Genomic DNA, 65,464 nt, shown 5'->3' with positions numbered 1-65,464 from the left:
AAGGTTATTGTAGAAAGGGGTATAAATATATTGACGGGCCTAAAATATTCTAAAAGGGATGCTTAATAGGTGTATTTGAGGGGATTTTAAATGATCTTTTTGGATGTTAAAGATATTCATATTTACTTAAATTAGATTTTAAGAAATTTAGAAAATCTTATCGTATTCAATTAGATGAGAAAAGTTCTATGGAGACCATTTTTTAATCGGAGACCTTGGAGACCACATATGTTCTGCAATCAAAACACTATAAAATTTATTATTTTATGAAGTATGTTCTACGAATATCACTAATTCATTAAAAATATTGAAGATCATTTAAGTTTAATAAGTAAAATGTGTATATTCTGCAAGCTGAACAAATGTTCTCCAAACTTAACATGTTTTGCAGAATAAAGTATTTTTGTAATATTTTATATTTTACATGCAGTACATATATGATATTCAAGATTTTGAATAAAATAAAGATCTTTGTAGAGCATGATTTACAAAATAATATGTTTTGCAATGTTTTTATGCAATATTTAACTTGCAGAACACAAGTGATCTCCAAGGTCTCCAAAAAAAGTGGTCTACATAGAACTTAACCCTAGATTAGATTTGTTAATTGTTTTTGAAAATATTGGGTATTCCACTAGGATTCCAAAATATTAAAAATTCCAGTATATTAGATTTGAATTGTAAATTTAAATGTAATATCAATGTATTGGAGGATTTTTAAACTAAAAAATATGGATTTTAATATATTTGTTAGAAATTTTTATAATTTATGTAATTTCTAAATCTCTCAATTTCAAAGTATTTGTAAAAGTATACACATACATGACACGTTTTATAAAAGTAACAATCTTTTGAAGTTGGTATTATTAGCTCAATAACTCTAGCAACATAATCTCTATTTTTCTAGTTTTGGACCCTTTTTAACAAGTAAATGTTATTAATCTATTTTTCTAAAAACTAATATCTTTTTTTGCTAATTTTTTCAAAAAAATCAAATGATATAACAGAGAATTGTAAATTAATTTTATAAAAACTTTAGACTACTTTGTATGGGGTTGTAGATATGCAAATGCCTGATTCTATGTTTACCATATGTACCATTCTTGACTATTTTTTATGACAAGGCCATTCTAGACAATATAAATTTTGTAGAATGATTGACTTTAACATAAGTCTAGGGGCTGCCTTCATCACTTCTTCTCTTCTTTGTGCAAAGTTAGTAGTTTTATCTCTAAACCCCGATGTGCTTATATAGCTTATCTGGGCTTATGATCTAAACTCTGGAAACAGGATGCTAAAGCCCATCCCTGCAATTATTTACTTTCTGTTACAACCAAGAAAGGCCCTTATCAAAAGCAAACCCCCTTTATTAGGAAAGGAATTCATCATTTCAATCCTTCTTGCTCTTTGGCTTCTTATCGGAGGGTACTATTGCTCTTCCCGGCTTGTTGACCATGACCTGCCTTACAAATTAAGATGCAATTTGTGTTAGATCATTAGTAACCTACAATTTTTCCACTCTTCCACCATACACACCATCTTTCTTTACATCTTAATTATCTTCCTAGCAGTACACAATAACTTAAAATGAACATATCCACTTAACACATTATGTGGGACCTAAATGTGTGACGAATTTTTATAAGCCTATACCATAGAATCTTTGTTTAAACTTGCTTTCCTTAATTCTGGAAGTTCTGTGTGCCATAAGTGGTGTAGTACTTCTTCTTTTGCAATATATCGCACACTGTGAAGACCACCATAACCCTAAAAGTCTTAATTCTTATTAGGCTGCGAATTCTACATTTTCCCCTTTATTATTAACTGTACTGCGAATAGGCCTTCCTACGTATTGTGTTCTGATCAAATTACCCTAAATATGCATCAAAATCCATTTAATTTTTAAGAATGATTCAACTGTCATAATTTTAGAAGAGCCATCCTATCCACTTCATTCAAATCAGATATCAAATTCGTATAGATTTTTAGTATGTGGAAAAATTAAGAAGGCACCAACGATTAAAGATCACTTAGATAAACCCAACTTATTAAAATGCTTCAACATTCGAGACTAACACCCACTATCAAAATCATATACATTAATTATTTAAACTAAATTTAAGGGTGTGTGATTGTTGACGATGTTAATACTTTTTTGAATACTTTATGAGTGTATTTCTAATTAGTGTAAAAATTTGTGAAAACTGAAAGTTTTGAAAGTTTTGGTTAGTCGTGCAAATTATGTGTTGTCTGTTGTACTTCTGAAGTCTTATCACCAAACTCTATAGATAAGATTTGAATGCAAATTTCGTTAGCTTCTAGTGGATGGATGCAGCGGATTCTTCAACACATGCTTCATTACATATTGAGCTCAATATATTAATGATTTAGCTCGCCATTGTACAATACCAAAACTTTCACTTGGGTTACGAGCCCAAAAAAGTTTTCAGTCAAACACCTTAACAATAAAAATATTTTAAATATGTTACTCCCGTTAGCCCCCTTAAAATGGATAACAAAAAAGTGACGTACAACTGATCAGACATCAAGTTTAATAACGAATTTATCACTGATCAACTCTGTATCATTTCCGGTAAGGTTACAGACTAATTTCTTAAAAAAAAAAATTCTTTTTCTTTTGAAAAAAAGAAACTCAAATAACTTTTTCGAAAATTTAAATTGATTGAATAACATATATTTAATAATAGGTTTTTTCAACATCGATAATTGTATCTGACAAATAAATTTTTTAAATGTTTATTTTTTATGAATAATTACACTTTTACTTAAAAAATAGATATTTTTTATTTTTACTAATAATTTTTTTAATTTTTTTGAAAAGTGTGTACGCCAATTCAAGAAATATACAAAAATCCAAAGGATAGTTCACGATACTATAGGTTGTTGAAGGCCCCACACACCAACTTAGGGGCTCGAGGGTTAACAAAGACATATCATTACGAGAATCAATGACACTTGAAATGTGTGTACACCAATTCACGAAATATACAAAAAGCCAAGGTCCCAACTTGACAATAAAGAGGGCAATGGATTTCAAAATGATATTACTATACTCATACTTTTAAAATCTTAGAAAAATATATACTCTATATCGGTTCTCCCATACTATCATACTTGCACTCGTATATGGATTGTGAGTATTATAGTGCTCAATATTATTTACTTTTCAAACATTAATCGGTTTTCAACGATCGAGGAAATTTGAAAGCTCGAAGAATTATTAGTTCTCCACTCCAGCAAGTTACACCAAAGAACCGGGTCTAGTTGTCATACAACATTTTGGAATGGCTTAATATCTCCAAATTTTTAACATTAAGTAATTATTAACTCTGATTAAAAATTTTGTGAATACTTGTGAATACAATATCAGTGTATTTGAAGAAATAATGTCTTTATCTAGCATTATGATGAAGGTAAAAAATAGTTTTAGCTTATATAGTATGATATTTATAAGATGATTTATTATAATATTTTGATCAAATCACCTTAAATCCGCATCAAAATCCATTTAATTCTTCAAAAGGGATCAAGTGTCAGATTTTTTGAAAATCATTCATATCCACTTCAATCGAATCATAATATTTATTTTTAGTATGAGAAAAAAATTAAAAAGGCACCAACCATTGAAGATCACTTAGACAAAACTTACAAAACGCTTCAATATTCGAAACTAACACCTAGTGCTAAAGTCATATACATTAACTATTAAAACTATTAAAACTCTTAAGAGTATATGATTATTGACCAATGTTAATAAATTTGTGAATCATATACAATATCAGTATATTTGTAGAATTAATGTCTTTATCTCGCAGAATGACAAATATGAAAAAAGGTTTCGAATATATAATACGAGTGCACTCATATTTAATTTCTTTTCTATATTAGACTTTTATGTGCACAAGAAACTACTCCCCATAAATTATGAATTTATGATGTACCTGAAGAAGGCGGCTTTCCAGACAAGAAATGTACTTAGTTTAGTCATTTTATTGTTAAGAATGATTTTAATTTATTAAAGTAATGTAGATAATCTCCCTTTGTTCACTTAACAGTGTATAGATTAACTCTTGCCGTTGTAACTATTAGCTTTATCTCACATTAATTTAGTTTCGAATGAATGTGTGCAAGATCATCTGCAGTGTGTATTCAACTAAGGTTTCTTTATTTTAAGCTATAAAATGAAATTTATTATAACTTACTTTTTACATGATTTTTTTAATATAGTGTTGTGTTCAAGTATTATTGAAGTATCAGTTTTGACTAGCAGGTCCTTTTTTAATCGTGTTTAGAAGGCTTTTTCTTATGTACCAAAACTTCATGAATTTTGCATAAGTCAGTTTTGGGGAAATTAACATATGGAAGATATAATTAGGAAGACATGATTTTACTTGCGGAGGTTGGATGCAAGTTGAAATTCGAGTGAGATATTCTTAAATCTTCCAAATTTTTAAGGTATGTAAAATTTAATCTGATCGATGCTCTGATCTTTTACCTTTCTCACACTTTAGTTGACAACAACAATTGACCAATCTGAAAATTTAAACATGGCTTTCTAAGAAAAAAATATGATAGATGAAACAATTTATGAAGAATATTTTTATGTTCTTTCACTTGAGTGGTTAGTCCAAAAATTTGTGAAAAAAGTCGAGAGTGTAGACCCTGCCATATTTTTTTTCCGTAATTTATTTGCAATATATTAGGTAAAAAGTGAATATCTATGGTATACTTCATAAAAGCACTATAAGAAAAATTAAAACCAATACAGATATTCTTCGAAAATTTCGTAACATATCATCTGCAGACAACAGAGAGGGAAAGTAGAGTTGATAATTTCTTCAAAAGTAGGAGGCCAGCCATGGAAATAGAAATGTGTACTTATCCTTTCCTTACCCAATGGACACCATAAAGGGAGTGGGGTGAATGGTCGAACTGCATTCCAGCTTCCTCGGTTGTGCTGCCTGGTGTACTTCTGAAGCGTTATCACCATACTTTGTAAATTAGATTTGAACTGGAAATTCTTTAGTCTATGGTAGATGGATTTAGCAGATTCTTCAACACAAGCTCCATTACATATTGAGCTGAATACATGAAATGCTAGAAATGAAAGGAAATGGTTGTGTGAAAGTTGTCGAAGGGTGTATAGGTTATTTTCAGGATCTTTCCTTTGTAGAAGATGCTTACAGGCATCATAACACAGTGCATGATTTATACCTCTGGTTTTGCAGTCTTCAAGGAAGGCCGAGAATTTGTGTTGGGCAATTGGGTTTAAACTACTTTCATGAATATGGATATTTGACCAATCTATATGTTGTAGGATTATAGATATATGTTTTGGAGTTTGATAGAATACCCATATCTGAAAGAAGTTTGCAAAATCTATGAAGTTATCATTCAAGAGTAAGGAGAAGATGATGATGACCAAATCTATGTCTAAGTTCAAGATCTGGTACTCAGGTGGTGCCATTTTTCTCATCTTGTACTGATTGTGCATAAAACTGTGTATATGTTATTTGTTTTGAGAAGTGTAAATGGTTATTGTAGAAAGGGGTATAAATATATTGACCGGCCTAAAATATTCTAAAAGGGATGCTTAGTAGGTGTATTTGAGGGGATTTTAAATGATCTTATTGGATGTTAAAGATATTCATATTTACTTAAATTAGATTTTAAGAAATTTAGAAAATCTTATCGTATTCAATTAGATGAGAAAAGTTCTATGGAGACCATTTTTTAATCGGAGACCTTGGAGACCACATATGTTCTGCAATCAAAACACTATAAAATTTATTATTTTGTGAAGTATGTTCTACGAATATCACTAATTCATTAAAAATATTGAAGATCATTTAAGTTTAATAAGTAAAATGTGTATGTTCTGCAAGCTGAACAAATGTTCTCCAAACTTAACATGTTTTGCAGAATAAAGTATTTTTGTAATATTTTATATTTTACATGCAGTACATATATGATATTCAAGATTTTGAATAAAATAAAGATCTTTGTAGAGCATGATTTACAAAATAATATGTTTTGTAATGTTTTTATGCAACATTTAACTTGCTGAACACAAGTGGTCTCCAAGGCCTCCAAAAAAAGTGGTCTACATAGAACTTAACCCTAGATTAGATTTGTTAATTGTTTTTGAAAATATTGGGTATTCAACTAGGATTCCAAAATATTAAAAATTCCAGTATATTAGATTTGAATTGTAAATTTAAATGTAATATCAATGTATTAGAGGATTTTTAAACTAAAAAATATGGATTTTAATATATTTGCTAGAAATTTTTATAATTTATGTAATTTCTAAATTTCTCAATTTCAAAGTATTTGTAAAAGTATACACATACATGACACGTTTTATAAAAGTAACAATCTTTTGAAGTTGGTATTATTAGTTCAATAACTCTAGCAACATAATCTCTTTAGTTTAAATAATTAATGTATATGATTTTGATAATGGGTGTTAGTCTCGAATGTTGAAGCATTTTAATAAGTTGGGTTTATCTAAGTGATCTTTAATCGTTGGTGCCTTCTTAATTTTTCCACATACTAAAAATTCATACGAATTTGATATTTGATTTGAATGAAGTGCATAGGATGGCTCTTCTAAAATTATGACAGTTGAATCATTCTTAAAAATTAAATGGATTTTGATGCATATTTAGGGTGATTTGATCAGAACACAATACGCAGGAAGGCTTATTCGCAGTACAGTTAATAATAAAGGGGAAAATGTGGAATTCGCAGCCTAATAAGAATTAAGACTTTTAGGGTTATGGTGGACTTCACAGTGTGCGATATATTGCAAAAGAAGAAGTACTACACCACTTATGGCACACAGAACTTCCAGAATTAAGGAAAGCAAGTTTAAACAAAGATTCTATGGTATAGGCTTATAAAAATTCGTCACACATTTAGGTCCCACATAATGTGTTAAGTGGATATGTTCATGTTAAGTTATTGTGTACTTCTAGGAAGATAATTAAGATGTAAAGAAAGATGGTGTGTATGGTGGAAGAGTGGAAAACTTGTAGGTTACTAATGATCTAACACAAATTGCATCTTAATTTGTAACGCAGGTCATGGTCAACAAGCCGGGAAGAGCAATAGTACCGTCCGATAAGAAGCGAAAGAGCAAGAAGGATTGAAATGATGAATTCCTTTCCTAATAAAGGGGGTTTGCTTTTGACAAGGGCCTTTTTTGGTTGTAAAAGAAAGTAAATAATTGCAGGGAAGGGCATTAGCATCCTGTTTCCAGAGTTTAGATCATAAGCCCAGATAAGCTATATAAGCACATCAGGGTTTAGAGATAAAACTACTAACTTTGCACAAAGAAGAGAAGAAGTGATGAAGGCAACCCCTAGACATATGGTTAAAGTCAATCATTCTACAAAATTTAAATTGTCTAGAATTTCCTTGTCAAAAAAAAATAGTCAAGAATGGTACATATGGTAAACATAGAATCACGCATTTGCATATCTACAACCCCATACAAAGTAGTCTAAAGTTTTTATAAAATTAATTTACAATTCTCTGTTATATCATTTGATTTTTTTGAAAAAATTAGCAAAAAAAGATATTATTTTTTAGAAAAATAGATTAATAACATTTACTTGTTGAAAAGGGTCCAAAACTAGAAAAATAGAGATTATGTTGCTAGAGTTATTGAGCTAATAATACCAACTTCAAAAGATTGTTACTTTTATAAAACATGTCATGTATGTGTATACTTTTACAAATACTTTGAAATTGAGAGATTTAGAAATTACATAAATTATAAAAATTTCTAGCAAATATATTAAAATCCATATTTTTTAGTTCAAAAATCCTCGAATACATTGATATTACATTTAAATTTACAATTCAAATCTAATATACTGGAATTTTTAATAATATGGAATCCTAGTGGAATACCCAATATTTTCAAAAACAACTAACAAATCTAATCTAGGGTTAAGTTCTATGTAGACCACTTTTTTTGTAGACCTTGGAGACCACTTGTGTTCTTCAAGTTAAATGTTGCATAAAAACATTGCAAAACATAATATTTTGTTAATCATGCTCTACAAAGATCTTTATTTTATTCAAAATCTTGAATATCATATATGTACTGCATGTAAAATATTAAGTATTACAAAAATACTTTATTCTGTAAAACATGTTAAGTTTGGAGAACATTTGTTCAGCTTGCAGAACATACACATTTACTTATTAAACTTAAATGATCTTCAATATTTTTAATGAATTAGTGATATTCGTAGAACATACTTCACAAAATAATAAATTTTATAGTGTTTTGATTGCAGAACATATGTGGTCTCAAAGGTCTCCGATTAAAAAATGGTCTCCATAGAACTTTTCTCATCTAATTGAATACGATAAGATTTTCTAAATTTCTTAAAATCTAATTTAAGTAAATATGAATATCTTTAACATCCAAAAAGATCATTTAAAATCCCCTCAAATACACCTACTAAGCATCCCTTTTAGAATATTTTAGGCCCGACAATATATTTATACCCCTTTCTACAATAACCATTTACACTTCTCAAAACAAATAACATATACACAGTTTTATACACAATCAGTACAAGATGAGAAAAATGGCACCACCTGGGTACCAGATCTTGAACTTAGACATAGATTTGGTCATCATCATCTTCTCCTTACTCTTGAATGATAACTTCATAGATTTTGCAAACTTCTTTCAGATATGGGTATTCTATCAAACTCCAAAACATATATCTATAATCCTACAACATATAGATTGGTCAAATATCCATATTCATGAAAGTAGTTTAAACCCAATTGCCCAACACAAATTCTCCGCCTTCCTTGAAGACTGCAAAACCAAAGGTATAAATCATGCACTGTGTTATGATGCCTGTAAGCATCTTCTACAAAGGAAAGATCCTGAAAATAACTTATACATCCTTCGACAACTTTCACACAACCATTTCCTTTCATTTCTAGCATTTCATGTATTCAGCTCAATATATAATGGAGCTTGTGTTGAAGAATCTGCTACATCCATCTACCATAGACTAAAGAATTTCCAGTTCAAATCTAATTTACAAAGTATGGTGATAACGCTTCAGAAGTACACCAGGCAGCACAATCGAGGAAGCTGGAATGCAGTTCGACCATTCACCCCACTCCCTTTATGGTGTCCATTGGGTAAGGAAAGGATAAGTACACATTTCTATTTCCATGGCTGGCCTCCTACTTTTGAAGAAATTATCAACTCTACTTGTCCTCTCTGTTGTCTGCAGATGATATGTTATGAAATTTTCGAAGAATATCTGTATTGGTTTTAATTTTTCTTATAGTGCTTTTATGAAGTATACCATAGATATTCACTTTTTACCTAATATATTGCAAATAAATTACGGAAAAAAAATATGGCAGGGTCTACACTCTCGACTTTTTTCACAAATTTTTGAACTAACCACTCAAGTGAAAGAACATAAAAATATTCTTCATAAATTGTTTCATCTATCATATTTTTTTCTTAGAAAGCCATGTTTAAAATTTCAGATTGGTCAATTGTTGTTGTCAACTAAAGCATGAGAAAGGTAAAAGATCAGAGCATCGATCAGATTAAATTTTACGTACCTTAAAAATTTGGAAGATTTAAGAATATCTCACTCGAATTTCAACTTGCATCCTACCTCCACAAGTAAAACCATGTCTTCCTAATTATGTCTTCCATATGTTAATTTCCCCAAAACTGACTTATGCAAAATTCATGAAGTTTTGGTACATAAGAAAAAGCCTTCTAAACACGATTAAAAAAGGACCTGCTAGTCAAAACTGATACGTCAATAATACTTGAACACAACACTATATTAAAAAAAACATGTAAAAAGTAAGTTATAATAAATTTCATTTTATAGCTTAAAATAAAGAAACCTTAGTTGAATACACACTCGAGATGATCTTGCACACATTCATTTGAAACTAAATTAATGTGAGATAAAGCTAATAGTTACAATGGCAAGAGTTAATCTATACATTGTTAAGTGAACAAAGGGAGATTATCTATATTACTTTAATAAATTAAAATCATTCTCAACAATAAAATGACTAAACTAAGTACATTTCTTGTCTGGAAAGCCGCCTTCTTCACGTACATCATAAATTCATAATTTATGGGGAGCAGTTTCTTGTGCACATAAAAGTCTAATATAGAAAAGAAATTAAATATGAGTGCACTGGTATTATATATTCGAAACCTTTTTTCATATTTGTCATCCTGCGAGATAAAGACATTAATTCTACAAATATACTGATAATGTGTATGATTCACAAATTTATTAACATTGGTCAATAATCATATACTCTTAAGAGTTTAAATAGTTTTAATAGTTAATGTATATGACTTTAGCACTAGGTGTTAGTTTCGAATATTGAAGCGTTTTGTAAGTTTTGTCTAAGTGACCTTCAATGGTTGGTGCCTTTTTAATTTTTTCTCATACTAAAAATAAATATTTTGATTCGATTGAAGTGGATATGATCGATTTTCAAAAAATCTGACACTTGATCCCTTTTGAAGAATTAAAAGGATTTTGATGCGGATTTAAGGTGATTTGATCAAAATATTATAATAAATCATCTTATAAATATCATACTATATAAGCTAAAACTATTTTTTACCTTCATCATAATGCTAGATAAAGACATTATTTCTTCAAATACACTGATATTGTATTCACAAGTATTCACAAAATTTTTAATCAGAGTTAATAATTACTTAATGTTAAAAATTTGGAGATATTAAGCCATTCCAAAATGTGGTATGACAACTAGACCCGGTTCTTTGGTGTAGCTTGCTGGAGTGGAGAACTAATAATTCTTCGAGCTTTCAAATTTCCTCGATCGTTGAAAACCGATTAATATTTGAAAAGTAAATAATATTGAGCAATATAATACTCACAATCCATATACGAGTGCAAGTATGATAGTATGGGAGAACCGATATAGCGTATATATTTTTCTAAGATTTTAAAAGTATGAGTATAGTAATATCATTTTGAAATCCATTGCCCTCTTTATTGTCAAGTTGGGACCTTGGCTTTTTGTATATTTCGTGAATTGGTGCACACACATTTCAAGTGTCATTGATTCTCGTAATGATATGTCTTTGTTAACCCTCGAGCCCCTAAGTTGGTGTGCGGGACCTTCAACAACCTATAGTATCGTGAACTATCCTTTGGATTTTTGTATATTTCTTGAATTGGCGTACACACTTTTCAAAAAAATTAAAAAAATTATTAGTAAAAATAAAAAATAGTGTAATTATTCATAAAAAATAAATATTTAAAAAATTTATTTGTCAGATACAATTATCGATGTTGAAAAAACCTATTATTAAATATATGTTATTCAATCAATTTAAATTTCCGAAAAAGTTATTTGAGTTTCTTTTTTTCAAAAGAAAAAGAATTTTTTTTTTAAGAAATTAGTCGGTAACCTTACCGGAAATGATAAAGAGTTGATCAGTGATAAATTCGATATTAAACTTGATGCCTGATCAGTTGCACGTCACTTTTTTGTTATCCATTTTAAGGGGACTAACGGGAGTAACATATTTAAAATATTTTTATTGTTAAGGTGTTTGACTGAAAACTTTTTTGGGCTCGTAACCCAAGTGAAAGTTTTGGTATTGTACAGTGGCGAGCTAAATCATTAATATATTGAGCTCAATATATAATGAAGCATGTGTTGAAGAATCTGCTACATCCATCCACTAGAAGCTAAATAAATTTGTATTCAAATCTTTTCTATAGAGTTTAGTGATAAGACTTCAGAAGTACAACAGACAACACATAATTTGCACGACTAACCAAAACTTTCAAAACTTTCAGTTTTCACAAATTTTTACACTAATTAGAAATACACTCATATAGTATTCAAAAAAGTATTAATATCATCAACAATCACACACCCTTAAATTTAGTTTAAATAATTAATGTATATGATTTTGATAGTGGGTGTTCGTCTCGAATGTTGAAGCATTTTAATAAGTTGGGTTTATCTAAGTGATCTTTAATCGTTGGTGCCTTCTTAATTTTTCCACATACTAAAAATCTATACAAATTTGATATTTGATTTGAATGAAGTGGATAGGATGGCTCTTCTAAAATTATGACAGTTGAATCATTCTTAAAAATTAAATGGATTTTGATGCATATTTAGGGTGATTTGATCAGAACACAATACGTAGGAAGGCCTATTCGCAGTACAGTTAATAAAAAAGGGGAAAATGTGGAATTCGCAGCCTAATAAGAATTAAGACTTTTAGGGTTATGGTGGACTTCACAGTGTGTGATATATTGCAAAAGAAGAAGTACTACACCACTTATGGCACACAGAACTTCGAGAATTAAGGAAAACAAGTTTAAACAAAGATTCTATGGTATAGGCTTATAAAAATTCGTCACACATTTAGGTCCCACATAATGTTTTAAGTGGATATGTTCATGTTAAGTTATTGTGTACTTCTAGGAAGATAATTAAGATGTAAGGAAAGATGGTGTGTATGGTGGAAGAGTGGAAAAATTGTAGGTTACTAATGATCTAACACAAATTGCATCTTAATTTGTAACGCAAGTCATGGTCAACAAGCCGGGAAGAGCAATAGTACGGTCCGATAAGAAGCGAAAGAGCAAGAAGGATTGAAATGATGAATTCCTTTCCTAATAAAGAGGGTTTGCTTTTGATAAGGGCCTTTCTTGGTTGTAAAAGAAAGTAAATAATTGCACGGAAGGGCTTTAGCATCCTGTTTCCAGAGTTTAGATCATAAGCCCAGATAAGCTATATAAGCACATCGGGGTTTAGAGATAAAACTGCTAACTTTGCACAAAGAAGAGAAGAAGTGATGAAGGCAGCCCCTAGACTTATTGTTAAAGTCAATCATTCTACAAAATTTAAATTGTCTAGAATGGCCTTATCAAAAAAATTAGTCAAGAATGGTACATATGGTAAACATAGAATCACTCATTTGCATATCTACAACCCCATACAAAGTAGTCTAAAGTTTTTATAAAATTAATTTACAATTCTCTCTTATATCAATTGATTTTTTTGAAAAAATTAGCAAAAAAAGATATTATTTTTTAGAAAATTAGATTAATAACATTTACTTGTTGAAAAGGGTCCAAAACTAGAAAAATAGAGATTATGTTGCTAGAGTTATTGAGCTAATAATACCAACTTCAAAAGATTGTTACTTTTATAAAACGTGTCCTATATGTATATACTTTTACAAATACTTTGAAATTGAGAGATTTAAAAATTACATAAATTATAAAAAGTTGTAGCAAATATATTAAAATCCATATTTTTTAGTTTAAAAATCCTCCAATACATTGATATTACATTTAAATTTACAATTCAAATCTAATGTACTGGAATTTTTAATATTTTTGGAATCCTAGTGGAATACCCAATATTTTCAAAAACAATTAACAAATCTAATCTAAGGTTAAGTTATATGTAGACCACTTTTTTTGGAGACCTTGGAGACCACTTGTGTTCTGCAAGTTAAATGTTGCATAAAAAATTGCAAAACATATTATTTTGTAAATCATGCTCTACAAAGATCTTTATTTTATTCAAAATCTTGAATATCATATATGTACTGCATGTAAAATATAAAATATTACAAAAATACTTTATTCTGCAAAACATGTTAAGTTTGCAGAACATTTGTTCAGCTTGCAGAACATACACATTTTACTTAGGGTGAGTTCTATGGAGTCCACCTTTTTATCGGAGTCCTCGGAGTCCATCTACGTTCTGCAAATAAAATATATTGTAAAACGTGTTATTTTGCAAAACATGTTACACAAATAGCATAACTTCAACAAAATCATGCAAATCTCATATATTTACCGTACAATATGTATGTTCTGCAATATGTTCTGCAACATGAACATTTATGTTCTGCAAACTAAACATGTTTTGTAGAATATATATTTTTGCAATGTTCTGCTTGTAAAATGTATGCAATCTACAAGATTTTTGATAGAATAGTGATGTTTGTCGAAAAATAATATGTTTTGCAATATTTTAAGCTATATTTTACTTGCAGAACATATAAGGACTCCGAGGACTCCAATTAAAGGTGGACTCCATAGAACTTTACTCTTAAACTTAAATGATCTTCAATAATTTTAATGAATTAGTGATATTCGTAGAACATACTTTACAAAATAATAAATTTTATAGTGTTTTGATTGCAGAACATATGTGGTCTCCAAGGTCTCCGATTAAAAAATGGTCTCCATAGAACTTTTCCATCTAATTGAATACGACAAGATTTTCTAAATTTCTTAAAATATAATTTAAGTAAATATGAATATCTTTAACATCCAAAAAGATCATTTAAAATCCCCTCAAATACACCTACTAAGCATCCCTTTTAGAATATTTTAGGCCCGTCAATATATTTATACCCCTATCTACAATAACCATTTACACTTCTCAAAACAAATAACATATACACAGTTTTATGCACAATCAGTACAAGATGAGAAAAATGGCACCACCTGAGTACCAGATCATGAACTTAGACATAGATTTGGTCATCATCATCTTCTCCTTACTCTTGAATGATAACTTCATAGATTTTGCAAACTTCTTTCACATATGGGTATTCTATCAAACTCCAAAACATATATCTATAATCCTACAACATATAGATTGGTCAATTATCCATATTCATGAAAGTAGTTTAAACCCAATTTCCCAACACAAATTCTCCGCCTTCGTTAAAGACTGCAAAACCAGAGGTATAAATCATGCACTGTGTTATGATGCCTGTAAGCATCTTCTACAAAGGAAAGATCCTGAAAATAACCTATACATCCTTCGACAACTTTCACACAACCATTTCCTTTCATTTCTAGCATTTCATGTATTCAGCTCAATATCTAATGGAGCTTGTGTTGAAGAATCTGCTACATCCATCTACCATAGACTAAAGAATTTCCAGTTCAAATCTAATTTACAAAGTATGGTGATAACGCTTCAGAAGTACACCAGGCAGCACAATCGAGGAAGCTGGAATGCAGTTCAACCATTCACCCCACTCCCTTTATGGTGTCGATTGGGTAAGGAAAGGATAAGAACACATTTCTATTTCCATGGCTGGCCTCCTACTTTTGAAGAAATTATCAACTCTACTTGCCCTCTCTGTTGTCTGCAGATGATATGTTACGAAATTTTCGAGGAATATCTGTATTGGTTTTAATTTTTCTTATAGTGCTTTTATGAAGTATACCATAGATATTCACTTTTTACCTAATATATTGCAAATAAATTACGGAAAAAAAATATGGCGGTGTCTACACTCTCGACTTTTTTCACAAATTTTTGGACTAACCACTCAAGTGAAAGAACATAAAAATATTCTTCATAAATTGTTTCATCTATCATATTTTTTTCTTAGAAAGCCATGTTTAAAATTTCAGATTGGTCAATTGTTGTTGACATCTAAAGCCTGAGAAAGGTAAAAGATCAGAGCATCGATCAGATTGAATTTTACGTACCTTAAAAATTTGGAAGAATTAAGAATATATCACTCGAATTTCAACTTACATCCAACCTCCGCAAGTAAAATCATGTCTTCCTAATTATGTCTACCATACGTTAATTTCCCCAAATCTAACTTATGCAAAATTCATGAAGTTTTGGTACATAAGAAAAAGCCTTCTAAACACGATTAAAAAAGGACCTGCTAGTCAAAACTGATACGTCAATAATACTTGAACACAACACTATATTAAAAAAAACATGTAAAAAGTAAGTTATAATAAATTTCATTTTATAGATTAAAATAAAGAAACCTTAGTTGAATACACACTCCACATGATTTTGCACACATTCATTCGAAACTAAATTAATGTGAGATAAAGCTAATAGTTACAACGGCAAGAGTTAATCTATACATTTCTTGTGTGGAAAGCCGCCATCTTCAGGTACATCATAAATTCATAATTTATGGGGGAGTAGTTTCTTGTGCACATAAAAGTCTAATATAGAAAAGAATTTAATTATGAGTGCACTGGTATTATATATTCGAAACCTTTTTTCATATTTGTCATCATGCGAGATAAAGACATTAATTCTACAAATATACTGATATTGTATACGATTCACAAATTTATTAACATTCGTCAATAATCATATACTCTTAAGAGTTTTAATAGTTTTAATAGTTAATGTATATGACTGTAGCACTAGGTGTTAGTTTCGAATATTGAAGCATTTTGTAAGTTTTGTCTAAGTGATCTTCAATGGTTGGTGCCTTTTTAATTTTTTTCTCATACTAAAAATAAATATTTTGATTAGATTGAAGTTGATATGATCGATTTTCAAAAAATCTGACACTTGATCCCTTTTGAAGAATTAAATGGATTTTGATGCGGATTTAAGGTGTTTTAATCAAAATATTATAATAAATCATCTTATAATTATCATACTATATAAGCTAAACCTATTTTTTACCTTCATCATAATGCTAGATAAAGACATTATTTCTTCAAATACACTCATATTGTATTCACAAGTATTCACAAAATTTTTAATCAGAGGTAATAATTACTTAATGTTAAAAATTTGGAGATATTAAGCCATTCCAAAATGTGGTATGACAACTAGACCCGGTTCTTTGGTGTAGCTTGCTGGAGTGGAGAACTAATAATTCTTCGACCTTTCAAATTTCCACGATCGTTGAAAACCGATTAATGTTTGAAAAGTAAATAATATTGAGCACTATAATACTCACAATCCATATACGAGTGCAAGTATGATAGTATGGGAGAACCGATATAGGGTATATATTTTTCTATGATTTTAAACGTGTGAGTATAGTAATATCATTTTGAAATCCATTGCCCTCTTTATTGTCAAGTTGGGACCTTGGCTTTTTGTATATTTCATGAATTGGTGTACACACATTTCAAGTGTCATTGATTCTCGTAATGATATGTCTTTGTTAACCCTCGAGCCCCTAAGTTGGTGTGCGGGGCCTTCAACAGCCTATAGTATCATGAACTATCGTTTGGATTTTTGTATATTTCTTGAATTGGCGTACACACTTTTCAAAAAATTTAAAAAAATTATTAGTAAAAATAATAAAATATCTATTTTTTAAGTAAAAGTGTAATTATTCATAAAAAATAAACATTTAAAAAATTTGTATCAGATACAATTATCGATGTTAAAAAAACCTATTATTAAATATATGTTATTCAATCAATTTAAATTTTCGAAAAAGTTATTTGAGTTTCTTTTTTTCAAAAGAAAAAGAAAATAATTTTTTAAAGAAATTAGTCGGTAACCTTACCGGAAATGATACTGAGTTGATCAGTGATAAATTCGTTATTAAACTGGATGCCTGATCAGTTGCACGTCACTTTTTTGTTATCCATTTTAAGGCGAGCTAAATCATTAATATATTGAGCTCAATATGTAATGAAGCATGTGTCGAAGAATCTGCTACATCCATCCACTAGAAGCTAAAGAAATTTGCGTTCAAATCTTATCTATAGAGTTTGGTGATAAGACTTCAGAAGTACAACAGACAACACATAATTTGCACGACTAACCAAAACTTTCAGTTTTCACAAATTTTTACACTAATTAGAAATACACTCATATAGTATTCAAAAAATTATTAATATCGTCAAAAATCACACACCCTTAAATTTAGTTTAAATAATTAATGTATATGATTTTGATAGTGGGTGTTAGTCTCGAATGTTGAAGCATTTTAATAAGTTGGGTTTATCTAAGTGATCTTTAATCGTTGGTGCCTTCTTAATTTTTCCACATACTAAAAATATATACAAATTTGATATTTGATTTGAATGAAGTGGATATGATGGCTCTTCTAAAATTATGAGAGTTGAATCATTCTTAAAAATTTAATTGGATTTTAATGCATATTTAGGGTGATTCGATCAGAACACAATCCGTAGGAAGGCCTATTCGCAGTACAGTTAATAATAAAGGGGAAAATGTGGAACTCGCAGCCTAATAAGAATTAAGACTTTTAAGTTTATAGTGGACTTCACAGTGTGTGATATATTGCAAACGAAGAAGTACTGCACCACTTATGGCACACCAAATATTATTTCAATGCAGTATAGGTTTTAAAATATGATTTTACGGGGTGGTTTTGGTCAATTAAATTTTATCATATTAAATAATCAAACTTAACGATCCAACCGTACAGATCTATATGTTATGAAATATAAGAGCCTTGCTAAAAGTTTAATATTTTTTTAATTTATTTATCTTAGTTATTATAGGAAAAAAAATCAAACTTCCGTGGGATTCAATCCGTGGAAATAAAGACCCAAATGCCACAGATTTCTATATCCGTAGAATTCAAACTTCCGTGGAATTAAATATCTGTCACATTTATAGCCTATTCCGTGGTATTTATATCGGCTGAATATGTAAATTCGACTCACGTAACGGTAATTACTTTCCTTATTTTTTTAATATTGTTTTGCATTATAGGATCAGTGGTATTTATAAATTCCACCGAATTCAGTCAAATTAAAATCTTCCAAAATAGAAACCCTACTGCCACTTTGTTTCACTTTTTTCTTGTGGCCTCCTTTCTTCTCTATTCTCTTATCTCCTTCCACCATTTCTATTCTAGTGGAGTTTCATATAACATCAAGTAAGTATAATTTCTTACTTCTAATTAAGCTTAATGTGATTATTGTTGTTTTATTATTATAATCGTCTTTAAATACTTGATTGCGATACAATTGTATTTGGGGATCTTGATGTTATTCATGGAATTTACATAATTTTGAGTTTTCACTAGTTACATTGTTTAAGTTATTGAACTTATTATTAATAGTTACATAATGTTTAATCACAATATTCATGAATTACACATCTACATATTTTCTTGTTAAAATTAATTTCATCCTTTATTTTTATGTATATATAGAATAGTTAATTTCACTTGTTCTTAATTATGTTTGGGACACTAGTATGATTACTAATAAATTTTGTAAAAAATATCTTACAATTTTAAATTTGAAAAATTTACTTTTGACATTTATAACCTACTAAATTATGTGTAAATTTTGTAGATGACATCCGATCGTAGTTGGATTGGTCGTAGTCGATTTGATACATGGAAAAATATATTCGAAGATTATAAAAAAGGTGTAGCAAGTTTTATTAAATTTGCAAGTGAACATGTTGAAGATGATTCCAATATCATAAGATGACCATATCAAGAGTGTGAAAATAAACTTTGGAAAGGTTATGATGATGTGACATATGACTTATATCGACATGGCATTATGGAGTGGTATACTAAGTGGGATTTGCATGGTGAGAAGAATGTGAGACATGTTGAGGCCGGAACAAGTTCGTGTAGTATTGGTCAAAGAGATGTTGATATGTACGACGTAATGGATATGTTAAGAGACATTGGAGAAGCAAATAGACATTTGGAGGATTTGGAGGAGGAACCAAATGCATCAGCAAAAGATTTTTACAAGATGTTGGATAGTGCTTCCGAACCAATTTATCCAAATAATACCGATTTTACAGCATTGTCATTTGTAAACAAGCTGCTTCATTTCAAGAACAAACATAATTGCAGTAATAATGGGTTTGATGAGTTGCTTAAAATCATTACATCAGTTCTTCCTCCTGGCCATAAATTGCCACTTACTTACTATGAAGTAAGGAAGATGATAAAAGGATTACACATGAGATATGAGAAGATTAATGCTTATGAGAATGATTGCATTTTGTTTTACAAGGAAAATAGTGAGAAAACGCATTGTGACATATGCACTGTAAGGCAATATAAGGCACAAAAGGATCAAAAAAAAAGATCCCAAAAAAGATCTTGCGTTATTTTCCTCTTACAGAGAGACTGCAACGTCTATACATGAATAAAAACACCGCAGAATGTATGAAGTGGCACCACAATAGAGTTGTAGTTGATGGTCAGTTATCTCACCCGGCGGATGGAGATAATGAATGGAAACAATTTGACCGTAGATTAACAAATTTTACAGAGGAAATACGGAATGTGAGACTTGGCCTTTCTGCTGATGGATTCGATCCTTTTCGTGATTCACATGCAAGGGAATATACAGTTTGGCCCGTTGTGGTTGTAGTTTACAATCTTCTCCCATCCATGTGTACAAAAGCTCCATACATGTTTATGCCTCTTCTCATTCTCGGGCCAAATGATCCTACAAAAGATTTTCATGTTTATCTTCGACCACTAATTGATGAATTGAAGCTATTGTGGCGGAGAGGGGTGCAAACATATAGGTTGACTTTCCTGATGTTTATAATAGGTCATCAGGAATAAATTTTATGATGAAGGCAGCATTGATGTGGACAATTAGTGACTTTCCTACACTTGGCATGCTTAGTGGATGGTCGACTAAGGGTAAGTTGTCATGTCCAGTATGTATTGGAGGTGTCAAAGCCAAACATCTTAAGCATGGTGGTAAACCTAGTTTTTATGGCACTGCTCGATATTTCTTAGAAGCAGATGACCCATTGAGAAGGAACATAAAATTTGGAAGTAGAGAGACACGATCAGTCACTTCTCGATATTCAGGATTAATTGGAAAGACCCTTTGTGAGGAGATTCGGTTTCCTCCCCCTGGAAAGACAATCAGAAGAAAACCAAGGGATTATGATGTAACACATAATTGGACATACTTCTCTCCATTTTTTAAGCTACCGTATTGGGAGACACTCAGTCTTCGTCATAATATCGACGTCATGCATACGGAAAAAAATATCTTTGAAAACATCTTCTTCACTTTGTTGAATGTTAGGAAGAAGACCAAAGATAACTCGAAGGCAAGGAAAGATTGTAAAGAATTAGGTGTACATCGTGAGTTGTGGATTCAAGATGGTGACACAATGCCGAGTGCTCCTTATGTACTTGAGAAAGAACAAATCCTCAAATCGTTCAAGTGGACTGAAGAATTGGAACTTCCAGATGGGTATGTATCAAATATATCCAGGTGTGTTAATTATGAAAAATGCACCATGCATGGGATGAAATCATATGATTGCCACGTTTTCATGCAAAAATTGTTGCCTATTGTTTGTCATGACTTATTGCCGAGGAATGTAGCTGATGTTCTTATATTGAGATGTCTAACTGTTTCCAAGATTTATGCTCATCCAACTTGAAATACACGGATCTTGAGAAGATGGAAATTGATATAGTGAGGATATTTTCCAAACTTGAAATCACTTATATTTCAGGTTTTTTTTATTCGATGGAGCATTTGCCGGTTCATTTGGCTACAGAGTGTAAGTTAGGTGGTCTAACTAATTTTCGATGGATGTACTTTGTTGAAAGATTTTTGCACGACTTGAAATTGAATGTAAAAAATAAAGCTCGGGCAGAAGGTTCAATGGCAGAACGATATATTGAGGAAGAATGTGTTCACTTTTGCTCATTATATTTCGAATCCAAAGCCAAGACAGTGCATAATCAGTTACGTCAAAATGAGGCATCAAAAAGCTTATTTGATCCTAACTTGTTAGAAGTTTACACATACCCAACATACCCCATGCTTCGGACCGGATTTAGAATTTTGAGCGATGATGAGCATAAACTTGTGACCTACTATATTCTAATTAATTCTCCAGAAGTCGGAAAATTTTTGCGGTATTATTTCTCAACCTTACTTAAGTAAATCTAAATTTACTATATATCTAGTCAACTAATTTTAGTTTTTTTAATATTTTTTAATTTTTATAATAGGGGATTCCAAAGGTTAGTGGATAAAGAACCTCCTGATTTCAATGATGCAAAAAAAGAAGAGTTTCAAAAAATATACTTCATTGATTGGTTTCGTAGAAGCGTATGTGAATAAATTTATACGTTGCACGCTTATGTATTTGTTCATATAATATAACCGCACCCTTATGTGTTTATCTTCTTTACTATTAGGTGGAAGGTGATCAAGAGCTCAAAGCTAAATTTAAAGATTTAATAAGAGGACCTATGTATGATGTTGAATCCTTTAAAGGATGCAAATGTAATGGATATAAATTCGGTTGTGCAAAGGAAAAGGAGCTCACCTCATCAAATTCCGGTGTGGTTGTTATTGGTAAAAAGTATAATAGATCATTCTTAAACTTGTAAATTGCATTAGTCTTATGTTATTTGTTACTAAATTTCATACATTTAAAATTATAGGAAGTTCATACCAAGGAAGCTTTGACAATTATTATGGACGACTACAAGAAGTACTTAAGCTCTACTATCACAATGGCAATCAAGTTGTCTTATTCAAATGTCATTGGTTTGATCATACAACACATGTAAAAGTCGATAGAAATAGGATGACCACGGTGGATGTAAAATCAAAGTTAAGAGCCGAAGATGTATTTGTGTTGGCTAGCCATGCCCATCAAGTATATTACGCACCGAGCATTACAAATCCAAAGTCTTCATGGTACACGGTCTTAACAACTAAGAGTCGACAAGTTAACGAGAATGTGGCGTCTAAGGTAAGAGTAACATCTTTCGATGATACTTTACAAAATGATGCATCAAGCGCTTCATCATCACATATCGAAAGTAATTATTCGAGAGCCCTCAAATTTTTTTATTGACTTGAGTATGTTCGAAAATGATTTCTCTTATCATGAGTACAATGAGGACAAAAACAAAGAGAAAGACGACGATGAAGAGAGGAGTATTCATGAGGAGAGTGATAGTGATCATGATGATTTGGCGTAGATTATTCTTTTGTAATTTTAAATCACTAGTTCACATTATTGATATTTTTTTTGAAATTAATATATAAGTCATATAAAAATATTTGTGTAATTGTGATTAAGAATTTCTTATTTTCCCAGTATTGAGAATGTTGAATTTCTGTAATTGAGAATGTTGAATTTAATTTTATGCTGAACAAAGAGGTTAGTCAGTAGCTTCTGTTAGTTTTTGTAAATTTGTAAATATCTTCGACCGAATTCAGTGGAATTAGAACAGAGGACATGCCGGTTATTTCCACCAACTTCAGTGATATATTATAATGGGCTGGGTAATTTAGATTATGGGCCGGGTTATCAACTGATATCAGTCGAACAAAAGCAGTAACATATATACATAGGTTAATCAGCTCTCTTTTTCTTACTTTTCACCTCTTTCGCCGTTGAATACAATCTCAAAGTTGTTCTATATAAAATGGAAGTTGTTCTAATACTCACTTTCTTAGCACTATTTCGGGTATCTGAGGTATTCATTGTTGGATTTTGTTTAATCTAAACATATTCAAATAATATGTCAGTTGGTGTGGAATTAGTCACCCGCACTAGCATGATTTTAGGAGCTAAATAATAGCAGTGGAGTTGTGGAGAATCTGTTTAGAATTAGTTCCTATTTTATAGCTTTCATTTACTAGTTTTATATAAGTCTGTACACTACATTATTTGAATAACAGAACTTCTATTTTTTCCCAGTTTACATACATACAAGAGTGTGTGCGTGTGTTGTGTTGTTACTAATACTTGGTATCACAGCACAGGAGATTACTAGGTCCAGAACAGCGTCAAGATGGAAACAAACAAAGCCAAAGAGAACTCGATCGGCCTGAGCTACCCGATGCTAACAAAGACGAACTATACAATATGGGCTCTCAAAATGAGAGTATTTATGCAAGCCCATGGCGTGTGGGAGGCCATTGAACCTAAAGACCCCAAGGCAGCAGTCGAATATAAGATGGACAAGCGTGCTCTAGCCGTTATTTACCAAGGAGTCCCTGAAGACATTCTATTGTCCATCGCAGAAAAGAAAACATCCAAAGAGGCCTGGAACGCAGTCAGAACAATGTCGTTGGGAGCTGATAAGGTGAAAATGGCGAAGGCACAGACCCTTAGGTGCGAGTTCGAAACTATGTGTATGAAAGAAGGTAAACAGCTGGATGAATTTTTCCTGAAACTGAACAGTCTGGTGACCAACATTAGAGCCCTGGGAGAAACGGTGGAAGAAGTTTATGTTGTTAAGAAGTTACTCAGAGCAATGCCTTCTAAATTCCTCCCAATTGCTTCTGCGATCGAACAGTTCGGTAAGGTGGAAGAAATGTCAGTCGAGGAGGTCATTGGGTCACTGAAGGCTCACGAGGAGAGATTAAAAGGAACGATAGAAACAAATCAAGGACAACTTCTATTGACTGAGGAAGAATGGAGGAAACGAGAGAGCAACGAGGGACAATTACTTCTGACTCGTGAGGAATGGTTAAAGAGGACCAATAGAAATGGGACTCGAAGTGGTGAAGAGTACCGTGCGAAAGATGGAGTTCGCGGAGTAAGGGACAAAAGCAGAGTGAGATGTTTTAAGTGTCAGGCATATGGGCATTATGCCGTAGAGTGTCGTAAGCCAAGAAGAGAAAGAGAGGTGCAAAAGGAGGCAAACCTCTCACAAATTCTTGAGGATGAGCCGGCCTTGTTGATTGCCGAGGTAGGAATAATAAAAGCAAAATCAATGTTGTTGAAGGAGGACTCGGTCATTCCAAAACTCTGTACAAACGTCGAGGGACAAAGAGACTCGCAAGTGTGGTACCTCGACAAAGGGGCAAGTAATCATATGACTGGACAACGTGGAAAATTCAAAGAGCTTGATGAAAGTGTGACCGGAAGAGTGAAGTTCGGGGACGGATCTACTGTCAATATTTAAGGAAAGGGGTCGGTTGCATTCCAGTGTAAAAATGGCGAGGAAAGAATTTTACAGGAGGTATATTCTATTCCTAATCTGTGTAATAACATTATAAGTCTGGGCCAATTATCGGAGGCAGGAAATAGAGTAATACTTGAGGGAGATTACTTGTGGGTCTACGAAGGCAATGGAAAGCTTCTGATGAAAGTGAAAAAAACCGAAAATCGGTTGTATAAAATTAGCCTTGAGGAGAGCAAACTCTCATGTTTACTCACGAAGTTGGAAGAGAATACATGGTTGTGGCATGCTCGGCTTGGGCATGTCAATTTTCGAGCATTAGAGCTTATATCAAAAGAAGAAATGGCACTGGGAATTCCAGAAATGATACAACCATTGAAGAAGTGTGAAGGGTGCTTGATGTCGAAACAGTCCAGGAGGCCATTCCCGTCCCAAGCAATTTTCAACTCGAGAAAGACACTGGAGATAGTACATGCTGATATTTGTGGACCCATCATGCCAATAACACCCGGAGGTAATCGTTATTTTTTGTTATTTGTCGACGATTATAGCAGGAAGATGTGGGTGTACTTACTGAAGGAGAAGAGCAGTGCATTCGAAATGTTCAAGAAATTCAAGGCCTTGGTCGAAAATGGAGCTGAAAGAAGTATTAAAATACTGAGGACGGATCGAGGCGGGGAATTTTGTTCGAAGGAGTTCACGGAATTTTGCGAAAAGGCTGGTATCCAGAGGCACTACACAGCCCCCTACACCCCTCAACAAAATGGGGTGGTTGAGCGTAGAAACCGAACTGTCGTGGCTATGACTAGAAGCATTTTGAAGGAATCAGGACTGCCAGCGTTTATGTGGGGAGAGGCAGTGCGACATTCGATTTATGTACTAAATCATCTACCAACTCGTATATTGAAAGGCAGAACTCCGTATGAAGCATGGTATGGTGAAAAACCAGATTTGTCACATGTAAGAATTTTTGGGTGTACAGCAGTCATGAAGGTCCCCTCGATACACACAAAGAAACTGGACGATCGTGGTAAGTTGGTTGTGTATCTCGGTAAGGAACCAGGTACGAAAAGAAATAGGCTGTATGATCCGAAAACAGGGGAGGTGCACGTAAGTCGAGATGTGGTGTTCCAAGAAGACAAATTCTGGTCGTGGGAACAAGAGCAAGTGAACGAGGTGAGTTTTCCCGGTAAGTACGTTGAGATGAGCTGTCCCATGGATACAGGAGATGGCACTGAAACAGAGCCGGAGCCAACACCCCTGCAGTCGCCACAGTCACAGTCATCAGCTCTACAATCTTCAGGTGCTGCAGTTAATTCGACGGGAGAGACAACAGATATGCCCTCTGCAGAAAGTAGTGCAGGAAGTAGTGAACCCAGACGCTACAGATCTCTAAATGAAATTTACAACGAGACGGAGGTTTTTGATATGATTGATGAACTGATTTTACTAAAGGTAGAAGGGCCAACATCCTTTAAAGAAGCAGCAGAGGAGGGAGAATGGCAGGACGCGATGAAGCAGGAATTTGATGCAATTGAGAGAAACAACACATGGATTCTTACAGACCTGCCACCCGGACACAGATCCATTGGACTGAAGTGGGTATTTAAATTGAAAAAGGATCCAGAAGGGAACATAGTGAAGCACAAGGCGCGCTTAGTCGCAAAGGGCTATGTGCAACAAAAGGGTATTGATTATAATGAGGTGTTCGCACCTGTAGCTCGTCTTGACACGATTCGATTGTTGCTAGCTCTGTCGGCAAAGGAAGGTTGGGAGGTTCACCATCTCGATGTACAATCTGCGTTTTTAAATGGTGAACTTCAAGAAGAGGTATACGTAACTCAGCCCGAGGGATTTGTGAAGGAGGGACTAGAACAAAAGGTGTACAAACTAGTTAAGGCACTATACGGACTACGTCAAGCGCCTAGGGCCTGGAATGCTAGATTGGATAAGTGTTTGAGAGAGCTAGGTTTCAAGAGATGCTTGCATGAACAGGCTGTATACACAAGATTCGACAGAGGAAATGTAGTGATAGTTGGAGTTTACGTTGATGATCTGTTAGTGACAGGCACACACAAGCGTGAAATTGAGGAGTTTAAGTTACAGATGAGTGAACAGTTTGAGATGAGTAATCTGGGTTTGATGTCGTTTTACTTGGGTATAGAAGTTAGTCAGACAGATTTGTCCACCACGTTGAAGCAATCTGCATACGCCAAAAGGCTGCTGGAAAAGACAGGTATGTTGAACTGTAACCCATGTAAATATCCTATGGAATATAAAATTGCAGTTGGACAGGGACGATGGTGGTAGGCTAGTAGATGCAACTGAATATAGAGGCATCGTTGGGAGTCTGCGATATTTGACGCATACTAGGCCAGATATATCGTATGCAGTAGGTGTAGCAAGTCGTTTTATGGAAAAGCCCACTGTCAAGCATCAACAGGCAATAAAACATATACTGAGATATGTGAGGGGCACAATCGATCATGGGTTAGTGTACAAGAACGAGAGAAATGAGAAGTTTTTGATTGGCTTCTCAGATAGCGACCTAGCTGGTGATGTTGTAGACAGGAGGAGTACATGTGGGATGTGTTTTTATCTAAATAAAAGCTTGATCTCATGGGCTTCACAAAAACAGAGAGTAATGGCATTGTCATCCTGCGAGACAGAATACATGGCGGCTACAACCGCAGCCTGTCAAAGCATCTGGCTCCAGGGACTGTTGGAAGAAATTTCTGGGCAACGAGTTGGACCAGTCATACTTCATGTGGACAATAGATCTGCAATGGAGCTGATGAAAAATCCAGTTCAACATGGAAGAAGTAAGCATATTGATGTCCGCTTTCATTTCATTCGCGAGTGCATAGAACGAGGAAAGCTGGTGGTCAAGTACGTACCTACGCACAAGCAAAGAGCAGATATTCTAACTAAGGCATTGGGAAAAGTTAAATTCGAAGAAATGAGGAAGGTGATCGGTGTCTTAACAACTAAGAGTCGACAAGTTAACGAGAATGTGGCGTCTAAGGTAAGAGTAACATCTTTCGATGATACTTTACAAAATGATGCATCAAGCGCTTCATCATCACATGTCGAAAGTAATTATTCGAGAGCCCTCAAATTTTTTTATTGACTTCAGTATGTTCGAAAATGATTTCTCTTATCATGAGTACAATGAGGACAAAAACAAAGAGAAAGACGACGATGAAGAGAGGAGTATTCATGAGGAGAGTGATAGTGATCATGATGATTTGGCGTAGATTATTCTTTTGTAATTTTAAATCACTAGTTCACATTATTGATATTTTTTTTGAAATTAATATATAAGTCATATAAAAATATTTGTGTAATTGTGATTAAGAATTTCTTATTTTCCCAGTATTGAGAATGTTGAATTTCTGTAATTGAGAATGTTGAATTTAATTTTATGCTGAACAAAGAGGTTAGTCAGTAGCTTCTGTTAGTTTTTGTAAATTTGTAAATATCTTCGACCGAATTCAGTGGAATTAGAACAGAGGACATGCGGGTTATTTCCACCAACTTCAGTGATATATTATAATGGGCTGGGTAATTTAGATTATGGGCCGGGTTATCAACTGATATCAGTCGAACAAAAGCAGTAACATATATACATAGGTTTATCAGCTCTCTTTTTCTTACTTTTCACCTCTTTCGCCGTTGAATACAATCTCAAAGTTGTTCTATATAAAATGGAAGTTGTTCTAATACTCACTTTCTTAGCACTATTTCGGGTATCTGAGGTATTCATCCCTGTTCATCATCGCATCAAATATTTTGGTGCCTATTCGTATGTACTATTATGTGTATATAGGGTTTTGTCTGTAAATTAACTTGGGCGTTTGTATATACTTGACTTTAGGGGTTTTGTGTTTACTTGATTTTAGTGGTTTTGTAAATACAAGATTTATGAGTTTACAAATTTAGGGTTTTACATATTTTTTATTTTGATTTCTATCCAAATTATGGTAATTAATAATGTCAAATTTTAAGAGTAAGTATGGGTTTATACTTAAGAGTAGAGTAGTTAACTATCTTACATGATTTTGTTTTCAGGGTCCCGAGTGTGAAGCATTTGTGAAGGTCGCAACTTCAGACAATGAAATTCAATTTGCTCAAACAAACAGCAACAAGGTTGCCAGAATTTTATTCCCAATTATTAAGGCACCATATCATTTTCTTGGCCTGGTGAAAAGCGAGCAGGAGAAATTTACAAGTCTCGGTAGGTGGAACATTAGTTATTGGTTTTGATTTTGCTATCGGCTTTTCAAACTATGTATATAGGTCCATTTATATTTTACATTCATTAAGAGGTTGATGCTTTCTCTCTGTTTTGCAGAAAATGCTTTTAAAGTGGGCAAAAATCAGTTTTTAGATGATAACAAATTCGTGTTAGTTAGGCTTCTGACTAAAATCAACTTTGCTAGAGTGTATTCTAGTTCAAACAAACTACAGGTCGTTTGTGTTTTCTCTTAGGTTGTGCCATTGCAACTATAATTTTTTTTAATTTCCTTTTCCTCCTCTAATATTGTATTTTGTGTTACAATTTTGGTATCTAGGTTATACATATTTATATACTTATAATAGATTTTTGTCCTTATATAATGTCAACACTTAATTTCATTTTCATATCAGTTTCTTTTATATGTATTTATCTTCTTTTATGATACAGTTTCTTGCATTACTATTTGTGGTGTTTATCCGATGACAAAGACGAATCCACATATCTAAAGCTCCCAAGTTCGAACTCATCATTCCTTCCATTGATATTAGTTATTTAGGGGTAACATGTTTATCTTTTCTTTTTATCTTTGTTTGTATTTTTTTAGTAATTTTTTGTATCTGTTTACTTATATTTTAATTTTATTTGTTTTCTTATTCCAGTTTATGGCCCCCACTCATTCTGTTGTATGCACACTTTTGATATCTAGTTTATTTGGTTTTGCGGAGGCACGACCAGATTATGCAACTTCAAGCATAAGTATTTTTCTATTTTAAATTTCATATTACATACTTGTTTGACCAATTTGTTAATACCATTTATCTTTACATTTGCATATTTTATGGCAGGGTTGCTGGTTGTGGTTTTTTATTATAAATTTCATGACGGTAGGTGCTAGTAGCAGAACTTCCAGAATTAAGGAAAGCAAGTTTAAACAAAGATTCTATGGTATAGGCTTATAAAAATTCGTCACACATTTAGGTCCCACATAATGTGTTAAGTGGATATGTTCATGTTAAGTTATTGTGTACTTCTAGGAAGATAATTAAGATGTAAAGAAAGATGGTGTGTATGGTGGAAGAGTGGAAAAATTGTAGGTTACTAATGATCTAACACAAATTGCATCTTAATTTGTAACGCAGGTCATGGTCAACAAGCCGGGAAGAGCAATAGTACCCTCGGATAAGAAGCGAAAGAGCTAGAAGGATTGAAATGATGAATTCCTTTCCTAATAAAGGGGGTTTGCTTTTGATAAGGGCCTTTCTTGGTTGTAAAAGAAAGTAAATAATTGCAGGGAAGGGCTTTAGCATCCTATTTCCAGAGTTTAGATCATAAGCCCAGATAAGCTATATAAGCACATCTGGGTTTAGAGATAAAACTACTAACTTTGCACAAAGAAGAGAAGAAGTGATGAAGGCAACCCCTAGACTTATCGTTAAAGTCAATCATTCTACAAAATTTAAATTGTCTAGAATGGCCTTGTCTAAAAAAAAATAGTCAAGAATGGTACATATGGTAAACATAGAATCACCCATTTGCATATCTACAACCCCATACAAAGTAGTCTAACGTTTTTATAAAATTAATTTACAATTCTCTGTTATATCATTTGATTTTTTTGAAATAATTAGCAAAAAAATATATTATTTTTTAGAAAATTAGATTAATAACATTTACTTGTTGAAAATGGTCCAGAACTAGAAAAATAGAGATTATGTTGCTAGAGTTATTGAGCTAATAATACCAACTTCAAAAGATTGTTACTTTTATAAAACGTGTCTTGTATGTGTATACTTTTGCAAATACTTTGAAATTGAGAGATTTAGAAATTACATAAATTATAAAAAGTTGTAGCAAATATATTAAAATCCATTTTTTTTAGTTTAAAAATCCTCCAATACATTGATATTACATTTAAATTTACAATTCAAATCTAATATACTGGAATTTTTAATATTTTGGAATCCTAGTGGAATACCCAATATTTTCAAAAACAATTAACAAATCTAATCTAGGGTTAAGTTCTATGTAAACCACTTTTTTTGGAGACCTTGGAGACCACTTGTGTTCTGCAAGTTAAATGTTGCATAAAAATATTGCAAAACATATTATTTTGTAAATCATGCTCTACAAAGATCTTTATTTTATTCAAAATCTTGAATATCATATATGTACTCCATGTAAAATATAAAATATTACAAAAATACTTTATTCTGCAAAACATGTTAAGTTTGTGGAATATTTGTTGAGCTTGTAGAACATACACATTTACTTATTAAACTTAAATGATCTTCAATAATTTTAATGAATTAGTGATACTCGTTGAACATACTTCACAAAATAATAAATTTTATAGTGTTTTGATTGCAGAACATATGTGGTCTCCGATTAAAAAGTGGTCTCCATAGAACTTTTCTCATCTAATTGAATACGACAAGATTTTCTAAATTTCTTAAAATCTAATTTAAGTAAATATGAACATCTTTAACATCCAAAAAGATCATTTAAAATCCCGTGAAATACACCTACTAAGCATCCCTATGTTATGAAATTTTCGAAGAATATCTGTTTTGGTTTTAATTTTTCTTATAGTGCTTTTATGAAGTATACCATATATTCACTTTTTACCTAATATATTGCAAATAAATTACCGAAAAAAAATATGGCAGGGTCTACACTCTCGACTTTTTTCACAAATTTTTGGACTAACCACTCAAGTGAAAGAACATAAAAATATTCTTCATAAATTGTTTCATCTATCATATTTTTTTCTTAGAAAGCCATGTTTAAAATTTCATATTGGTCAATTGTTGTTGTCAACTAAAGTGTGAGAAAGGTAAAAGATCAAAGCATCGATCAGATTAAATTTTACGTACCTTAAAAATTTGGAAGATTTAAGAATATCTCACTCGAATTTCAACTTGCATCCAACCTCCGCAAGTAAAATCATGTCTTCCTAATTATATCTTCCATATGTTAATTTCCCCAAAACTGACTTATGCAAAATTCATGAAGTTTTGGTACATAAGAAAAAGCCTTCTAAACACGATTAAAAAAGGACCTGCTAGTCAAAACTGATACTTCAATAATACTTGAACACAACACTATATTAAAAAAAATCATGTAAAAAGTAAGTTATAATAAATTTCATTTTATAGCTTAAAATAAAGAAACCTTAGTTGAATACACTGCAGATGATCTTACACACATTCATTAGAAACTAAATTAATGTGAGATAAAGCTAATAGTTACAACGACAAGGGGTAAATTTATACACTGTTAAGTGAACAAAGGGAGATTATCTATATTACTTTAATAAATTAAAATCATTCTCAACAATAAAATGACTAAACTAAGTACATTTCTTGTCTAGAAAGCCGCCTTCTTCAGGTACATCATAAATTCATAATTTATGGGGAGTAGTTTCTTGTGCACATAAAAGTCTAATATAGAAAAGAAATTAAATATGAGTGCACTGGTATTATATATTCGAAACCTTTTTTCATATTTGTCATCGTGCGAGATAAAGACATTAATTCTACAAATATACTGATATTGTATATGATTCACAAATTTATTAACATTGGTCAATAATCATATACTCTTAAGAGTTTTAATAGTTTTAATAGTTAATGTATATGACTTTAGCACTAGGTGTTAGTTTCGAATATTGAAGCATTTTGTAAGTTTTGTCTAAGTGATCTTCAATGGTTGGTGCCTTTTTAATTTTTTTCTCATACTAAAAATAAATATTTTGATTAGATTGAAGTGGATATGATCGATTTTCAAAAAATCTGACACTTGATCCCTTTTGAAGAATTAAATGGATTTTGATGCGGATTTAAGGTATTTTAATCAAAATATTATAATAAATCATCTTATAATTATCATACTATATAAGCTAAACCTATTTTTTACCTTCATCATAATGCTAGATAAAGACATTATTTCTTCAAATACACTCATATTGTATTCACAAGTATTCACAAAATTTTTAATCAGAGTTAATAATTACTTAATGTTAAAAATTTGGAGATATTAAGCCATGCCAAAATGTGGTATGACAACTAGACCCGGTTCTTTGGTGTAGCTTGTTGGAGTGGAGAACTAATAATTCTTCGAGCTTTCAAATTTCCTCGATGGTTGAAAACCGATTAATGTTTGAAAAGTAAATAATATTGAGCACTATAATACTCACAATCCATATACGAGTGCAAGTATGATAGTATAGGAGAACCGATATAGAGTATATATTTTTCTAAGATTTTAAAAGTATGAGTATAGTAATATCATTTTAAAATCCATTGCCCTCTTTATTGTGAAGTTGGGACCTTGGCTTTTTGTATATTTCGTGAATTGGTGTACACACATTTCAAGTGTCATTGATTCTCGTAATGATATGTCTTTGTTAATCCTCGAGCCCCTAAGTTGGTGTGCGGGGCCTTCAACAACCTATAGTATCGTGAACTATCCTTTGGATTTTTGTATATTTCTTGAATTGGCGTACACACTTTTCAAAAAAATTAAAAAAATTATTAGTAAAAATAAAAAATATCTATTTTTTAAGTAAAAGTGTAATTATTCATAAAAAATAAACATTTAAAAAATTTATTCGTTTACAATTATCGATGTTAAAAAAACCTATTATTAAATATATGTTATTCAATCAATTTAAATTTTCGAAAAAGTTATTTGAGTTTCTTTTTTTCAAAAGAAACAGAATTTTTTTTTTAAGAAATTAGTCGGTAACCTTACCGGAAATGATACAGAGTTGATCAGTGATAAATTCGTTATTAAACTTGATGCCTGATCAGTTGCAAGTCACTTTTTTGGTATCCATTTTAAGGGGACTAACGGGAGTAACATATTTAAAATATTTTTATTGTTAAGGTGTTTGACTGAAAACTTTTTGGGCTCGTAACCCAAGTAAAAGTTTTGGTATTGTACAGTGGCGAGCTAAATCATTAATATATTGAGCTCAATATGTAATGAAGCATGTGTTGAAGAATCTGCTACATCCATCCACTAGAAGCTAAAGAAATTTGCATTCAAATCTTATGTATAGAGTTTGGTGATAAGACTTCAGAAGTACAACAGACAACACATAATTTGCACGACTAACCAAAACTTTCAAAACTTTCAGTTTTCACAAATTTTTACACTAGTTAGAAATACACTCATATAGTATTCAAAAAAGTATTAGTATCGTCAACAATCACACACCCTTAAATTTAGTTTAAATAATTAATGTATATGATTTTGATAGTGGGTGTTAGTCTCGAATGTTGAAGCATTTTAATAAGTTGGGTTTATCTAAGTGATCTTTAATCGTTGGTGCCTTCTTAATTTTTCCACATACTAAAAATTCATACGAATTTGATATTTGATTTGAATGAAGTGGATAGGATGGCTCTTCTAAAATTATGACAGTTGAATCATTCTTAAAAATTAAATGGATTTTGATGCATATTTAGGGTGATTTGATCAGAACACAATACGTAGGAAGGCCTATTCACAGTACAGTTAATAATAAAGGGGAAAATATGGAATTCGCAGCCTAATAAGAATTAAGACTTTTAGGGTTATGGTGGACTTCACAGTGTGCGATATATTGCAAAAGAAGAAGTACTACACCACTTATGGCACACAGAACTTCCAGAATTAAGGAAAGCAAGTTTAAACAAAGGTTCTATGGTATAGGCTTATAAAAATTCGTCACACATTTAGGTCCCACATAATGTGTTAAGTGGATATGTTCATGTTAAGTTATTGTGTACTTCTAGGAAGATAATTAAGATGTAAGGAAAGATGGTGTGTATGGTGGAAGAGTGGAAAAATTGTAGGTTACTAATGATCTAACACAAATTGCATCTTAATTTGTAACGCAAGTCATGGTCAACAAGCCGGGAAGAGCAATAGTACGGTCCGATAAGAAGCGAAAGAGCAAGAAGGATTGAAATGATGAATTCCTTTCCTAATAAAGGGGGTTTGCTTTTGATAAGGGCCTTTCTTGGTTGTAAAAGAAAGTAAATAATTGCAGGGAAGGGCTTTAGCATCCTGTTTCCAGAGTTTAGATCATAAGCCCAGATAAGCTATATAAGCACATCGGGGTTTAGAGATAAAACTACTAACTTTGCACAAAGAAGAGAAGAAGTGATGAAGGCAACCCCTAGACTTATCGTTAAAGTCAATCATTCTACAAAATTTAAATTGTCTAGAATGGCCTTGTCAAAAAAAAATAGTCAAGAATGGTACATATGGTAAACATAGAATCACGCATTTGCATATCTACAACCCCATACAAAGTAGTCTAAAGTTTTTATAAAATTAATTTACAATTCTCTGTTATATCATTTGATTTTTTTGAAAAAATTAGCAAAAAAAGATATTATTTTTTAGAAAAATAGATTAATAACATTTACTTGTTGAAAAGGGTCCAAAACTAGAAAAATAGAGATTATGTTGCTAGAGTTATTGATCTAATAATACCAACTTCAAAAGATTGTTACTTTTATAAAACGTGTCATGTATGTGTATACTTTTACAAATACTTTGAAATTGAGAGATTTAGAAATTACATAAATTATAAAAATTTCTAGCAAATATATTAAAATCCATATTTTTTAGTTTAAAAATCCTCCAATACATTGATATTACATTTAAATTTACAATTCAAATCTAATATACTGGAATTTTTAATATTTTGGAATCCTAGTGGAATACCCAATATTTTCAAAAACAATTAACAAATTTAATCTAGGGTTAAGTTGTATGTAGACCACTTTTTTTGGAGACCTTGGAGACCGCTTGTGTTCTGCAAGTTAAATGTTGCATAAAAACATTGCAAAACATATTATTTTATAAATCATGCTCTACAAAGATCTTTATTTTATTCAAAATCTTGAATATCATATATGTACTGCATGTAAAATATAAAATATTACAAAAATACTTTATTATGCAAAACATGTTAAGTTTGGAGAACATTTGTTCAGCTTGCAGAACATACACATTTTACTTATTAAACTTAAATGATCTTCAATATTTTTAATGAATTAATGATATTCGTAGAACATACTTGACAAAATAATAAATTTTATAGTGTTTTGATTGCAGAACATATGTTGTCTCCAAGGTCTCCTATTAAAAAATGGTCTTCATAGAACTTTTCTCATCTAATTGAATACGATAAGATTTTCTAAATATCTTAAAATCTAATTTTAGTAAATATGAATATCTTTAACATCCAAAAAGATCATTTAAAATCCCCTCAAATACACCGACTAAGCATCCCTTTTAGAATATTTTAGGCCAGTCAATATATTTATACCCCTTTCTATAATAACCATTTACACTTCTCAAAACAAATAACATATACACAGTTTTATGCACAATCAGTACAAGATGAGAAAAATGGCACCACCTGAGTACCAGATCATGAACTTAGACATAGATTTGGTCATCGTCATCTTCTCCTTACTCTTGAATGATAACTTCATAGATTTTGCAAACTTCTTTCACATATGGGTATTCTATCAAACTCCAAAACATATATCTATAATCCTACAACATATAGATTGGTCAATTATCCATATTCATGAAAGTAGTTTAAACCCAATTTCCCAACACAAATTCTCCGCCTTCCTTAAAGACTGCAAAACCAGAGGTATAAATCATGCACTGTGTTATGATGCCTGTAAGCATCTTCTACAAAGGAAAGATCCTGAAAATAACCTATAGATCCTTCGACAACTTTCACACAACCATTTCCTTTCATTTCTAGCATTTCATGTATTCAGCTCAATATCTAATGGAGCTTGTGTTGAAGAATCTGCTACATCCATCTACCATAGACTAAAGAATTTCTAGTTCAAATCTAATTTACAAAGTATGGTCATAACGCTTCCTAAGTACACCAAGCAGCACAACCGAGGAAGCTGGAATGCAGTTCGACCATTCACCCCACTCCCTTTATAGTGTCGATTGGGTAAGGAAAGGATAAGAACACATTTCTATTTCCATGGCCGGCCTCCTACTTTTGAAGAAATTATCAACTCTACTTGCCCTCTCTGTTGTCTGCAGATGATATGTTACCAAATTTTCGAAGAATATTTGTATTGGTTTTAATTTTTCTTATAGTGCTTTTATGAAGTATACCATAGATATTCACTTTTTACCTAATATATTGCAAATAAATTACGGAAAAAAAAAATGGCGGTGTCTACACTCTCGACTTTTTTCACAAATTTTTGGACTAACCACTCAAGTGAAAGAACATAAAAATATTCTTCATAAATTGTTTCATCTATCATATTTTTTTCTTAGAAAGCCATGTCTAAAATTTCAGATTGGTCAATTATTGTTGACATCTAAAGCCTGAGAAAGGTAAAAGATCAGAGCATCGATGAAATTGAATTTTACGTACCTTAAAAATTTGGAAAAATTAAGAATATCTCACTCGAATTTTAACTTACATCCAACCTCCGCAAGTAAAATCATGTCTTCCTAATTATGTCTACCATATGTTAATTTCCCCAAAACTAACTTATGCAAAATTCATGAAGTTTTGGTACATAAGAAAAAGCCTTCTAAACACGATTAAAAAAGGACCTGCTAGTCAAAACTGATATGTCAATAATACTTGAACACAACACTATATTAAAAAAAAATCATGTAAAAAGTAAGTTATAATAAATTTCATTTTATAGATTAAAATAAAGAAACCTTAGTTGAATACACACTATAGATGATTTTGCACACATTCATTCGAAACTAAATTAATGTGAGATAAAGCTAATAGTTACAAGGGCAAGAGTTAATCTATATACTGTTAAGTGAACAAAGGGAGATTATCTATATTACTTTAATAAATTAAAATCATTCTCAACAATAAAATGACTAAACTAAGTACATTTCTTGTGTGGAAAGCCGCCATCTTCAGGTACATCATAAATTCATAATTTATGGGGAGTAGTTTCTTGTGCACATAAAAGTCTAATATAGAAAAGAAATTAATTATGAGTGCACTCGTATTATATATTCGAAACCTTTTTTCATATTTGTCATCATGCGAGATAAAGACATTAATTCTACAAATATACTGATATTGTATACGATTCACAAATTTATTAACATTGGTCAATAATCATATACTCTTAAGAGTTTTAATAGTTTTAAAAGTTAATGTATATGACTGTAGCACTAGGTGTTAGTTTCGAATATTGAAGCATTTTATAAGTTTTGTCTAAGTGATCTTCAATGGTTGGTGCCTTTTTAATTTTTTTCTCATACTAAAAATAAATATTTTGATTAGATTGAAGTAAATATAATCGATTTTCAAAAAATCTGACACTTGATCCCTTTTGAAGAATTAAATGGATTTTGATGCGGATTTAAGGTGTTTTAATCAAAATATTATAATAAATCATCTTATAATTATCATACTATATAAGCTAAACCTATTTTTTACCTTCATCATAATGCCAGATAAAGACATTATTTCTTCAAATACACTCATATTGTATTCACAAAATTTTTAATCAGAGTTAATAATTACTTAATGTTAAAAATTTGGAGATATTAAGCCATGCCAAAATGTGGTATGACAACTAGACCCCGTTCTTTGGTGTAGCTTGCTGGAGTGGAGAACTAATAATTCTTCGAGCTTTCAAATTTCCTCGATGGTTGAAAACCGATTAATGTTTGAAAAGTAAATAATATTGAGCACTATAATACTCACAAACCATATACGAGTGTATGTATGATAGTATGGGAGAACCGATATAGACTATATATTTTTCTAAGATTTTAAAAGTATGAGTATAGTAATATCATTTTGAAATCCATTGCCCTCTTTATTGTCAAGTTGGGACCTTGGCTTTTTGTATATTTCGGGAATTGGTGTACACACATTTCAAGTGTCATTGATTCTCGTAATGATATGTCTTTGTTAACCCTCGAACCCCTAAGTTGGTGTGCGGGGCCTTCAACAACCTATAGTATCGTGAACTATCCTTTGGATTTTTGTATATTTCTTGAATTGCCGTACACACTTTTCAAAAAAATTAAAAAAATTATTAGTAAAAATAAAAAATATCTATTTTTTAAGTAAAAGTGTAATTATTCATAAAAAATAAACATTTAAAAAATTTATTCGTTTACAATTATCGATGTTGAAATAACCTATTATTAAATATATGTTATTCAATCAATTTAAATTTTCGAAAAAGTTATTTGAGTTTCTTTTTTTCAAAAGAAAAAGAAATTTTTTTTTTTAAGAAATTAGTCGGTAACCTTACCAGAAATGATACAGAGTTGATCAGTGATAAATTCGTTATTAAATTTGATGTCTCATCAGTTGCAAGTCACTTTTTTGTTATCCATTTTAAGGGGACTAACGGGAGTAACATATTTAAAATATTTTTATTGTTAAGGTGTTTGACTGAAAACTGTTTTGGGCTCATAACCCAAGTGAAAGTTTTGGTATTGTAAAGTGGCGAGCTAAATCATTAATATATTGAGCTCAATATGTAATGAAGCATGTGTTGAAGAATCTGCTACATCCATCCACTAGAAGCTAAAGAATTTTGCATTCAAATCTTATCTATAGAGTTTGGTGATAAGACTTCAGAAGTACAACAGACAACACATAATTTGCACGACTAACCAAAACTTTCAAAACTTTCCGTTTTCACAAATTTTTACACTAGTTAGAAATACACTCATATAGTATTCAAAAAATTATTAATATCGTCAACAATCACACACCCTTAAATTTAGTTTAAATAATTAATGTATATGATTTTGATAGTGGGTGTTAGTCTCGAATGTTGAAGCATTTTAATAAGTTGGGTTTATCTAAGTGATCTTTAATCGTTGGTGCCTTCTTAATTTTTCCACATACTAAAAATTCATACGAATTTGATATTTGATTTGAATGAAGTGGATAGGATGGCTCTTCTAAAATTATGACAGTTGAATCATTCTTAAAAATTAAATGGATTTTGATGCATATTTAGGGTGATTTGATCAGAACACAATACATAGGAAGGCCTATTCGCAGTACAGTTAATAATAAAGGGGAAAATGTGGAATTCGCAGCCTAATAAGAATTAAGAATTTTAGGGTTATGGTGGACTTCACAATGTGCCATATATTGCAAAAGAAGAAGTACTACACCACTTATGGCACACAGAACTTCCAGAATTAAGGAAAGCAAGTTTAAACAAAGATTCTATGGTATAGGCTTATAAAAATTCGTCACACATTTAGGTCCCACATAATGTGTTAAGTGGATATGTTCATGTTAAGTTATTGTGTACTTCTAGGAAGATAATTAAGATGTAAAGAAAGATAGTGTGTATGGTGGAAGAGTGGAAAAATTGTAGGTTACTAATGATCTAACACAAATTGCATCTTAATTTGTAACGCAGGTCATGGTCAACAAGCCGGGAAGAGCAATAGTACCGTCCGATAAGAAGCGAAAGAGCAAGAAGGATTGAAATGATGAATTCCTTTCCTAATAAAGGGGGTTTGCTTTTGATAAGGGCCTTTCTTGGTTGTAAAAGAAAGTAAATAATTGCAGGGAAGGGCTTTAGCATCCTGTTTCCAGAGTTTAGATCATAAGCCCAGATAAGCTATATAAGCACATCGGGGTTTAGAGATAAAACTACTAACTTTGCACAAAGAAGAGAAGAAGTGATGAAGCACTACACCATAAATGACCTATTGCAATGGTTTGATCAAGAATGTTACAAAGTTATGTTACATTAGATATGCTCACAGTAGCCTAATGCAACATAGGACTTCTCATGTTAGCATATGCGTTGGAATATGTTACCATAGTTTCAAAGTGTTACATACTGTAACATCAAAAACTTGTGTTACAATAGGGTATTAATGGACAAAATATTATCATTTTACAAATAATTTAATATATATAATTGCTTGACTTCAAAATTAATCAATTTTTATAATATAATTAAGCAATAATATAAAAATATAACTTCGATCAAATAATTAAATTTTATATATTTATTTTTAATTTTAAAGTAATTGCAAATTTAAAATCTATTATAAGAAATTTTTAAAACAAAAGTATAATAAATAATCATTATATTTGATTTTAAAATTAGTTAATTTTGATAAAATGAAATTTATTGTTTAAATTTATAAACTGTACTAAAAAAATGATTTTTTATTAATACAAAAGTTGAATACTATTTATAATTAAAATATTATTAAAAATATAAAAATAAGGTAAAATTTCAATTTTTGGATATTGGTTCAGGCCGGCTAAACTTGACAAGCGGGCTATCTTCTTTTGACAGGGCGGGTTAAAATTTCATCAAATCAAAACACTCTCTCTCAAAACCTACCTACCTTCTCTTATTCTTCTCCGGTCACCTCTCTCTTAACTCTCTCCCGTTCTCACTCTCTCTCACATATCTTTTAATTAAAGTCGATTTAATTTAGTTAAAAGCTACGTTTTTACAGATCCATGGCAATGGAGACTACTTGAACTAATTTGAGCCTCAAACAAAGCTAGGGATTTATGTTTGAATTGGGGGTTTTTGATTTTTTGTTCTTTTTTTGTTAAACTCTATTTGTTCTTGTACTAATTTGATTTTCTCTCTTTATTCCAGGACTAATTATGGGGCGAATTAGCTTCAGGGTGGAATCATTTAGTCGTGTTGTTAAGTTTGTTGGATAATCTTATAACTAATCTGTTTATTCCTCTATTAAGTGGATCCATGTTTTATGACCTGTGAGTTATCTCCCTCTTTTATTTCTCTTTTTTTGTTATTCATGTGATTATAGTTTTAGTATGTATAATTTTTAATACAATAGTTAAGTGCTTTACTAGTGTAAATTTATGTTGCGATTTCATTATGAAATTGTTAAGTAATTATGGAATGGGATAATACTGAGGATTTTGTTGTTCAAGTGAATGAGATTATGATTGTATTTATTTGCAATTTTCTAATTTATCCTCGATTAATTATTTTGTTTCTAGAATTTATAGTGTATGTATAATTTAGTTGAAAGTAGAGCGATTGTCATCGGATTTTAGTGGTATTGATTTCGATAAAATTGGATAAATCAGCTTCATTTGTATATAACATCCTATCACTGATTTTGTGAATCAGATTCCTACCGGAAGATTTAGCAATGGTCGCCTTGTCACTGATTTTGCCGGTAATTAATCTAGCTAGCCAGTACCTACTTAGCACAAAAAATTTCGCTTTATTACATATCTACTGCTATATATTGTATCAGTATTTTTTTTTAATTTGGTGAACTTGTTTGCTTAGCATCTTATGCTGGTGTGAAGGAAAATTTGCCACCATATTTGGATTCTAGGCTTAGCATGGATGAGCTTATGACTGGTGTTAGCTTCGCCTCTGCTAGCTCTGGATTCGACCCTCTCACGGCCAAATTAGACATTCGTCTCTTCTGACATATCCAAAAATTGTTCATGCATTATGCATACGAGTGTTATTTTTAGAACACGGCTTAATTCGGATTCTGAAATAAATTTGCAGGGTACAATTTCGATGCCAAAACAAATGGAGAATTTCAAAGAGTATAAAACAAAGGTTGAAGCAGTGATTGGGACAGAAAGAACTGAAGCTCTGATAGAGAAGACTGTTTATGTAATCAGCGCAGGTACAAACGATTTTGTTGTCAATTATTATGGTGCCTCTGGTATACGAAGATATAGCTATTCAATTCCTGGCTACTCCCAATTCTTAGTCCAACAAATTCAACAGTTTATACAGGTCAGTATTTACATAACAGTATTATATATATGTGGGTTAATATTAATCAGCATGCATATCTGCTTTGATAGTTTGCAACTTGCAACTGCAAGTAGCAACAATTCTGCAGGGTTGTACATGGATAATATTGTTATTCTTACATGATAAATGTTACAACGTATGTTTCAACTTTTTCCATGCATACAAGATCACTTAATAGTTCTCACTTTTAGGTCGAACATTATTGCATAAACCTGAATTGAATAACCTATTTGTATCAGAGTCGTGGATACTTACACATGTGGTCGACATGCATCCATGGAACTACAATTTACTACTGATAGAAACAGAGTGTCTAGATCGATGTATTACATATTTATCTTGTTTATATTTATTGTTTATAACTTAATTACGTACAACACAATATATTCGGTGCAAACTTGTAGTTGATAATTATGATGTGGTAGAAATAACGTTGGAGCTTTGTAATTGGATATATGTTGTGTGTTCTTATGTACATGTAAATGCTGAAATGATTGCTAGATTGGTAGTTTAATTATAGCAGTAGTTAATCAGATATGGTATCGGTAAATGTATATATATATATATATCTTCTTTACTATGTTATCGTGTTTTTGTTCATTTTGTGAGTTGATTTAGATGGATATAGGGACTGTTGTGGTTTGTTTTTGTGTGTATAATTTAGTTGATATTATAGTGATGTCAGATTGTGTTGTGGACCTTGCGGCGGTATCTTTTCGGATAATTTATATAAATGGGCTGATTTGCTTGTATTTGTTTTCGTGCTCGCGCGCTTTTTATGTAGATATAGATATTTTAATGATTGCTAGGACAACGGGTTAACTTCTAGCAATTAATCAGAAAGGGTAGTTCAATTGATTTAAATCCGGAACGGTAGTTGCTAATATTGCATATAAAATTATTGTGTAATTTCTTTGTCTAAAGAGGATAAAGGAAATAGTTATGTTACTTAAATTACAAGTTTTGCATTAGCTGCTAGTACACAGGATAGTCGACTCAGAGAACTTTTGAGGATGCCGTTTTGTGTTGAATTATGTGGATTTTTAATTTTTTTGCAGTTTGGAAGGAAGGAAAGGAAAGCAACTGTAGCCCCAACTGTCATTCCTGACCCAGATTATCGGATACCAGTTGTTTTACTTGGTCTGTGTGTTAAATGTATTGGATTTTTTTACCAGTTAAATGGCTAAATAAGAGTTCCTGTGATTCTTTTTACTTCATTATAGATAGCAAATGATGGATAGAGCTAGGCAGTTGTTCTTAATTCTTAATTCGACTTTCGGCTCAAATATATGGCAAACTTAAGTCTACTAAAGTTCAGGCTGACATTCAATATCTCTTTATATTGGTTATTCCAAAAGTTATAGTTTTCATAATAATTTGCTTGATGTTGAAACCTTTTGCAGTCCATAGTTCAGTGTGTTCAGTTGGATGGATCTATGATTATGAAGGCAAGAGATGCTACCATCACAAGATTTACCGGGGATCCAGATTGCGAACTTGAAAGCAGGAGGGGTTGCACTTAATATCATAGTGGCATCACTATTTTTTACCCATCTTCTTTTGCGTACTCCAAGTGTTTTCGTACTAGATATCAGATGTTTATTTATCGTACGCTAGACTATAGACTATGTACCTGTTTTTTGGATTATATGGAGTTGACGGTGAAATATGTGAAAACTAAAGTAGTATTTGGTGGGGGTTTGTGAAAACTGATTTGAAGTTTGGTGGTTCAAATTGTTTATTTGTTGACTTGTATGAAAAACAGGTTTATGGCATGTTGAATTTACAAACCATTCATGTCAATTTTTTTTGAAAAATATGTTACATTAGGTACTAAAAATGTTACAAAGAAATTGGTATAATACAAAACATTACTGTTACAATATGCATCAAAGATAACGTTAAAGTATGTCTATAGTATCACATTATGTATGTTACCTTTGCAAACAAATGTGGGCCCCACTGGTGGGCCCCATTTTTTTTGAAAATTCTAAGTCCAAAGGTAACATACATATTGTGATACTATAGACATAGATTGATGTTACCTTTGATAGCTATTGTAACACAAATGTGAATGTTACACCAGGGCAAAAGTAATGTTACCTTAGGGGCCAAAGGTAACTCGAAAAAAAGCAACTTAATTTTAATGTTACCTTAGGCCTTTTTTTGGCTGTGGTAACACTTTTTTGGGTCTATTGTAACATTTTCTTGGTGTTGCTGTAGGCCATTTATGGTGTAGTGAAGGCAACCCCTAGACTTATCGTTAAAGTCAATCATTCTACAAAATTTAAATTGTCTAGAATGGCCTTGTCAAAAAAAATAGTCAAGAATGGTACATATGGTAAACATAGAATCACGCATTTGCATATCTACAACCCCATACAAAGTAGTCTAAAGTTTTTATAAAATTAATTTACAATTCTCTGTTATATCATTTGATTTTTGTGAAAAAATTAGCAAAAAAAGATATTATTTTTTAGAAAAATAGATTAATAACATTTACTTGTTGAAAAGGGTCCAAAACTAGAAAAATAGAGATTATGTTGCTAGAGTTATTGATCTAATAATACCAACTTCAAAAGATTGTTACTTTTATAAAACGTGTCATGTATGTGTATACTTTTACAAATACTTTGAAATTGAGAGATTTAGAAATTACATAAATTATAAAAATTTCTAGCAAATATATTAAAATTCATATTTTTTAGTTTAAAAATCCTCCAATACATTGATATTACATTTAAATTTACAATTCAAATCTAATATACTGGAATTTTTAATATTTTGGAATCCTAGTGGAATACCCAATATTTTCAAAAATAATTAACAAATCTAATCTAGGGTTAAGTTGTATGTAGACCACTTTTTTTGGAGACCTTGGAGACCACTTGTGTTCTGCAAGTTAAATGTTGCATAAAAACATTGCAAAACATATTATTTTGTAAATCATGCTCTACAAAGATCTTTATTTTATTCAAAATCTTGAATATCATATATGTACTGCATGTAAAATATAAAATATTACAAAAATACTTTATTCTGCAAAACATGTTAAGTTTGGAGAACATTTGTTAAGCTTGCAGAACATACACATTTTACTTATTAAACTTAAATGATCTTCAATATTTTTAATGAATTAATGATATTCGTAGAACATACTTCACAAAATAATAAATTTTATAGTGTTTTGATTGCAGAACATATGGGGTCTCCAAAGTCTCCTATTAAAAAATGGTCTCCATAGAACTTTTCTCATCTAATTGAATACGATAAGATTTTCTAAATTTCTTAAAATCTAATTTTAGTAAATATGAATATCTTTAACATCCAAAAAGATCATTTAAAATCCCCTCAAATACACCGACTAAGCATCCCTTTTAGAATATTTTAGGCCAGTCAATATATTTATACCCTTTCTATAATAACCATTTACACTTCTCAAAACAAATAACATATACACAGTTTTATGCACAATCAGTACAAGATGAGAAAAATGGCACCACCTGAGTACCAGATCATGAACTTAGACATAGATTTGGTCATCGTCATCTTCTCCTTACTCTTGAATGATAACTTCATAGATTTTGCAAACTTCTTTCACATATGGGTATTCTATCAAACTCCAAAACATATATCTATAATCCTACAACATATAGATTGGTCAATTATCCATATTCATGAAAGTAGTTTAAACCCAATTTCCCAACACAAATTCTCCGCCTTCCTTAAAGACTGCAAAACCAGAGGTATAAATCATGCACTGTGTTATGATGCCTGTAAGCATCTTCTAGAAAGGAAAGATCCTGAAAATAACCTATAGATCCTTCGACAACTTTCACACAACCATTTCCTTTCATTTCTAGCATTTCATGTATTCAGCTCAATATCTAATGGAGCTTGTATTGAAGAATCTGCTACATCCATCTACCATAGACTAAAGAATTTCCAGTTCAAATCTAATTTACAAAGTATGGTGATAACGCTTCCGAAGTACACCAAGCAGCACAACCGAGGAAGCTGGAATGCAGTTCGACCATTCACCCCACTCCCTTTATAGTGTCGATTGGGTAAGGAAAGGATAAGAACACATTTCTATTTCCATGGCCGGCCTCCTACTTTTGAAGAAATTATCAACTCTACTTGCCCTCTCTGTTGTCTGCAGATGATATGTTACGAAATTTTCGAAGAATATTTGTATTGGTTTTAATTTTTCTTATAGTGCTTTTATGAAGTATACCATAGATATTCACTTTTTACCTAATATATTGCAAATAAATTACGGAAAAAAAATATGGCGGTGTCTACACTCTCGACTTTTTTCACAAATTTTTGGACTAACCACTCAAGTGAAAGAACATAAAAATATTCTTCATAAATTATTTCATCTATCATATTTTTTTCTTAGAAACCCATGTCTAAAATTTCAGATTGGTCAATTGTTGTTGACATCTAAAGCCTGAGAAAGGTAAAAGATCAGAGCATCGATCAAATTGAATTTTACGTACCTTAAAAATTTGGAAGAATTAAGAATATCTCACTCGAATTTCAACTTACATCCAACCTCCGCAAGTAAAATCATGTCTTCCTAATTATGTCTACCATATGTTAATTTCCCCAAAACTAACTTATGCAAAATTCATGAAGTTTTGGTACATAAGAAAAAGCCTTCTAAACACGATTAAAAAAGGACCTGCTAGTCAAAACTGATACGTCAATAATACTTGAACACAACACTATATTAAAAAAAATCATGTAAAAAGTAAGTTATAATAAATTTCATTTTATAGATTAAAATAAAGAAACCTTAGTTGAATACAAACTATAGATGATTTTACACACATTCATTCGAAACTAAATTAATGTGAGATAAAGCTAATAGTTACAAGGGCAAGAGTTAATCTATACACTGTTAAGTGAACAAAGGGAGATTATCTATATTACTTTAATAAATTAAAATCATTCTCAACAATAAAATGACTAAACTAAGTACATTTCTTGTGTGGAAAGCCGCCATCTTCAGGTACATCATAAATTCATAATTTATGGGGAGTAGTTTCTTGTGCACATAAAAGTCTAATATAGAAAAGAAATTAAATATGAGAATGATTTAGTTTAAAAAAGTATTAGTATCGTCAACAATCACACACCCTTAAATTTAGTTTAAATAATTAATGTATATGATTTTGATAGTGGGTGTTAGTCTCGAATGTTGAAGCATTTTAATAAGTTGGGTTTATCTAAGTGATCTTTAATCGTTGGTGCCTTCTTAATTTTTCCACATACTAAAAATTCATACGAATTTGATATTTGATTTGAATGAAGTGGATATGATGGCTCTTCTAAAATTATGACAGTTGAATCATTCTTAAAAATTAAATGGATTTTGATGCATATTTAGGGTGATTTGATCAGAACACAATACGTAGGAAGGCCTATTCGCAGTACAGTTAATAATAAAGGGGAAAATGTGGAATTCGCAGCCTAATAAGAATTAAGAATTTTAGGGTTATGGTGGACTTCACAATGTGTGATATATTGCAAAAGAAGAAGTACTACACCACTTATGGCACACAGAAATTCCAGAATTAAGGAAAGCAGGTTTAAACAAAGATTATATGGTATAGGCTTATAAAAATTTGTCACATATTTAGGTCCCACATAATGTGTTAAGTGGATATGTTCATGTTAAGTTATTGTGTACTTCTAGGAAGATAATTAAGATGTAAAGAAAGATGGTGTGTATGGTGGAAGAGTGGAAAAATTGTAGGTTACTAATGATCTAACACAAATTGCATCTTAATTTGTAACGCAGGTCATGGTCAACAAGCCGGGAAGAGCAATAGTACCGTCCGATAAGAAGCGAAAGAGCAAGAAGGATTGAAATTATGAATTCCTTTCCTAATAAAGGGGGTTTGCTTTTGATAAGGGCCTTTCTTGGTTGTAAAAGAAAGTAAATAATTGCAGGGAAGGGCTTTAGCATCCTGTTTCCAAAGTTTAGATCATAAGCCCAGATAAGCTATATAAGCACATCGGGGTTTAGAGATAAAACTACTAACTTTGCACAAAGAAGAGAAGATGTAATGAAGGCAACCCCTAGACTTATTGTTAAAGTCAATCATTCTACAAAATTTAAATTGTCTAGAATGGCCTTGTCAAAAAAATAGTCAAGAATGGTACATATGGTAAACATAGAATCACCCATTTGCATATCTACAACCCCATACAAAGTAGTCTAAAGTTTTTATAAAATTAATTTACAATTCTCTGTTATATCATTTGATTTTTTCGAAAAAATTAGCAAAAAAAGATATTATTTTTTAGAAAAATAGATTAATAACATTTACTTGTTGAAAAGGGTCCAAAACTAGAAAAATAGAGATTATGTTGCTAGAGTTATTGAGCTAATAATACCAACTTCAAAAGATTGTTACTTTTATAAAACTTGTCATGTATGTGTTGACATCTAAAGCGTGAGAAAGGTAAAAGATCAGAGCATCGATCAAATTGAATTTTACGTACCTTAAAAATTTGGAAGAATTAAGAATATCTCACTCGAATTTCAACTTACATCCAACCTCCGCAAGTAAAATCATGTCTTCCTAATTATGTCTACCATATGTTAATTTCCCCAAAACTAACTTATGCAAAATTCATGAAGTTTTGGTACATAAGAAAAAGCCTTCTAAACACGATTAAAAAAGGACCTGCTAGTCAAAACTGATACGTCAATAATACTTGAACACAACACTATATTAAAAAAAATCATGTAAAAAGTAAGTTATAATAAATTTCATTTTATAGATTAAAATAAAGAAACCTTAGTTGAATACAAACTATAGATGATTTTGCACACATTCATTCGAAACTAAATTAATGTGAGATAAAGCTAATAGTTACAACGGCAAGAGTTAATCTATACACTGTTAAGTGAACAAAGGGAGATTATCTATATTACTTTAATAAATTAAAATCATTCTCAACAATAAAATGACTAAACTAAGTACATTTCTTGTCTGGAAAGCGGCCTTCTTCACGTACATCAAAAATTCATAATTTAAGGGGAGTAGTTTCTTGTGCACATAAAAGTCTAATATAGAAAAGAAATTAAATATGAGTGCACTGGTATTATATATTCGAAACCTTTTTTCATATTTGTCATCCTGCGAGATAAAGACATTAATTCTACAAATATACTGATATTGTATATGATTCACAAATTTATTAACATTGGTCAATAATCATATACTCTTAAGAGTTTTAATAGTTAATGTATATGACTTTAGCACTAGGTGTTAGTTTCGAATATTGAAGCGTTTTGTAAGTTTTGTCTAAGTGATCTTCAATGGTTGGAGCCTTTTTAATTTATTTCTCATACTAAAAATAAATATTTTGATTCGATTGAAGTGGATATGATCGATTTTCAAAAAATCTGACACTTGATCCCTTTTGAAGAATTAAATGGATTTTGATGCGGATTTAAGGTGATTTGATCAAAATATTACAATAAATCATCTTATAAATATCATACTATAGAAGCTAAAACTATTTTTTACCTTCATCATAATGCTAGATAAAGACATTATTTCTTCAAATACACTCATATTGTATTCACAAGTATTCACAAAATTTTTAATCAGAGTTAATAATTACTTAATGTTAAAAATTTGGAGATATTAAGCCATGCCAAAATGTGGTATGACAACTAGACCCGGTTCTTTGGTGTAGCTTGCTGGAGTGGAGAACTAATAATTCTTCGAGCTTTCAAATTTCCTCGATGGTTGAAAACCGATTAATGTTTGAAAAGTAAATAATATTGAGCACTATAATACTCACAATCCATATACGAGTGCAAGTATGATAGTATGGGAGAACCGATATAGAGTATATATTTTTCTAAGATTTTAAAAGTATGAGTATAGTAATATCATTTTGAAATCCATTGCCCTCTTTATTGTCAAGTTGGGACCTTGGCTTTTTGTATATTTCGTGAATTGGTGTACACACATTTCAAGTGTCATTGATTCTCTTAACGATATGTCTTTGTTAACCCTCGAGCCCCTAAGTTGGTGTGCGGGGCCTTCAACAACCTATAGTATCGTGAACTATCCTTTGGATTTTTGTATATTTCTTGAATTGGCGTACACACTTTTCAAAAAAATTAAAAAAATTATTAGTAAAAATAAGAAATATCTATTTTTTAAGTAAAAGTGTAATTATTCATAAAAAATAAACATTTAAAAAATTTATTCGTTTACAATTATCGATGTTGAAAAAACCTATTATTAAATATATGTTATTCAATCAATTTAAATTTTCGAAAAAGTTATTTGAGTTTCTTTTTTTCAAAAGAAAAAGAATTTTTTTTTTTAAGAAATTAGTCGGTAACCTTACCAGAAATGATACAAAGTTGATCAGTGATAAATTCGTTATTAAACTTGATGCCTCATCAGTTGCAAGTCACTTTTTTGTTATCCATTTTAAGGGGACTAACGGGAGTAACATATTTAAAATATTTTTATTGTTAAGGTGTTTGACTGAAAACTTTTTTGGGCTCGTAACCCAAGTGAAAGTTTTGGTATTGTACAGTGGCGAGCTAAATCATTAATATATTGAGCTCAATATGTAATGAAGCATGTGTTGAAGAATCTGCTACATCCATCCACTAGAAGCTAAAGAAATTTGCATTCAAATCTTATCTATAGAGTTTGGTGATAAGACTTCAGAAGTACAACAGACAACACATAATTTGCACGACTAACCAAAACTTTCAAAACTTTCAGTTTTCACAAATTTTTACACTAGTTAGAAATACACTCATATAGTATTCAAAAAAGTATTAATATCGTCAACAATCACACACCCTTAAATTTAGTTTAAATAATTAATGTATATGATTTTGATAGTGGGTGTTAGTCTCGAATGTTGAAGCATTTTAATAAGTTGGGTTTATCTAAGTAATCTTTAATCGTTGGTGCCTTCTTAATTTTTCCACATACTAAAAATTCATACGAATTTGATATTTGATTTGAATGAAGTGGATAGGATGGCTCTTCTAAAATTATGACAGTTGAATCATTCTTAAAAATTAAATGGATTTTGATGCATATTTAGGGTGATTTGATCAGAACACAATACGTAGGAAGGCCTATTGGCAGTACAGTTAATAATAAAGGGGAAAATGTGGAATTCGCAGCCTAATAAGAATTAAGAATTTTAGGGTTATGGTGGACTTCACAATGTGCGATATATTGCAAAAGAAGAAGTACTAAACCACTTATGGCACACAGAACTTCCAGAATTAAGGAAAGCAAGTTTAAACAAAGATTCTATGGTATAGACTTATAAAAATTCGTCACACATTTAGGTCCCACATAATGTGTTAAGTGGATATGTTCATGTTAAGTTATTGTGTACTTCTAGGAAGATAATTAAGATGTAAAGAAAGATGGTGTGTATGGTGGAAGAGTGGAAAAATTATAGGTTACTAATGATCTAACACAAATTGCATCTTAATTTGTAACGCAGGTCATGGTCAACAAGCCGGGAAGAGCAATAGTACCGTCCGATAAGAAGCGAAAGAGCAAGAAGGATTGAAATGATGAATTTCTTTCCTAATAAAGGGGGTTTGCTTTTGATAAGGGCCTTTCTTGGTTGTAAAAGAAAGTAAATAATTGCAGGGAAGGGCTTTAGCATCCTGTTTCCAAAGTTTAGATCATAAGCCCAGATAAGCTATATAAGCACATCGGGGTTTAGAGATAAAACTACTAACTTTGCACAAAGAAGAAAAGAAGTGATGAAGGCAACCCCTAGACTTATCGTTAAAGTCAATCATTCTACAAAATTTAAATTGTCTAGAATGGCCTTGTCAAAAAAAATAGTGAAGAATGGTACATATGGTAAACATAGAATCACGCATTTGCATATCTACAACCCCATACAAAGTAATCTAAAGTTTTTATAAAATTAATTTACAATTCTCTGTTATATCATTTGATTTTTTTGAAAAAATTAGCAAAAAAAGATATTATTTTTTAGAAAAATAGATTAATAACATTTACTTGTTGAAAAGGGTCCAAAACTAGAAAAATAGAGATTATGTTGGTAGAGTTATTGAGCTAATAATACCAACTTCAAAAGATTGTTACTTTTATAAAACGTATCATGTATGTGTATACTTTTACAAATACTTTGAAATTGAGAGATTTAGAAATTACATAAATTATAAAAATTTCTAGCAAATATATTAAAATCCATATTTTTTAGTTTAAAAATCCTCCAATACATTGATATTACATTTAAATTTACAATTCAAATCTAATATAATGGAATTTTTAATATTTTGGAATCCTAGTGGAATACCCAATATTTTCAAAAACAATTAACAAATCTAATCTAGGGTTAAGTTGTATGTAGACCACATTTTTTGGAGACCTTGGAGATCACTTGTGTTCTGCAAGTTAAATGTTGCATAAAAACATTGCAAAACATATTATTTTGTAAATCATGCTCTACAAAGATGTTTATTTTATTCAAAATCTTGAATATCATATATGTACTGCATGTAAAATATAAGATATTACAAAAATACTTTATTCTGCAAAACATGTTAAGTTTGGAGAACATTTGTTCAGCTTGCAGAACATACACATTTTACTTATTAAACTTAAATGATCTTCAATATTTTTAATGAATTAATGATATTCATAGAACATACTTCACAAAATAATAAATTTTATAGTATTTTGATTGCAGAACATATGTGGTCTCCAAGGTCTCCGATTAAAAAATGGTCTCCATAGAACTTTTCTCATCTAATTGAATACGATAAGATTTTCTAAATTTCTTAAAATCTAATTTAAGTAAATATGAATATCTTTAACATCCAAAAAGATCATTTAAAATCCCCTCAAATACACCTACTAAGCATCCCTTTTAGAATATTTTAGGCCCGTCAATATATTTATACCCCTTTCTACAATAACCATTTACACTTCTCAAAACAAATAACATATACACAGTTTTATGCACAATCAGTACAAGATGAGAAAAATGGCACCACCTGAGTACCAGATCTTGAACTTAGACATAGATTTGGTCATCATCATGTTCTCCTTACTCTTGAATGATAACTTCATAGATTTTGCAAACTTCTTTCAGATATGGGTATTCTATCAAACTCCAAAACATATATCTATAATCCTACAACATATAGATTGGTCAAATATCCATATTCATGAAAGTAGTTTAAACCCAATTGCCCAACACAAATTCTCCGCCTTCCTTGAAGACTGCAAAGCCAGAGGTATAAATCATGCACTGTGTTATGATGCCTGTAAGCATCTTCTACAAAGGAAAGATTCTGAAAATAACCTATACATCCTTCGACAACTTTCACACAACCATTTCCTTTCATTTCTAGCATTTCATGTATTCAGCTCAATATATAATGGAGCTTGTGTTGAAGAATCTGCTACATCCATCTACCATAGACTAAAGAATTTCCAGTTCAAATCTAATTTACAAAGTATGATGATAACGCTTCAGAAGTACACCAGGCACAACAACCGAGGAAGCTGGAATGCAGTTCGACCATTCACCCCACTCCCTTTATGGTGTCGATTGGGAAAGGAAAGGATAAGTACACATTTCTATTTCCATGGCTGGCCTCCTACTTTTGAAGAAATTATCAACTCTACTTGCCCTCTCTGCTGTCTGCAGATGATATGTTACGAAATTTTCGAAGAATATCTCTATTGGTTTTAATTTTTCTTATAGTGCTTTTATGAAGTATACCATAGATATTCACTTTTTACCTAATATATTGCAAATAAATTACGGAAAAAAAATATGGTAGGGTCTACATTATCGACTTTTTTCACAAATTTTTGGACTAACCACTCTAGTGAAAGAACATAAAAATATTCTTCATAAATTATTTCATCTATCATATTTTTTTCTTAGAAAGCCATGTTTAAAATTTCAGATTGGTCAATTGTTGTTGTCAACTAAAGCGTGAGAAAGGTAAAAGATCAGAGCATCGATCAGATTAAATTTTACGTACCTTAAAAATTTGGAAGATTTAAGAATATCTCACTCGAATTTCAACTTACATCCAACCTCCGCAAGTAAAATCATGTCTTCCTAATTATGTCTTCCATATGTTAATTTCCCCAAAACTGACTTATGCAAAATTCATGAAGTTTTGGTACATAAGAAAAAGCCTTCTAAACACGATTAAAAAAGGACATGGTAATCAAAACTGATACTTCAATAATACTTGAACACAACACTAAATTAAAAAAAATCATGTAAAAAGTAAGTTATAATAAATTTCATTTTATAGCTTAAAATAAAGAAACCTTAGTTGAATACACACTGCAGATGATCTTGCACACATTCATTCGAAACTAAATTAATGTGAGATAAAGCTAATAGTTACAACGGCAAGAGTTAATCTATACACTGTTAAGTGAACAAAGGGAGATTATCTATATTACTTTAATAAATTAAAATCATTCTCAACAATAAAATGACTAAACTAAGTACATTTCTTGTCTGGAAAGCCGCCTTCTTCAGGTACATCATAAATTCATAATTTATGGGGAGTAGTTTCTTGTGCACATAAAAGTCTAATATAGAAAAGAAATTAAATATGAGTGCACTGGTATTATATATTCGAAACCTTTTTTCATATTTGTCATCCTGCGAGATAAAGACATTAATTCTACAAATATACTTATATTGTATATGATTCACAAATTTATTAACATTGGTCAATAATCATATACTCTTAAGAGTTTTAATAGTTTTAATAGTTAATGTATATGACTTTAGCACTAGGTGCACTACAAGAAAACAAGGCTAAATACAACCGCACAAATACAACTGACATCAAATTCAACCGTTTTCGGTTGAAATTAAGGGCGCGGCTAAATACAACCGCATGCGGTCGTATTTAAATACGGTCGTATTTACGCGGTCGAATTTAGTACTAATTACAACCGAATAAATACAACTGAATATATATACAGTCGTATACGATTGAGTTTAGGCGTGCTCCTAAATTCAACCGCATTCGGTTGAATTTAGCCTTAATAATTACAACCGAATAAATACAACCATATTTATATACAACCGTATACGGTTGAGTTTAGGCGTGCTCATAAATTCAACTGCATTCGGTAGAGTTTAGCCTTGCCAAAAAATGGAGGGAATTTTCCCGCCAACGAATTTTGTATCAAATTCAACCGATTTCGGTCGAATTATTTTTAAAAATGGCGGAAATTTTTTGAAAAAAAATATAGAATAAAATTTACACGAAATTTATATTTTAGTTCTTGCAAAAAAGATTATTAAGGTAGTTAGATATTTATCGTTAAATTAATAATTATAGTTTGAGTTTCAATTTATTTTGTATTTGTTTTGAATTATAATTCAACCATACGGATATGAAAATTGTCAAAAAAAAAAGTTCACGGAAAAATGTAAGTAATTTCAATATTTAAATTTTAACTATTTTGACATCTGCACGGTTGGATCATTCATTAATACTTTTAAAAATATCGAAACATCAATATGGGATTAAACACTAGTTAGAAGTACTGGTCAAACTACTCTTTAACTATTAAAAAGACAAACCAAATATATTTATTTTTTTCTAAAATTTTTGTTATATCCCTAAAATATACAGATCTTAACATCCGTACGGTTGGATCATTCATTAATATTTTTAAAAATATCGAAACATCAATATGGGATTAAACACTAGTTAAAAGTAAGGGTCAAATTACTAGTTGACTGTTAAAAAAATAAACCAAATATATATATTTTTTCTAAATTTTTGGTCATATCACTAAAATATACTGATTTTGACGTCCGTACGGTTGGATCATTTATTAATATTTTTAAAAATATCGAAACATCAATATGAGATTAAATAATAGTTAGAAGTACGGGTCAAATTATTGTTTACTGTTAAAAAAACAAATCAAATATATTTATTTTTTTCTAAAAATTTTGTCATATCACTAAAATATACTGATTTTGACATCCGTACTGTTGGATCATTTATTAATATTTTTAAAAATATCAAAACATCAATATGGGATTAAACACTATTTAGAAGTACGGGTCAAATTACTAGTTGACTGTTAAAAAAACAAACCAAATATATTTATTTTTTTTCTAAAATTTTGGTCAAATCATAAAATATACTGATTTTGACATCCGTACGGTTGGATCATTCATTAATATTTTTAAAATTATCGAAACATTAAAATGGGATTAAACACTAATTAAAAGTACATGTCAAATTATTAGTTGACTGTTAAAAAAACAATCCAAATATATTTATTTTTTTCTAAATTTTTTGTCATATCACTAAAATATACTGATTTTGAAATCCGTACGGTTGGATCATTCATTAATATTTTCAAAAATATCGAAACATCAATATGGGATTAAACACTAGTTAGAAGTACAGGTCAAACTACTCTTTGACTATTAAAAATGCAAACCAAATATATTTATTTTTTTCTAAAATTTTTGTCATATCACTAAAATATACAGATTTTAACATCCGTACGGTTGGATCATTCATTAATATTTTTAAAATTATCGAAACATCAATATGGGATTAAACACTACTTAAAAGTACAGGTCAAATTACTAGTTGACTGTTAAAAAAAACAATCCTAATATATTTATTTTTTTCTAATTTTTTTGTCATATCACTAAAATATACTGATTTTGACATCCGTACGGTTGGATCATTCTTTAATATTTTAAAAAATATCGAAACATCAATATGGGATTAAACACTAGTTAGAAGTACAGGTCAAACTACTCTTTAACTATTAAAAAGGCAAACCAAATATATTTATTCTTTTCTAAAATTTTTGTCATATCACTAAAATATACAGATTTTGACATCCATACGGTTGGATCATTCATTAATATTTTTAAAAATATCGAATCATCAATATTGGATTAAACACTAGTTAGAAGTACGAGTCAAATTACTAGTTGAGTGTTAAAAAAACAAACCAAATATATTTATTTTTCTAAATTTTTTGTCATATCACTAAAATATACTAATTTTGACATCCGTACGGTTGGATCATTTATTAATATTTTAAAAATATCGAAACATCAATATGAGATTAAATAATAGTAAGAAGTACGGGTCAAATTACTAGTTGACTGTTAAAAAAATAAACCAAATATATTTATTTTTTTCTAAAATTTTTGTCATGTCACTAAAATATACAGATCTTAACATCTGTACTATTGGATCATTTATTAATATTTTTAAAAATATCGAAACATCAATATGAGATTAAACACTATTTAGAAGTACGGATCAAATTACTAGTTGACTGTTAAAAAAACAAACCAAATATATTTATTTTTTTTCTAAAGTTTTGGTCATATCACTAAAATATACTGATTTTGACATCCGTAAGGTTGGATCATTCATTAATATTTTTAAAAATATCGAAACATCAATATGAGATTAAACACTAATTAAAAGTACGAGTCAAATTACTAGTTGACTGTTAAAAAAGCAAACCAAATACATTTATTTTTTCTAAATTTTTTGTCATATCACTAAAATATACTGATTTTGACATCCGTACGGTTGGATCATTCATTAATATTTGTAAAAAATACTTATGAATAATTAAACGTTACATATCAAGATTTATATATTTTAGTGATATGATACAAAATTCAGAAATGACGATTTAATTTTTAATATTATATAATATGTTATTAAAATAAATTAAAATATTTATAACGTTACAATATTTTGTAAGAAAAGCATTAACTAATTAATTATAATATTTTTGTCTAATAAATTATAAGTAATTTTAATTTTCATAACATAAAATGGTTAATATCAATTATCAACTATTATCAGTTGAATTTATAAATTGACACTCCTAAATATAATCAGTAATAGTTGAATTTAGCGCCATGTCACCTATCCTCGTGACGTAAATCTAACGTGCCAAATTCATTCTCTAAATCAACAATCTAATGGTTGAATTTACATTTTATAAAATAAAACAAAACAATTTATAAAATTAAAATTATTTAATCTCACCCCACCCCACCCCACCCCTTCCCAGTTCCCACTCCTCATCTCTCAGGCCCCTCTCTTCTCCTCTCACCACGCCTCAACCCACCAGACCCAAACCCAATACCACCATATCTTCCACCTAAACGCCCAAGACCACTCTCTCAATCTCGTAACCTCTCCTTCCCATAACCCCGCCCTCTCAGAACGACGTCATAGAAGAAGAGCAGTTTGAACAAATCGGGTTCATAACCGCTTTCTCAACCTGGTCACTCGAACCCTACCTGATTTTCACGCAGTCTCCTATGTTGTTCTCGGGTCATTTAGCTGAGCTGGAACGAGTTCTTGAAGCGACGTTATCTTCGAATAGTAATATGAGTTTGTCGTCGGGTCATTTTCTTTTCCCGAAATATATGTTTTATGAAATTTTTGCTGAGTTTTTTCAGGCGCGTCGTCGAGAATAGTCATGCTATAATCTATATATATGTGTGTTTGTGTGTACTTGGTTGATCGGAGGTGAAAAGATTAGATTTTGGATGAAATTGTAGATGTAAAATATTTGGCAGGGAAGGTGTTTGATTGTATGACTGAGACAAAAATTATGATGGCAATTTCAACTGTTCATTTCTTTAAGATTGGGTCTTTTACATCGCTGTTGAAATAACATTTTTATTTATTATTATAGCCTGAGGTCTCCTTATTTTATGACCTTTTGTTCCACGGTTAGTTCACTGTGTTTCTTGGCTGTGGGAAGTTTTGTGCTACTGTGTTTTAGTTTGAAGCAGCAAACTTTTATTACGGGAGGCTCACCGGAATCGTCAATTTTTCCGATTTCCAGCGAGATTTTTTTTTTAAAATTTTGGCTTCCCTATTTCGACTGAATACAGTCGAGTTTAACATTGTATTTACAACCATATGTGGACGAATTATTTATATGGCAAACTTTTTAAAAAAATTCAAAAAATTTAAAAGTTTGGGCGGGCTTTTTGAATTTTATCATTAAATTTAATTATTTGGGCGGGATATTTGAATTTTATCTGAAAAATTAAATTTGACCGGAAGCGGTTGTATTTAACCGGTCGTATTTAAGCGGTGGTATTTAGCCGGTTGTATTATTCGGTCATATTTAGTACTAAATACAACCGGTTTACTAAATATTACTCGAGCGAATACAACCAGTCCAAAAACCGGTTGTATTTAGCTAAATACAACCGAAAACGGTCGAATTTAGCTAAATACAACTGATTTTTCTCCGGTTGTATTTACCCGTTTTTTTTTAGTGGTGTTAGTTTCGAATATTGAAGCGTTTTGTAAGTTTTGTCTAAGTGATCTTCAATGGTTGGTGCCTTTTTAATTTTTTTCTCATACTAAAAATAAATATTTTGATTCGATTGAAGTGGATATGATCGATTTTCAAAAAATCTGACACTTGATCCCTTTTGAAGAATTAAATGGATTTTGATGCGGATTTAAGGTGATTTGATAAAAATATTATAATAAGTCATCTTATAAATATCATACTATAGAAGCTAAAACTATTTTTTACCTTCATCATAATGCTAGATAAAGACATTATTTCTTCAAATACACTCATATTGTATTCACAAGTATTCACAAAATTTTTAATCAGAGTTAATAATTACTTAATGTTAAAAATTTGGAGATATTAAGCCATGCCAAAATGTGGTATGACAACTAGACCCGGTTCTTTGGTGTTGCTTGCTGGAGTGGAGAACTAATAATTCTTCGAGCTTTCAAATTTCCTCGATGGTTGAAAACCGATTAATGTTTGAAAAGTAAATAATATTGAGCACTATAATACTCACAATCCATATACGAGTGCAAGTATGATAGTATGGGAGAACCGATATAGAGTATATATTTTTCTAAGATTTTAAAAGTATGAGTATAGTAATATCATTTTGAAATCCATTGCCCTCTTTATTGTCAAGTTGGGACCTTGGCTTTTTGAATATTTCGTGAATTGGTGTACACACATTTCAAGTGTCATTGATTTTCGTAATGATATGTCTTTGTTAACCCTCGACCCCTAAGTTGGTGTGCGGGGCCTTCAACAACCTATAGTATCGTGAACTATCGTTTGGATTTTTGTATATTTCTTGAATTAGCGTACACACTTTTCAAAAAAATTAAAAAAATTATTAGTAAAAATAAAAAATATCTATTTTTTAAGTAAAAGTGTAATTATTCATAAAAAATAAACATTTAAAAAATTTATTCGTTACATACAATTATCGATGTTGAAAAAACATATTATTAAATATATGTTATTCAATCAATTTAAATTTTCGAAAAAGTTATTTGAGTTTCTTTTTTTCAAAAGAAAAAGAATTTTTTTTTTTTAAGAAATTAGTCGGTAACCTTACCGGAAATGATAAAGAGTTGATCAGTGATAAATTCGTTATTAAACTTGATGCCTGATCAGTTGCATGTCACTTTTTTGTTATCCATTTTAAGGGGACTAACGGGAGTAACATATTTAAAATATTTTTATTGTTAAGGTGTTTGACTGAAAACTTTTTTAGGCTCGTAACCCAAGTGAAAGTTTTGGTATTGTACAGTGGCGAGCTAAATCATTAATATATTGAGCTCAATATGTAATGAAGCATGTGTTGAAGAATCTGCTACATCCATCCATTAGAAGGTAAAGAAATTTGCATTCAAATCTTATCTATAAATTTGGTGATAAGACTTCAAAAGTACAACAGACAACACATAATTTGCACGACTAACCAAAACTTTCAAAACTTTCAGTTTTCACAAATTTTTACACTAGTTAGAAATACACTCATATAGTATTCAAAAAAGTATTAATATCGTCAACAATCACACACCCTTAAATTTAGTTTAAATAATTAATGTATATGATTTTGATAGTGGGTGTTAGTCTCGAATGTTGAAGCATTTTAATAAGTTGGGTTTATCTAAGTGATCTTTAATCGTTGGTGCCTTCTTAATTTTTCCACATACTAAAAATTCATACGAATTTGATATTTGATTTGAATGAAGTGGATAGGATGGCTCTTCTAAAATTATGACAGTTGAATCATTCTTAAAAATTAAATGGATTTTCATGCATATTTAGGGTGATTTGATCAGAATACAATACGTAGGAAGGCCTATTCGCAGTACAGTTAATAATAAAGGGGAAAATGTGGAATTCGCAGCCTAATAAGAATTAAGACTTTTAGGGTTATGGTGGACTTCACAGTGTGCGATATATGGCACACAGAACTTCCAGAATTAAGGAAAGCAAGTTTAAACAAAGATTCTATGGTATAGGCTTATAAAAATTCGTCACACGTTTAGGTCCCACATAATGTGTTAAGTGGATATGTTCATGTTAAGTTATTTTGTACTTCTAGGAAGATAATTAAGATGTAAAGAAAGATGGTGTGTATGGTGGAAGAGTGGAAAAATTGTAGGTTACTAATGATCTAACACAAATTGCATCTTAATTTGTAACGCATGTCATGGTCAACAAGCCGGGAAGAGCAATAGTACCGTCCGATAAGAAGCGAAAGAGCAAGAAGGATTGAAATGATGAATTCCTTTCCTAATAAAGGGGGTTTGCTTTTGATAAGGGCCTTTCTTGGTTGTAAAAGAAAGTAAATAATTGCAGGGAAGGGCTTTAGCATCCTGTTTCCAGAGTTTAGATCATAAGCCCAGATAAGCTATATAAGCACATCGGGGTTTAGAGATAAAACTACTAACTTTGCACAAAGAAGAGAAGAAGTGATGAAGGCAACCCCTAGACTTATCGTTAAAGTCAATCATTCTACAAAATTTAAATTGTCTAGAATGGCCTTGTCAAAAAAAAATAGTCAAGAATGGTACATATGGTAAACATAGAATCACGCATTTGCATATCTACAACCCCATACAAAGTAGTCTAAAGTTTTTATAAAATTAATTTACAATTCTCTTTTATATCATTTGATTTTTTTTTGAAAAAATTAGCAAAAAAAGATATTATTCTTTAGAAAAATAGATTAATAACATTTACTTGTTGAAAAGGGTCCAAAACTAGAAAAATAGAGATTTTGTTGCTAGAGTTATTGAACTAATAATACCAACTTCAAAAGATTGTTACTTTTATAAAACGTGTCATGTATGTGTATACTTTTACAAATACTTTGAAATTGAGAGATTTAGAAATTACATAAATTATAAAAATTTCTAGCAAATATATTAAAATCCATATTTTTTAGTTTAAAAATCCTCCAATACATTGATATTACATTTAAATTTATAATTCAAATCTAATATACTGGAATTTTTAATATTTTGGAATCCTAGTTGAATACCCAATATTTTCAAAAACAATTAACAAATCTAATCTAGGGTTAAGTTCTATGTAGACCACTTTTTTTGGAGACCTTGGAGACCACTTGTGTTCTGCAAGTTAAATGTTGCATAAAAACATTGCAAAACATATTATTTTGTAAATTATGCTCTACAAAGATCTTTATTTTATTCAAAATCTTGAATATCATATATGTACTGCATGTAAAATATAAAATATTACAAAAATACTTTATTCTGCAAAACATGTTAAGTTTGGAGAACATTTGTTCAGCTTGCAGAACATACACATTTTACTTATTAAACTTAAATGATCTTCAATATTTTTAATGAATTAGTGATATTCGTAGAACATACTTCACAAAATAATAAATTTTATAGTGTTTTGATTGCAGAACATATGTGGTCTCCAAGGTCTCCGATTAAAAAATGGTCTCCATAGAACTTTTCTCATCTAATTGAATACGATAAGATTTTCTAAATTTCTTAAAATCTAATTTAAGTAAATATGAATATCTTTAACATCCAAAAAGATCATTTAAAATCCCCTCAAATACACCTACTAAGCATCCCTTTTAGAATATTTTAGGCCCGTCAATATATTTATACCCCTTTCTACAATAACCATTTACACTTCTCAAAACAAATAACATATACACAGTTTTATGCACAATCATTACAAGATGAGAAAAATGGCACCGTCTGAGTACCAGATCTTGAACTTAGACATAGATTTGGTCATCATCATCTTCTCCTTACTCTTGAATGATAACTTCATAGATTTTGCAAACTTCTTTCAGATATGGGTATTCTATCAAACTCCAAAACATATATCTATAATCCTACAACATGTAGATTGGTCAAATATCCATATTCATGAAAGTAGTTTAAACCCAATTGCCCAACACAAATTATCGGCCTTCCTTGAAGACTGCAAAACCAGAGGTATAAATCATGCACTGTGTTCTGATGCCTGTAAGCATCTTCTACAAAGGAAATATCCTGAAAATAACCTATACACCCTTCGACAACTTTCACACAACCATTTCCTTTCATTTCTAGCATTTCATGTATTCAGCTCAATATATAATGGAGCTTGTGTTGAAGAATCTGCTACATCCATCTACCATAGACTAAAGAATTTCCAGTTCAAATCTAATTTACAAAGTATGGTGATAACGCTTCAGAAGTACACCAGGCAGCACAACCGAGGAAGCTGGAATGCAGTTCGACCATTCACCCCACTCCCTTTATGGTGTCCATTGGGTAAGGAAAGGATAAGTACACATTTCTATTTCCATGGTTGGCCTCCTACTTTTGAAGAAATTATCAACTCTACTTGCCCTCTTGTTGTCTGCAGATGATATGTTAAGAAATTTTCGAAGAATATCTGTATTGGTTCTTATAGTGCTTTTATGAAGTATACCATAGATATTCACTTTTTACCTAATATATTGCAAATAAATTACGGAAAAAAAAATATGGCAGGGTCTACACTCTCGACTTTTTTCATAAATTTTTGAACTAACCACTCAAGTGAAAGAACATAAAAATATTCTTCATAAATTGTTTCATCTATCATATTTTTTTCTTAGAAAGCCATGTTTAAAATTTCAGATTGGTCAATTGTTGTTGTCAACTAAAGTGTGACAAAGGTAAAAGATCAGAGCATCGATCAGATTAAATTTTACGTACCTTAAAAATTTGGAAGATTTATGAATATCTCACTCGAATTTCAACTTGCATCCAACCTCCGCAAGTAAAATCATGTCTTCCTAATTATATCTTCCATATGTTAATTTCCCCAAAACTGACTTATGCAAAATTCATGAAGTTTTGGTACATAAGAAAAAGCCTTCTAAACACGATTAAAAAAGGACCTGCTAGTCAAAACTGATACTTCAATAATACTTGAACACAACACTATATTAAAAAAAATCATGTAAAAAGTAAGTTATAATAAATTTCATTTTATAGCTTAAAATAAAGAAACCTTAGTTGAATACACACTGCAGATGATCTTGCACACATTCATTCGAAACTAAATTAATGTGAGATAAAGCTAATAGTTACAACGGCAAGAGTTAATCTATACACTGTTAAGTGAACAAAGGGAGATTATCTATATTACTTTAATAAATTAAAATCATTCTTAACAATAAAATGACTAAACTAAGTACATTTCTTGTCTGGAAAGCCGCCTTCTTCAGGTACATCATAAATTCATAATTTATGGGGAGTAGTTTCTTGTGCACATAAAAGTCTAATATAGAAAAGAA

General features: G+C 30.9%; 1 protein-coding gene across 3 annotated transcripts; it reads left to right on the top strand.

The window, feature by feature from the left end:
* The first annotated feature begins 28,347 nt into the window (after window positions 1–28,347).
* On the top strand, window positions 28,348–29,731 carry LOC141701539 (protein disulfide isomerase-like 1-5). Of its 3 annotated transcripts, none has more exons than XM_074505172.1 (5): window positions 28,348–28,497; window positions 28,811–28,976; window positions 29,094–29,230; window positions 29,427–29,537; window positions 29,639–29,731. In XM_074505172.1, the coding sequence occupies exons 1-3, from the start codon at window positions 28,447–28,449 to the stop codon at window positions 29,228–29,230; spliced, it is 354 nt and encodes a 117-aa protein (XP_074361273.1). In that variant the 5' UTR covers window positions 28,348–28,446; the 3' UTR covers window positions 29,427–29,537; window positions 29,639–29,731. The 3 variants fall into 3 exon arrangements, 2 of the variants coding, with proteins under 2 accessions (XP_074361273.1, XP_074361272.1); XM_074505171.1 differs by having other exon boundaries at window positions 28,349–28,497; window positions 29,094–29,209; XR_012566817.1 differs by lacking the exon at window positions 29,094–29,230 and having other exon boundaries at window positions 28,356–28,497.
* The last annotated feature ends 35,733 nt before the right edge of the window (window positions 29,732–65,464 follow it).

This window comes from Apium graveolens, unplaced genomic scaffold, assembly GCF_009905375.1.
Source record: "Apium graveolens cultivar Ventura unplaced genomic scaffold, ASM990537v1 ctg4015, whole genome shotgun sequence".
NCBI classification, from domain to species: Eukaryota; Viridiplantae; Streptophyta; class Magnoliopsida; order Apiales; family Apiaceae; genus Apium; species Apium graveolens.
Note: the sequence above shows the minus strand (reverse complement) of the source record. Positions and strands in the feature narration are given on the sequence as shown.

Coding starts and splice junctions, on each gene's coding strand:
- LOC141701539 (XM_074505171.1), top strand. CDS start 28,447: ATGGAAGTTGTTCTAATACTCACTTTCTTAGCACTATTTCGGGTATCT. Junction 28,498..28,810: donor CACTATTTCGGGTATCTGAG/GTATTCATCCCT, acceptor TTTTGTTTTCAG/GGTCCCGAGTGTGAAGCATT. Junction 28,977..29,093: donor GGAGAAATTTACAAGTCTCG/GTAGGTGGAACA, acceptor TCTGTTTTGCAG/AAAATGCTTTTAAAGTGGGC.